The sequence below is a fragment of the Microchirus variegatus genome (genome assembly GCF_963457635.1).
Source record: "Microchirus variegatus genome assembly, chromosome: 18".
Taxonomy (NCBI): Eukaryota; Metazoa; Chordata; class Actinopteri; order Pleuronectiformes; family Soleidae; genus Microchirus; species Microchirus variegatus.
Window position 1 is genome coordinate 281,781 of NC_139819.1, and position 72,089 is coordinate 353,869.

Sequence of the window (72,089 nt, forward strand, 5' to 3'; positions counted from 1 at the left end):
ACGATATCCACGGGTGGTTTTCGGGGGTCGACGCGGGCGTTGATTTATCTCTAAATTCACCTCCGTCTATCGTGTCCTTTAACAAACGCTTCATTTGGACGAGTTTGTCTCAGTGATGTCTTTTTTTTTCCGTCTCTCTCTCTCTCTCCTCCGTCGGCGAAATGAATGGACGTTCAGACGTTTCATAGCTTGGACTTCCTCCCAGCATTGTCCTCCAGCTCAACAGGCACCTTGAAATAAATGACTACCATCTGTTGGATGGTTTTTGTTTTGTTTTATTTTGCTTTGTGTGTTTCTTTTCTCTTTTTTTTCCTCGTTCTTTCCAACATTCCTCGCTCCGGAGTCAACGGCGAGCGAATTCACACTCACATGTGAGTGGAAAATGAAATGTTAGCTGCGTGACGCGGTCGGACTGTGACGCGCGGGATTAAAATCTATACAGCATGAAAGTGATGAGGTGAGACGTCATCGATTCTTTTCAAATTGCAATTTGAAACTATGTAAATAGCAAATAACTCTAAATAACCTCTAAATTCTATTCCAATTTATTTATTTATTTTAAAAGCAAATTTATGTAATTCTGTTGGATTTGTCTTAAAATCAGTCCAGAGATTTTAGCTATAATCCACAGTTTTAAGTCATTTCCTGTGGTAATTAATGGTTAAAGGCGCCCTATGTAAGAATGTGGCCAAAATCGGTTACTACACTAAAATTCAAAATACCTTAAGGTCTTTTAGGTTTCGATTTCTGACCTAACTGGCAACCCGTGGTTGCTCGGCAGCTGAGACTCTACTGTCTGCAATAATCGGTAGATGGCAGTAGGTGGCGCCAAACATGATTTCAAAACATAAACATGATTTGCAGTAAATTAACTTTGTATCGCAATACGTATAGTATCGCAGCCTCTGTATCCCATCGAATCTCGGCCTCTGTATCGCGATACGTATCGTCGTATCATGAGTTTGTTGTTAATTCCCTGAGGCTTTTTTTCACTCACTCTCCCAAAAGGTTGTGTTTGTGTTTGTTTGTGTTGTGATTAGCATCTACAAACACGCCCTCGCTGCTGAAACAACATTCTCAAGCCCCGTTAAAACTGCGCCGGCGTCGACTTTGACGCCGCGGCAAAAGTGTTGGCAGTTTCTCACTGAGGTTTAAGACTTAGAGAGTTAACGTTGGGAGTTTACGGTCAGTTCAGCTAAGAAAATCCAGATTTTTTATTTTTTTTAAAGCCTAAATGACAACTTTTAACAAATATAATCAATCACAATATTTATTTATTTATAAAGCAAAAAAAAGGTTTATTTTTCCATTACGGTCTCTTTTTTTTGTAATTTAATCGACTGAGAGATGGATAAAAACATGACAGGAGAGGATGTGTGTGTGTGTGTGTGTGTGTGTGTGTGTGTGTGTGTGTGTGTGTGTGTGTGTGTGTGTTTACATTCCACAGTAAAAAGTTGCACTCGGTGGTCAAAGCACCTGGCATTCATAGACAAAAGTTAAACTGGACTAACATTTCTAACTCTGGCTCCGTATGGAAGCTTTTAAAAATGGCATTTGGCCGACGCGCTGCAAAACAACTTTTACAGAAAACAGAAACTCGGCTGCAAATCTGATTATAAAAGTTTTGCTTCTGCTTTGTGGTATTTTAAAAAATATTGTGGTTGCGTCTCCTGTGTCCTTGATTTTCAAAGTTTTTTTTCTCTGTGACATTCGCGAACCAAACAATTTAAAGTGTTTACCGAAGGAATGATGACATGTCGATTAGTCATGAAAACATTACACATCGTCTGCCTTTTATTAGCAGAGGACGTCGTCCTCCAAATGAGACGCGACAATTAAGGTCATGGACGTTCACAGACGGACCACAGGTGGTGCTCAAACACCTCGAACCACATAATGAAAGTTATTTTGTGGCCAGTGTCATCAATTCTTAGTTAATAGTGGGAAATAAATCCCCAAAAAATGCATTTAAGTAGCACTATCTGTCATTTTTCGACTGAAACTCATACAATATTTGGCACAGGGGTGTCCTTTTATGAGCCCCTGCCCCGTGAAATATACGTGCACGCCACTGACCGCGGTACAAATAGAAATACGCATCAGACGACTTTAAATTCACATCATTTTTTAAATAATCGCAATTTCCAAATCACTTTAACTGGCAACATTTTCACGACAGATTAAGATTATAATGAGTTAAATGGTCTTTTTTTAGGTCACGTTGATTCTTTTTTTTTTTGCCTCAAAATCACACTGAATCATCCCCCGCCACTCTTTTTGTCACTTAAAGGTGCATTATGTAATAAATGATAAAATCCTCCTAATATGTCACAGAGACTCAGGAATAATGTTCATATAACAAACTGAACTCACCAACAACAACAGTACAGACAAAATATTTGCATTAAAAACAATATTTTGCAGACTGCAAATCATGTTTATGTTTTGAAATCATGTTTTGGCGTCATGTGGCGCCACCTACCGCCGTCTACCAATCATTGCAGTCAGTAGAGTCTCAACTGCCGAGCAACCACGGGTTGCCAGTTACGTCAGAAAACAAAACCTTAAGGTGCTTTGAATTTGAATGTAGTAACCGTTTTTGGCCACATTCTTACATATGGCGCCTTTAAAACACAGAAAGCCTGAGTTAAGTTCGTAACTTTAGTTGAATATCGACGATAAAGTGCCGTTAAAGATAAGAAATGACTTTAAGATTACGATAAAGACATCTCATCGATATAAATACAGCAATGGTTCAACAAATATATGAATATTGACGTGTTTATACACAGTGCAAACACTTCTTTTAAGTTTAAAAATCCAAAATCAACTGTTTCCTCAACTTTCAGGCAAAAAGAAAAACATAATCCGGCATTTTATCGCGATATTTATCGATACTTGTTAAAATCGTGATACCGTTTTTTTTCTCTGTGTGTGTGTGTGTGTGTTTATACCTGTGGGTTTCGTGGCCTCGGTGGCGTTTGGCTGCGTCATGGCGATGCACACGTCGTCCTGCGGGAACTTGTCGCAGGTGAGCATCTCCGGCCACGGGAAGCCGAACGACTCCATGATCGGGGTGCAGCCGTCGCGCACGGCCTCGCACAGCCAGCGGCACGGGAAGATGGGCCGCTCCAGGCACACGGGCGCGAACAGCGAGCACAGGAAGACCTGCGTGCCCGGGTGGCAGCTCTTGTGCACCAGCGGCACCCAGCTGCTCGCCTGCTGCTTCACCTCGGCCATGGTCTCGTGCTCCAGCAGGTTGGGCAGCAGCATCTGGTTGTAACCCACGTTGTGACAGAGACGCAGATCCTCCGGGATGTCCACGCACTGCGGGGGTTTGCCGTAGCTGCGGCCGCCGTTGTACGGGTCCACTTTCCAGCTCATGTACTCGTACTCTGAGGCTCGGCACGTCGACACCAGCGCCGCCAGTGTCACCACAGACACCATGTGCGCCATCCTCCACATCGAGTCAGACGTGGATCTCATTGTTTTTTTGAATGAAACACAGACGCCGTGAAGAAAAAAAAGAAGAAAAGATTCAATTCATGAAGAAACAGAAAGAACACAGGGTGAAGGAGCAGAGATTCTGTTTGCGCGTCGTGCGTAAAAACGCGTTGGAGTCTCTGTGTATGTTTTGTTGGGTAAAGTCCACACGCGCGCGCTCTCTCCTGTGGCTGCAGCAGCTCCGTGTCTTTGCTCCTCTGCTGCTGTTGCTGCTGCTGCTGCTGCTGCTGCGTCCTGCTCCTGTGAGAGTTTGGGGAGGTGCAGCTCTGATGTCTGCGCGCAGCTTGGTAAAGAGGAGATTGTAAAGTGCGCTCCGGCCAATGAGAGCGCGCGCCTCCCTGAGCCGTTTGGCTGTGCTGTCACTCAAAGGCGCTTTAATTACCCAGTGTGTAAAAAAAACTCTCCAAGAGTCTCACTGTGCTCCGGCTTTTTACTCCTCCTGTGAGAGAGAGAGCTGAACACGACACTGAGACACTGAGTTCTGATCAACATTAAAGTTTTAGTAGGATTGGTAAATGGCAAATAACTCTATATATATACTCTAAATAACCTCCAAATTCTATTTAAAAAAAAGCAAATTTATGGAATTCTGGATTTTCGGGATTTGTCTTAAAATCAGACTTTAGAAAGAAGTTATTATTAAGTTATTAAGTTATTATCTGTGGTACTTAATGCTTAAAGTCACAGTATGAAACGTATACACATGACCACACGTCTCTTACATTCAACAACCAAAAAGAAATCACAAAAAGCAACTTTTTTAAAACATGTGTCGCAACTCGAACTGAAATCCTATACAGCTCTGTCTCTATGACAGCAGATGCTGTGACGGTAGTCTTGAGACAAAAGATTGAAATATTTGGACACAGACTCACAGAGTTCTGATGAACATTAAAGTGTCCGATGTACATTTTTCATGGATTTCTGGAGCTATTTGTTTGTGTTTATCCTCAGTCTTTTACTCTGATCACTGATGAAATATCTGCTGTTCAAACACAGAGTTAAGGTCACATCGTGAACAAATAGACTGAAAAACAAAAATATGACAAACTTATTGTGGTTGTTGGAGCAAAAAAATCCATACAAAATAAAGTACTATATAGATTATAGTGCGAGATGGATTGAATTTGTATTCGTAGACATATTTATTGTCCAGTTTGTGAGTGAATGAATGTGTTGATTATGATCCAGATTCATCTGGATTTTCATCACCTGCTACAACAACTCAAAAATCCCCTTTTAAACAATTAATAAAAACAAGATTTTTATTAAATCTGGGTAATAACTTCTAATAAATGTTGAAGTTCCTAAAAATCTTATAATTTCCATTAAATCTTGATGAAAATATGCTATAATAGCATCAGTAAAGACAGCTGTTTTAAACCAGTAAATTGTATCATAACAGTTATTGTGGTTTTCTTAAATGATAATGTCGTTCAAACTCCATTTAGTTTTTGTTCAGGTTTTTTTTGTTTTTTTATGATGTTTTATCAGATTGATCAAAGTTTAGTTTGAAGAGGATTTTGCTGCAGTTTTTAGTTTGGATTAAGAAGAAGAAGAAGCAGGAGGAGATTAGATTAGTATGAGGAAGCTGTTGTGGAGTTGAGAGGAAGTGTTTGTGCAAAATGACTTGATATTTATCTTATGGAAGAAGAAGAAGAAGAAGAAGAAAAATAAAGAAAACCACGCTCTGATTCCGTGACTCCAAACAACGTCAGGATGACACACAAAGTGCGACTGCGAGACTTCTCATTCCGGTGGTTTTTAAGTACGTGTCCTCAGCGAGGACGACGTGTCCTCGGGGGACGGTGGAAGGAAGACGCGGTGTCACGTTTAATATCGTCTCTGCAAACAAACAAGCTCTCCACAAAGAATGCTACTCTGGTAACAAAGCTGTCGTTCCGAGAAGAGACGAGAGTTGTGCGACAACGCACGCAAAAGGAACTTTTTCTGAATCTCCGTAACCATAACCACTTCAGAAACTGTATTTTCTGGCCTCAGTCTTTCCCTTTCTCGTCCCCTTTCACCACAACCGGGCGAGGCAGAAGCTGCTCATCTTTGAGTCTGGTTTTCTTTTCTCTATATAATACTGTAAAGGTTCACTTGACATAATAGATGTTGTGATTTGGCCCTATATGTATCTAAATAAAGTTAAAATGAATGGAATTAATTACGAAAACATTTTCAAGAAATGTCATCATAGGCACCAAATCCCCCCCAAAATGCTAACCCTCTAAATGCTTTAGTGTATATGTCAGGCCTGTATGTGGCGCTGTCACAGAAATACACCAAAAACAGCGAACATAAAGCTGCTTTTGTTCGCTATTGTTAGCCATACCAATTGACAACAACCTCTAAACGGTATTTGGCGTACAGAGACAGTGTAGCAACATGGTGCCAGCAGGTGGCGCTATGCCCTCGACTTAGTTTTCCCATGCTGAAGTTTTCTACCCGGGTCTCTCGTCTCACGTATGAAGTTTCGAGCCAATCAGTGAATGTCTAGCAAAGGTACAGGCTACTTCCTGTTTGTTTTTGGCACAATTTTACGAAACGTGCTAATTAGCCAAGATGGACACCAAATTCAAAATGGTCGACTTCCTGTTGAGTTGAGGCCGTGGTTGCGATTGACTTTTTTGTTCATACTGGGCTGTGACATGTTTCCACCAAGTTTCGTGAAATTTGGTGCAACTTGGGTTTCAGCTTTCTGCATCCATGTTTCACCTTAGGGGGCGCTACAGAGCCATTTTACACCACTTTTATGTATTCTCCTTATTTCATAGAAAATGTTCACCCATTCTGATTTGCGTGCCAGTTTTTCACCAACATCAACACGAGAATTATTGGGTTCCCCCAAAACTCACTCATGGTTCAGGCCACTTCTTGCGTTCATTATCTTATCAAACTCTGACTCTGTGGTGATCTAACGCCGCTCATGCAAACATTGTGGAAATGCACCTTTATCCAAACCTAATTACAAACCACAGACTCTGTGGACAGAGTCACAAGTATCCATCTCCTTCCGACCCATGGCTTCACCTCCTCCTCCTCCTCCTCCTCCTCCTCCTCCTCCTCCCTCCATGATAAGGCTGGAGGTGTGAAACCCTCCATTTAAATGTGGAGGCCGTTTGCATTCCATTGTGTTGTTAACACAAACAAACAAAAGAGCCTTAATTTGATTTTAAGTGTGGCTGCAGCAAACACGGGAGTCTTTCTCCCACAGAGTGATGCTTTGGTTTGTTGGACTTATTTATCAAATCAATGTGTTTTACAGCTGTCTGAGCCACAGAGGACATCACTCACCTTCACTTTTTCTCTGTTGAACCGAGGCCAAGACACAGAGACTGTTAAAGGCATCATGAAGCAGCGACGTTAGGTGACACCGTGGTTTTAAACTGGAATTACAGTCAAAATGATAAACATTTTGTCTCAATATGGATTATTGTTTTTTAAATGACATGCATAAAATGAAGTTTTCATTCATTTACAGCTCTTTAGACTCTTCTAATCACTAATATTAATGGCAGTATGTTCACAAGCGGCAACGTTTAGCTAATAAACGTTTATTATTCATTGATCTGATGGATTGACTAATATGGGGGCACCGTCTAGGTAGGAAGCCACATTATGTCTGAACAAACTTTAGGTCACATTTTCACTCCACAACAAAAAAAGTAGATCCAAATACGATCCCTATTTTCAAACGTTGTGGAATCAGTTCTGCCTTTGAACGCACCCCCCTTTAGACGGTGAAACAGAGCGAGTGTGCTAAATTAACCCTAACCCGGAAAAAAACTTGAAAAACTACAATTTGTACAGGATTGCAATATGGAGACTTGTGGTGCGCTGGAAGTTCTGTAGTTCTATAGCGTAAAAACACCCAGACATAATAAAAGTTCAGTATAAGCCCATTTTTTGAAGGTGTAACTGGGTTGGGTGTTAATTCTAGATACCATACTAGTTAGCGCAACACCATTAAAACGAGCTAGCTAACGCTGTTTTGGGTTAATATTAGCACTTATAATATTATCCACTGTATTAATTCTACATACTATACTAGATGGCAAAACAACATTAAAATGTGCTGCCAACATGTTCTATGGTTCTCAAAAGTTAATTAAACACGTTAACTTACTTACTTCTTCTTCAGATTTACTTTACATATGATGTCATATGAGTATGGAGGTCTTGTTGTAATGACACTGACTTATGTGTCATGGTTTCTTTATGAATGCTGGTTAAAATCCTCATTCATGTTACAACCGTGCGAGTAGAGCTTAGAGATCTTAAACCCAAATAAAACAGAAATGCCTTGAGAGTCTTGAGAATCTTTGAAAATCCTCTTTTGAATTAGAGTCACACGTGTGAAATGACAGCTTGTTAAAGTGAGTTCACAAATTCCAGGTTAGCTAATGTTTTCAGTGTGAAAGAGGCTTCACAGTAGAAAGCTCATTAGCTAAATTATGAATTAACTGATGCGTTTGCATGACAAACGGCGACTGATTTCCACCGATTCCCTGAAGCACTTTAAACACAAACACCCCTGTTAACATTTTAAATTGATGGTAATGACTTTACCCAGGGAGGGGCCGTGTTTGTGTTTGCGGTGACGCTTCAGCAATCACTTTAGAGACAAGAGAGTATGTTCTCTGGCTTTGCTCGTCGCCTCCTGTCAGCAGCGATTGGCCGAAAGAAGCCAAAACCTCAGCAAGTGGAGCTAAAGTTAGTGCAGTGAGTTTCCGTGCGAGTTTGGTGCTGGTGAAATCCGGAGGTGAACAAAAAAACCTGCAAAGAAAAGCAGATCTACGATTACAGATACCGAAAAATATGCATCAGTCCCTGAAGGTCAGTCCAGTTCCCTCAGTGCCATCGACCACATTTTACACATTCACATCGTTCTTCAGTGTCAGAGGAAACAGCGTGAACGCGCTCAAGAACCCGGGATTAACGTCCAGATCAGAGCCAGATCGCGCTACGTACGTAATCTGAACCGTCCCAGCGTGGTCTCGGATCTCAGAGACGTGGTTTTTAGGACGCGATGTGTCCACATTCCACGTCTTCAACTTCAAGTCCAAAGTCGTTCTTTCAAGAATCGAGCAAGTTACAAGTCAAGTCGCGTGAATGTAGAAGATGGAGATGATTTCCCAACGTCATTTAAATTTACTTACATATTATTTACTCACACAATCTTCATGGTCCCGTGCGACTGAATGGTTTAGACAATAAAATATATCTAATTAACGTCAATAAGATGAAAGTAAATAAAACTGCAGAGCCAAAAATGCAAGATTCGCGCACTTGCTAACTAGCGTTAGATTAAAATAGCAACTGCCTGACTTCCTGTCTTACCTTCTTTTATGGGATTTGAAAAGTGTCAAACGGAATTTCACGGCGCGGTGTTGGCGTCACTCGGTTGCCAGGTTTGTACGGAAGGGCCGCAAACGCAAGATTCAAAAACGAATCGTAACTTTACGAGTCATTTTTCACTCGAAGTCTAAGTCGAGTCCTTTTTTAAATGCTGGTTAAAATCTAAAATTTCATGTCACAGCAGCGCGAGTAGAGCTTATAGATCTAAATACCGAAGGACATTTTCTTTTTCTATACCTGTGCAAAATGCAGTGATTTTACTTCCCGCTTATTTATATGTATTTCTAATCTATATATATACTTTTACACTTACATACTCACAACCCTGCCTTGTTTTTAATGATTGAAACCTTTGGGGGATTCACTGGAGCTTCTTGTTTCTCTCACGTGTGCACAAACACACACAGATGTGCACAAACACACACACACACACTCACATCAGACACATCTGCACAGTCAGACTTTTGTTCTTGTGAACTGGTGTCATGATGTCATTGTGTATTTAAATAAAAAGGGTGGGGGCGGAGGAGGGAGCCAGATCCAATCACACTGTACACGGTCAAAGGAGACGCATCCTGGATGCATTTTAATGCCACATGTGAACGGTTGTAATTAACTCTGTCCACATGAGATTAGATCACTGAGGGACAGATGTTAATCCTAACCCTGAACCAGGACTATGGGATCACTGTGATCACTGTGGCTACTCCACAAGATAACACGTCTAAGAGATCTAAAAAATAAGAATAAATGACCGGAATAAATACAACAATATAAAGCATGATAAATACCAAATAAATGTGAGGTCTTGAGCAGATCATTCAATGTCTGGCAAACTTACAGGCTACTTCCTGTTTCGTGGCGACTGGTCAAAATTTGCCAAAATTCCGATGGTTGCCGGGGCCACGCCCTTTTGAATCTGCGAGACCTTTTGGCAACTTTTAATTGTTCATGCAACTCGTACAAATGGAGGCATTTTATATGTTGGTAAGAATAACAGGCTCAGAGAAGTTAATTTATGAAATGTGCAAAATGCAGAGAGGGGCGCTAAAATTTTAAATTCAAAACAGTCAACTTCCTGTTGAGTTGACAAGATGGTCCCAATTGACTTTTTTGTTCGTCTTGGGCCGTGACATGTTTCTACCAAGTTTCGTGGTATTTGGTGCAACTTGGTTTCGACTTTTTCCCCCGCCTTTCACCTTAGGGGGGCGCCACAGAGCCATTTTACACCACTTTTACGTATTATCAACTTACTTTTACGAGCAAGAAGCTGTGGACGTCACTCTGCGGTCCCTTCATATGAAGTTAGTCTGACTAAAACTGGACCCAAACATGGTAAAAATCGTGCAATCTTGCAAATCGTTGCATTATTGGAGCAGAATTTACCAATTTGCCAAAGCCTGCGCTGCATCTCAAAACTGGGAGTGATGTCAGCCCAAGCTCACCAGAAGTCGTAATGCTCACACGAACTGCATAGCAACAACATGTCCACTGTTACCAATTAATCATGACTGTGTGTACGACTGATTTACTTAGAAACAAGTACAACACAAGTGCGTTTAAATGTAAACGTAGCAGTGTTTGTGCTTGGAATTCCAGGTGGCTCTGGGTTTTTCGACTTGGACGTCCAATTTTCTGAGGTAATGGGGCGTTCCTGACCTCTAGTACGAATGGAGAAAACGGCAATAAGTCAACCTGAAATGGGGCATATCGCCACCTAGTGTAGGGGAGTTGCTAGTGTCAATGGTGTAGTCGAGCTATGGAAACATACTCTCTAAAGTCACATGACTAACAATAGAAAGACTAAATATTTGGACTCCCAGGCCTCCGGGACGACCTCGATTCCCAAAAAGAGGGCTAATCCATCTACGTTCACCCCGTGTTTAAAGTCGCCTTCTTCCATCTCTGTGCATGCGTTGCCATGAAAGGGCATCGTGGCCCTGGCAGAATGAGCATGTATGTCATTAGGCATCTGTCACCGTGACGCTCCAGAGCAGCAGAACCAGGCGTGGACTGACGCTGGACATGAAGGATGATGAAGGAGGGGAAAAAAGCTGCGCCTATTATGACCCACATTGTATGTTCAAATGTAGAAATAACAAGCACACCTGCTTTCCTTCAGAGGGAAACACCAGGAGGGCCCACGCAGAGCGACCAGCGGCTCGTGAAGCAGTCGGGGTTTTATTTTCACACTCTCTGGCATCGACGTGGCGATAAAACATGGTTGAGTTTTTCACTCCAAACGGCTCTTGAGACTCGGATCGTGATGAACATGTGTGTACTTTACTTTCCATGAGCAGAGACTGGCACCAGGATTAAGTGATTCTTGAGTATTTGAAGTACATCAGGTCACTAAAAAAAAGGGACAGTTCCCTTTGAGGCCCAATACCTCCCATAACCTTATGTTGTTCCCCTAACCGTACATTTTTGCCCTAACCCTACATTTTGCGTGTTCTCGTGTAGGGTGGATCAAGTGGAAATGTGATTTTGACCTTATAATCAACCCTCAAAATGTAGTGAGCTCTGGTGCGGGCTTAAAAAGAAGTGGAAGATGGTATTACCCATGATGCTTTGCGGATTCAGCAAGCTGGCTGATATTTTTCAACAAAGATCCACATCTTCCGAGGAACATTTTCGTTGTAATATATTTTCGCATATAAGCACGTTACAATGTCAAATTGTGTTGGAATATGTTGGTTTGATAAACATCCAAAGGACCGTTGAGCTTTGAACACTAATGTCAGAAAATAACTGACGATTTATGAAAGCAGCTAGCTAACTAGTTAGCGAGCGGCTAGCCGCCGAGCGCCCCGATGTGGCACGCCTGCCACGCAGAGCCGCATGACGGGCAAACGCTCTCGAAACACCCAGCAAACAGCCGCCAGCTAGCTCTGCTACATCTGAGTAGTTGTGTCAGTGTTAACCCTGGTTGTGTGTAACGTTGAAGTTGACAGACTGGACGCAGCTTTGGCGTTATTCTGCCCCCTACAGTCTGAAGACGTATCTGCATTGGGGTGTCCCATTTCTATGTGACAAAATAACCCCCAACACTTGGTTTTGAGGCCAGTTAAGATTAAGGGTTGAGCTTGAGGGTTAAGATAGGAATTGGAATTGGCCCTTGGTGCAGGAGAGTGAAGGAGTTCAGAAACTGCAGTTTGGACTCAAAGAAACTAAAAACTGAAGTTTAAAACACAGCGTAGTCACCGAGAAATCCCGACTGATGTGTGGGTGGTCAACTGAAAACGTTGGCCATGGCAACATGTCAACAGCCAATTAAATATGCGCTTCCTCTGCTTTCTGTTATTCTTTTCTTTTTCACGTCCATAAACAGCAACAGATGGAACAAAGTTAGTTACAGTTATTTAAAAGTGACCACGTCGCTGCGTTTTCAAGCTCTGAACTGACGAAAAATCACCTCGCCGATTTATCCCGTAATTAAATTAAATGCCACCGAGTTCACGCGTCAACATCGCGTTCACGATGCGTCCAGATGCACGAGAGTCTCCTCGACTCACGCTGGTGAGTAATAGACTCTGACTTTTTTTTATTCTCATGGGATTAAAAAAAAAACAACAACCCCTGCAGACGTATCTGCCCTCGTTCAATGGGGTCTCTGAGAAAATGGGAAACAGAGCAACACACGGGCCGATAATGTGGAACACAACAGTTACAGAGGAAAGTTCAGACAGAACAGAGTTAGAACCTGAGGACAGATTCAGTCAAACTATAAATAAATAAGGACTGAGTTTCTGCAATTGAGATTGAGGCAATTTGTGTCAAAATGAGAACATTTTTATGAGTGAAATGATGATAAATAAAGGATTTTTTTAAAAGCGCCCGAAAACATCAACGTACTCGGATACAGAGATGTTCGTGAAGAGAGTCTGAACACGCAGATCTTTTATATTATTATTATTATTATTGCCAGCGGTTCTTCTGCAGTGATGATGTTACTTCTGTTTCTCTTTACATCAACGTTTCCATGATCCAGTTGTTGAAATATACGATGCTGAGTTTTAAACTGTAAGAATCAATACAAAAATAGACTTTTGTTGAAAATCCTTGTTGTTTTGATCCCAAGATTAAAATGTCCCTTTTTTGTCCAGTGGAATAAACAGATTATTGGTGAATAATTTGATTAATAAGGAGCAAAAAAAAAATTTGACCAGATTCAAATGGCGATGAAAGCTCTGAAGTTAGCGCAATTTTAAAAACGGCCTAACAAATCTGCAGAGTCTGTTACGAATCAGAGCTGAATATTTAGCAGAATAGCTAGATAATTGTGTCTAGCTAACCACTTTGCTAGCTAACTAATTATCAAGCTTGATAGATAGATAGATAGATAGATAGATAGATAGATAGATAGATAGATAGATAGATAGATAGATAGATAGATAGATAGATAGATAGATAGATAGATAGATAGATAGATAGATAGATAGCCGTTGTGAGCGGAGTCTGCTACAAATCAGGCTCTCAAAAGTATTATTTCGCGTTAATAGAGATCACGTTACGCCATAAACGGACAAATAAACAATGTGTTTCATCGTGGTCACAGTCAAAGGAGCAGTTTTCACTTATTCTGTTTCTCCGACTCATCGGCAAACTATGACAGAAAAACGTTCGCCAGCTCAGAACATGAATTCAAGCACTTTTCAAAAACCTTGAGAGAACAACATTAAAATCCAAGCACCTTCAAGCCAAAGTCGGGGGAAAAAGGATAAACATCGATTTCCCAGAGACGCAGAAGTGACACGTGTTCATTTAACGATGGATTAAATTATACACAACGATCACTTTGGTACCAGAAGAAAGTGTTCTGCCAAAACACACACACACATGTTCCTTGTATTGTGTTTTGTTGTGTTTTGTATTGTGTTGTCACATCATGATGATGATGAGCAGCCACAGTGCACACACACACACTCACACACACACACACACACACACACACACACACACACTCACACACACACACACTCACACACACACACACACACTCACACACACACACACTCACACACACACACGCGACTGCCTGTGATGACCTGCCGCGGTCGATCTGCTCTCACTGTGACTAATGCACACGATTTGTGACATTTGGACGAAGAAAAGAAGCAGAATGAAACAAAAGAGAAAGAAAGAAAGAAAGAAAGAAAGAAAGAAAGAAAGAAAGAAAGAAAGAAAGAAAGAAAGAAAGAAAGATTGTGTTAGAAAATGGACAAAATCCTGCTTCATAAGTCAAACATGGAGCTCAGTGAGGGAAAGAGAGAGAGAGAGAATCTCACTGAGACACTGAGCTGATGGAGCTTTACATCACCGTCATGCTGTTCTTCTTCTTCTTCTTCTTCTTCTTCTTCTTCTTCTTCTTCTTCTTTTTTCTTCCCTTTCTTTTTTCTCCATGTCACCACTAAAACTCTGTGGTAATTGAGTTGAGATGTACTTTCACTCGCTCCATCTGCTCACAAATAACTCAAGTAACCAAAGTAACCACGACTCAGTTTGGAATGGAAAAATAGGAGCTTTTTCTTTTCTGTGGCCATAGATAGAGAGAGAGATATTTGACAAATTGCTACATATACCTAGCTAACTATTTAGCTGAATAGCTAGCAAGATAGATAGGTAATTGTCTAGCTAGCTACTTTGCTAGCAAACTAATTAGCACACTCGATAGATAGATAGATAGATAGATAGATAGATAGATAGATAGATAGATAGATAGATAGATAGATAGATAGATAGATAGATAGATAGATAGATAGATAGATAGATAGGTGTGTCTAGCTAGCTATACATAGCTAACTATTTAGCTGAATAGCTAGCAAGATCGATTATTGTCTAGCCAACTACTTTGCTAGCAAAATAATTAGCACACTCGACAGACAAAGTATTGTGTCTAGCTATCTCTACCTAGCTAACTATTTAGCTGAGTAGCTAGCAAGATAGATAATTGTCTAGTTAACTACTTTGCTAGAAATCTAATTAGCATGTGCTAGATAGATAGATAGATAGATAGATAGATAGATAGATAGATAGATAGATAGATAGATAGATAGATAGATAGATAGATAGATAGATAGATAGATAGATAGATAGATAGATAGATAGATAGATAGATAGAAACAAATACACACATTTGAATGCACACATTGAAAAGACCTGAACCTCCAGAGTCAGTTCTTTACAATTACCGTCAGCACTGGTGTTTGAGGACAAGTGAGGCTTGTTATCAGAGTGAACACCAGAACACATTTGCAGACTCCAGGGTCTCGTCGCTCACACACATGTGGCTCTACCAAGTCACACCTTTGGCAAGCCTCGTGTAAAATGTGAGTTAAAGCTGTGCTGAGTGATTTGTATTTTTAATAAATGTCCATTATAGTGAAGCCAGTGACAAATGAGTTCACACATTCCATGCCGGGGGGGGGGCGGTTTGGTTGAGCGGAGGATGCAGAGCTGAAGTCCAAGAAACTCTCTGTAGGCGATAAAACTTTATGGTGAATCACAGATCAGTGCAACTGTATGAAACCGTTTCTAAAGACTGAGCCTCAGTAACTGTAAGAATGTGAGATGTTTGGAATCAACAGGACTCGTTTGAGTCAATCAGCCGAGTTAAGTAACTGAGCAACGCAGGCCTTCATCACTGAGTCGAACAAGAACTTCATTAAATGTTATACTCGGATACGGTGGCCGTGTGTCATGAGTGCGTCGTACCGGAAGGCCTTCATGGTATTGACCCAGTGGAGTTTGCTAAAGGGCACATGACAAACACCAGACACAGAACTTTACCTGGTTTAAACTATTCCCAGTGAAGAGTGAATGAAGATCCCAATAAATCGAGGTCCTCAATGTACACAGATCTAGATTTGTACAAAACCTGGTTTCTCTTTCAGCAGCGACAAGAACGAGCGCTGGAGTGTCCTCTTCTAAGATAGATAGATAGATAGATAGATAGATAGATAGATAGATAGATAGATAGATAGATAGATAGATAGATAGATAGATAGATAGATAGATAGATAGATAGATAGATAGATAGATAGATAGAACCTGCAAATTCTAATTTCCATTCATTCCTAATAACTCTGAAAATGCAAGTTTTTCTTCTCTAATTTGATGGTCCAACCTGATTCAGCTCCTCTTCACTTCTCTGATATCTATGTTCTGAGCCAGTCGTCCCCCCCTCTCAGATACTTGGACCTGTCCACATCAGTTATGTATCAATGAAAAGGTTTCTCTCTGATTGTATCTATGTTCTCCAAACATCGCTCGCCAAAACCGCCACAAGGAATTCCATGAGAAACCTATCACAAATAATAATCTGGAATGGCAATGAGAACCAAAAACCCAGAGACATCTCACCAAAGGAAGTGCTGTGCGGCTACAAGTCCTACATCTGTGGACAATTATGCACTTTTCATCCTCAGTAATTGCTCTATTCATTGTCATAATTCATGGTATTAATTTGCAATCGGGTAATTATCCTCCACTCACTCACTTTAACTTCTAATCAACCAAGATTTTTTACAATCAGACGCTCGAAGCCGCACTTGGCAGCGTTTGCTCTTTAGTATGTTCTTTGAAGGAAAAACCCATCTTTGGTGTCATGGAGTGAGGCAAGGTGACTTCAGATGTCGTCTTATATCACGGTCTGGCTTATCAAAGCGGCTTCTTTATGATGCTCTGCTCCAATAACGGAACCACAGGGTAAAACATTTTATCTGGTTTCCAAGATTCCAACTTTCTCTGGAGAGAAGGTTTGGTTTGTTCTCCTCGAGGCCAAGTCGTGCCCACATTTGAAGCAGCGTTTCAGAGGAGATTTTGATTTTTTTGATGAACTCTTCTCATTGATCTTGAGGGGAAACTTTGACAGTGTGGTTCAAGTCTTCAAGATACATTTGTTCTGTCTTCTAAAGGTTTTTTTCTATCCAAACCCAAACCCAAAGACCTTACTTATTTCCAGTCCTGTTGCCAAATTGATTGGCCAACATCGGTGCATCCGCAACAGAAGAACCAATATTTTCCAACTAAGGTGCTATGGTCACATTTGTGAAACCTGGAAGCTGCTGAGATAAGTGAAGCTGCTGCAGTCTTTATAAAATAACATTCTTAACAAAGACAATGGATGGAAGAGAATTGTATCCAGTTCTTCATTCAGGAGCTTCATCTGGTTCTTGGTGAGGTTGAAAGCTCAGAACAGAGCGAACAACAGACCAAAGTGAGTGAACCAGTTTGGCTTAAGAGTGACTCTGAAATTTGGGAAAGTTGACTTTTTTTTCTATCCCGATAGAAAACAGACGTCGCTGCTCTCATTTTTGCACTCGTCTACGTTTAAAATAATACATTTGGGCACATGAAAGAAACTTCACTGGCTGTGTGTACATAGCATGACGTGATTACAGCGCGACACAGTATCACCTGCTAATACATTCAAAGAAGAGGAAGAAGTTCTTGAACTCGGAATTGGTTAATTTGGTACCCGACTCAACGTTTGACTATGAAATCGCAAATAATTTCATAATATACCTAAATAAACCAAACTGTACCAAGTGATCATGATGTGGCAGTTTCAGGGAACGTTTTCCTTTATACTAGAAGTACTTTTCTGCTTTTCCATTAGGGATAGTTGTTGGTACCAGGTACTTCCTTAGTACTTACTCTGACGAGGTTCCAAGCGAGCTGAGCCAACGTCAATGGACATCCGGGTCGTTGAGCTCGGACATGAGCACGATGTCCGACACAGGAATCAAAGCGAACGATGTGGAACTGTAGATCATTTAAAAAGACTTTAAAAATCCTGATGATCTCCATTATTTGGAGATTGAGCTGGATCAGAACCCATTCAGTCATTCAGTCAGCTGTTTTGGGTGCAAAATAGCAGTTTTGCACCCAAAACAGCTGCTTTACAAGCCACACAAGTTTGTGTTGGTACCCGTCTCAACATTTGACTATGAAATCACAAATAATTTCGTAATATACCTAAATGAATAGTTTTGTAATATACCTAAATAAACAAACTAGTGACTTGTAAAGCAGCTGTTTTGGATGCAAAGCAGCAGTTTTGCACCCAAAAGGCTGCTTTACAAGTCACTGGTTTGTGTTGTACTGGAAAAAGATGCGTCTGATACCAAACTGAGTAGAGCCGAGTCATGCTAGGAAGGTATAATGGAAACGTACCAGACAAGCACTTTGCCTGATGCCTCTTAGCCCCATTACCGTTTATTACTTGGCACTGATGGGATGTTCTTGTAGTAGCTCAGAGTTTTCAGTCGCCTATGACACGACTCCTCGAGCTGATTTATTTTTCCATGCTAACTCCCCTCGAAGACACCGTCCACCTCGACTTCACGTCCAAACACAGAGAGACTCCACATGAAGTGTTTACACTTGACTCCTTTTTAGCAACGTTTCCATCTTTGCAGCTCCGCCTCTTAAAGGTCGGTAAACCGTTTAGAGTCGAAGCAGTCGAGGGCCTCTCGAGTGCACTGGGGTGGGCACAGAGATGGACTCTGTGGGGCACACACACACACACACACACACACACACACACACACACACACACACACACACACACACACTCACAGAGCCTCCAGGCTGTCCCACCATGTACGCTGTCTACTTGACACAGAGCAGGGCTCTCTCTGGCTAACATTAACATGCATAAACATTATAATTAATGAGTCTTTTGTGACAGCACAAGCTAAATGTTGGCCGGCCCGCCCCCCCAAACACCCCCCCCCCCCTCCTGAAAAACAAATTTAGAGCCATTTGTCACAGCGATCGATTAAGTCCAACATACTGCAGTATGAAATGGTAATCACACACACACACACACACACACACAGATTCCCCAGCCTCTGGTTCATACTGAATGAGTCTGACTCTAGGTTTGTTTCCATCAGAATGTCTTTATTGTGCATTTTCGTTTTGCACATAAATCAACTAAAGGTAGACGCAATTGAAGTAGTAAGGACATCACATGACAGCGAAGCCCCTCCCATTTACACATTGCGCTTTACGGCAAAAACAGATGATTGGAATTTGATTTATCGTGAATTTGACCTCTCCATTGAACCCGTTTTTTTCCTGACTTAAGGTCAAAGGGTGATTTTAATGCAACCCAGTCCTCGACCTGTCCCGGGATTTGAACCAGTGACCTCCTGGGGCCAGTTGTTCAAAGGTAATCTGATTGGATTTTGGTTATATCGGATCAAATCTGGAAAATGGGTTGTTCTGAAATTGGATTGATCATGTGATCTAATCCTAGTTTGGAAATGGATCATTCAGTTTGTGTTGTTCAAAACTTCTCAGTAGGATTTGGATAACTTGGATTATTCTGATCCCAACAAGGGGTTAGGATTTCAAGGTGGATTTCAGGAAGAAAATCTAGTAAAACTTTAAAATTGGTCAAATAATACATTTGTATCATTTAGTGTAGATACTTGTATTTATATTTTGCACTTAACTTTACTAACTGCATCATAAAAGGGTCATAAAATAAATTATAAATGGAAGTGGATGTTTATGTTTTGTGTTTCGTCTCAAAATAAACACTTAAAGTGACTCAATGTTGGCTCTTCTACCTGTTTTCTACATAGCTGCTAATCCGGATTTGGTCATCTTGAAAACTGTGTATCTGGATCAGGGTGATCCAATCCAATGTTGCTTTGAAAAACCGACTTTAAACGTAAGACGTTTGCTCCGGATTACTTTATTACGCCCCAATAAAGTGCAGAAAGAAGGAATAATTCTTCAACCATACGTGACCATGTGTTGACAGATATTGGTGCTCGTTCTTCTGTGTTGACACAGATTTTATTCGTCAACCACAGTGGACTAACGTCTAATATTTGCAGTAAAGCCAGAGCCGTTTCTTGCTATACGCGGACTATGCAGCTGCGTAGGGCCCCACAGCCACCAGGGGGCCCCCAAACTGCAAGTTCAGACTCATATTTTATTATATTTGTATTGGATGCATTCATTATGCATATACTTGCAAAGCATGTAAGTGTTTGTGGGGTAATCAGAAAAAGTTAGGAATCTCTACCTCGAGTTTGAAAAAAATAGGGGCCCCCCCAAATAGTATCTGGCATAGGGGCCCCAAACAGCTAGAAACGGCCCTGAGTAAAGCAGTGGACGGAACTTTTGCATTGCACCTTTAATGAAAACTTAACTTCTCGTTGCTGGAAAACACTCAAACTTGTGGCCGTCCAGATTAAACAATAGTGTTAGACATTCCTTCATTACAACACATGGTGGCAGCAGATGATTCATGTTAAACAATCACACGTCACCACAAAATTGCAATTACAAGCAACACATTAGGAGCGCAATTAAATTCAAATCAAGCGACCCGTGTGTGTGTGTGTGTGTGTGTGTGTGTGTGTTTGCAAAAATCAGGATTCAGCAGAGGTGTGCAGAGAAAGAGAGGGGGGTGAACGCTGCTGTTGCCCATAACTAAGGTGATTCAGGCCAAATGCATCATTCTTGTCTCGAGAAACAACCAAATGGGAATCCGTCCAGTTCCATCTACCCCCCCCCCTCCCCCTAAAAACTCGACCTCAGTGTGGGTTCAGCAGGAACCCGCTGCGGTTAATCAGGAAAGTATGTTCATGTTCCTCCAGTTCAGCCGTTCATCCACCGCTGGAGATTCTCTGTTGACACTGACACTGTTGCAGGGAACCTGTCAAACGGATATAACGTCCTTGAACGTGCACCCTCCACCTCACCCTCCACCTCACCCTCCCTCACCCTCCACCTCACCCTCCCTCACCCTCCACCTCACCCTCCACCACCTCTTTCATACCTCGCCAACAGAGAACCGTATATACACCGATTAGTCACAACAGCGACGCGCATGTGGTCCAAAAAGTTTAGGTAATAATACGCTTTGAATGTTTAAAGATGCTGAACGCTGAGGGGGCTTTTTCGCTCGCAGTTTGTTCAAACAGTTAATCAGTCATGTATTTGTTGTTGTGTGTGTGTTAGCCGCGTTTCAGCGTGCCAACTCTCCCCCCCCCCCCACACACACACACACACACACACTTCAACTCCAATTTCAGGTATAGCTGCAGCTATTTTCGTTCACTCACGACTTCTAATCGAGTCCCGAGCTGCAGAGCGTCTCATGCTAATGACGCCCGGGAAATAAATGTAATTAACGCACGTTTACTTTGTTTACCTCCACATTTTAGAGGGGTGGACGCAGGCATTTTAAACATTTTAAACAAATCTGCAGTGACTCAGACAGGTTTGTTTTCCCCCGACAGTGAGTCATGTTTCGATGTCAATAATGTGCTGTAAACAACCGAGAAGATGTGGGTAGAACGAGCAAATACTGACACACAGAAGGTCCTCTCTCTCTCTTTTAAAGGACCACATCGTGGGATTGAACGGTGACGTCGCAGATTGGACACATTTGGTCCACGTATGTACGTGAACGAGCGAGCTCGTACAAAATATCGCATTGCGTCGCATCGCAACACTTTTATTCGGAAATTTCATCACAAACGTCGCTACTTTTCTCCCAAAAAAGTGGCTTTTTTTCGTTTGACAGCCCCCTATTGACCAGACCAGGTCATTTCAGTTTGAGACCCCTGCCCGAAAACATCGGCATCTAATCCAGTCATTCAAAAGACCAAGAAGAAGGCATTAATTCCACATTCTGATGCTACCTGCCATTAAATATCACTGCCAGAAATGGAATATTATTTCATATTCGAGTTCCTGTTGTTAGATTCCGTCCTCGTTTTCCTACACTATGACCTCTAAGATTTTGAGATCGCTGCTCTAAAGGCGTAAAGTCACATCAGATGATTAGATTTACAAAATAAAGAGACAAATAACTGACAAAAAAGGTAATAAATGTTTGGGGGTTTTTTGGTGTAAAGCTGCAAAAACAGAGAAATCTCAAAGACAAAGTGAGTCAAACTCAACATGGTTAACTTTCTGTAACTTTCCATCTCAGAAAGTTTGAGAAATTGCTTCCAAACGTACGATTCTTCGTTCCCGCCGTGATTTATCAGCCGTGCAGAGGTGAGAACAGAGCCAGAGAAGACTTTTCCTGCTCCAGCTCTGCTGGGTTTTTCTTTTCCTCTTGTTAGAAAAAGGTATTTATTGCATTCTTTAAATCTGCTCAGCTGTGATTATCACACACTTCTGACTCTGTTTTAATCCTCGAGTGAGAACAAACACCTGTAGAGTTCTCATATCCCTGAAATGACACTTGGATAATGTCTTGTTTTAGTTTGTCTGTGCTTTTGTCTGGACTGTGATAGAACAGACCTTGTTCCTTGATTCGATATTGGCTCGTATCACATGATCATGGTTCAGAATCAAGTGTGAATTCAGGGTTGTTGTTTTTTTTGTGGCATTTTTCAAAATATGATTAAAAATCTTCCAGTAACTTTTACACCTTGTGTGTGTGGTTGAATAAGTCATTTTCTACATCAAATAAATGCACGTTTTACAAGTGAAACTGGGCACGTTAGCGCGCTAACAGCGTGATGTCACGTTTTCGTGACTCCCGATTGCTAAAATGAGTCTCCAAAGTAACGCTAAACTTTAAAAACAGAGGCACACATACGCAGTACGGTGTCTGGTTGGTGCTCAAGCGTTAATTTGCGTTAACATTGCCGCCGTTAGCGGCGTGCCCAGCACTATTTTAAAGATAGTTTTCAGTTTTTGCCTCAGCGTAAAGTAAATTCTTGACACTAGCCTATTTTTTTTCTGATCATTTTCCCATTATTTTTTGGAGAAATAATAAATAATCGGGGGCACGTTACTCCCGAGTGATGCTAAACTTTAAAAACAGAGGCACACATACGCAGTACACAGGTACGCTGGTTATTTGTAGCGCTGCTCTTTTCCTATAATAAACAGATCGCTCCAATTAGACTGTGGGCACGCTAACCGGCGCTAAAGGAGCTAATGCAGCTAACTGAGTTAACGGAGCTAACTGCGCCCAGCACTATTTTAATGATTCAGCTTCAGCGTAAAGTAAATGCTTGAAACTATTTTTCTTTCTTTTTTTTCTGATCATTTTCCCAGTATTTTTTGGAGAAATAATAAATAACCGGGGCATATTACTCCCGATTGTTAAAATGAGCTATAGAAGCTAACTGAGCTAACATAGCTAAATGGTAAACGGTGTCTGGATGGTGCTCATGCGTTCATTTGCGTTAACATTGACGCCCAGCGCTATTTTAAAGAGAGTTTTCTGGTTTTTTGCTTCAGCGTAAAGTAAATTCTCGACACTTTAGCCTATTTTTTTCTGCTCATTTTCCCCAGTATTCTTTGAGAAATAATTAAAAAATGTTCACGACATGGTGGCGTGAGACTCCTGCAAGAGCACCGTCTTTACCTGACGGCGTGGACGTGTCCAGTCGTCATAGTCATGTTGACACAGCCTCCAGCTTCCCATCAGCCAGAGGAGAGAGAGGCCCTTTCTTTTTCCTTACATCCACGTTTAAGTGGCAGCGACGTGGGGATGACTGAGCTGTTCCCAGCCCCCCTTTCAGTTCCCAGCCCCTTCAGCGCCATGGGAAAGCCAAGTGAGCGCGGGTCAGGTCAACCTTGTCTGCTCGTCTGACTGTCAAAATAACAGTACCTTCCCCTCCGGCCTCCGGCACTGTCCGTCAGAGCTGCTGCTGCTGCTGCTGCTGCTGCTGCTGCTTATGCTGCTGCTGCTGCTGCTGCTGCTGAGCGCTGTGGCACAGAGGGGTGGAAAAGCAATTAAATCAAACATGGGTGAGTAGCTGCAGGACAAATGCCTCGTCAGCGGGTTTTTTTTTCTTTTTTTCTTCAGCTCTGGCCAGAAAAGAAAGAAAAAAAAAAAGCTGTGTTTATTGAAAAGAAAGAGTATTGAAAACCTGTCCGAAAGAAAGAACTAAGACATTTGTGTTTTAACGAAAATGGGGAGCTAGAGAGAAAGAGAGAGAGAGAGAGAGAGAGAGAGGGAGAGAGAGAGAGAGAGAGAGAGAGAGAGAGAGAGAGGCTCTTTCTTCCACAGTGATGGTCCACATCATGGAGGTCAGACACACACTCTGACCCCTGACCCTCTGGTTCACGTCGCATCGTAATTACCTTTGCGCATCGCACCCCCCCCCCCTCCCCCCGGGGGGCCACCCCCAGCCCAAAGACAATGCAACAATTTGTCTTTTCAATTGTGTGTCAGTCACTCTCTTACAGGCCTTTTCAGTGGGCGTATATGGTTTCTTTTCCCATTTGTATTTATTTATTTATCTTGCTTGCAGAGGGTGGGGGGTTGTCTGGCCCCTAGAAACAGGGAGTCTTTGTTTGGGCTGGTTTCACATGGATATAACCCCCCCCCCCTCCACCACCTCCACCTCCACCTCCACCTCCTCCTCTGCACACCCTGCCTTCTATCCAGGTCCCCGCACTCAGACCCCATGGGTTTGTTTGGGGGGGGCTGCAGGGTGGCTTATCTCGGGGTCATTGTACATTGCATTTCCATAGCCGTCGACTAATCAATGAGACTCTTGTCCTTTGCTGCGGATCACGAGGTGCTTTTTAACTGCTCCATATAAAGAAACATACGCTCTACTGTATGTTCTCTCTCTCTCTTTCTGCAAAGCCTTGTTTATGCTCATGTGTGAGGCGCTACCGTATATACGGTCATACGAGCAGGCACGTACCTCTGTGGATTTGTGTTTTCCATTAAAAGTCACACTTTTATTCATCAAAAGAGTTGCAAAATGAATAGAAAATATAGTCAAGACATTGACAAGATTAGAAATAGTGATTTTTATTCAAAATAATAATTTTGCCTTTTCGTCAAAAAACCAGCAAAACAGTTTTCAGCTGTGCTAACATTATTGCACAAGGTTTTTAAGGGTTTTCTAATCATCCAATAGTCTTTTAACACCATTAGCAAACACAATGTATTAGAACACTGGAAATGTGCCTCTATACACCTATGTACATATTCTATTAAAACCAGATGTTTGCAGCTAGAATAGTCGTTTACCACATTTACAATGTATAGAGTGTATTTATGATTCATTTAATGTTATATTAATTGACAAAAAAGTGCTTTTCCTTCAAAAACAAGGATTTTTTGAAAATGTATAAATTATCTTCCTCAAATTTTTAATTTTTTCCTCAAATTTAGATTTTTTTCCCCTAAATTTTTTATCATTTTTTCTGAAAATGTGGACATTTTTCTGAAAATTTGAAGAAAAAAAATTTAAATGTGAATTTTTTTTCCGAAAATTTGAACTTTCTTTCCGAAAATTTGAATATTTTTTTCCGAAAATTTGAATATTTTTTCCGAAAATGTGAATTTTTTTCCCTCAATTTTATATATTTTTTTCTGAAAATGTGAAATTTTTTCTGAAAATTTTCTGAAAAAAATTTCAAATTTGAACTTTTTTCTGTAAATGTGAATTTTTTTTCCCTCAATTTTATATATTTTTTTCTGAAAATGTGAATTTTTTTCTGAAAATTTGAAGAAAAAAAATTCAAATTTGAACTTTTTTCTGTAAATGTGAATTTTTTTTCCCAAAATTTAAATTTTTTTTCCGAAAATGGGAAAATTTTTCCAGAAAATTAGAATTTTTTTTCCGAAAATTTGAACTTTTTTTTCTGAAAATTTGAAATTTTTTTCAGAAAATTTGAATTTTTTTTCAGAAAATTTGAATTTTTTTTCAGAAAATTTGAATATATATTTTTTCTGAACATTTTTATTTCTTTCTCGAAATGTGTTTTATTCATGGGGGGGGGGAGAAAATGCTTTTCCTTCAAAAATAATGACATTTAAAAGGATGTGATTTATGTTTTTCCCTCAAAATTTTCATTTCTTTCAAAATTTTATTTTTTTTCTCAAAATTTTATTTTTTTTCTCAAAATTTTATTTTTTTTCTCAAAATTTTATTTCTTTCTCAAAATGTGTTTTATTCATTGAAAAAAGTACTTTTCCTTCATAAATAAAAACATTTTTTAAAATGTGATTTATGTTTTTCCCTCAAAATTGTAATTTCTTTCTCAAAATTGTATCTTTTTTCCCTTTAAAATTGTTATTTCTTTATCGGGTTTTTTTTGGAAAAAAAGTGCTTTTCCTTCAAAAATAAGGTAATTTCTAAGTGACCCCAAACTTTTGAACGGTAGTGTCGACACATTTGTCCATGTCTTTTATACATACATAATATATATATATGTATATGTATATATATATTTTATTTCTCAGTTTTTTACCTCCTGTTTGATTGTACTTGTTAAAAAAAAGTTGTTACCATCAGAAAAAAAAGCCACATTTCTGCAGTTTCCTGTGGTTAAATTCATTCGCTTTCATACTTTCATATTTGTGGCATAATAACGTGAATAAACTTTATGGTTTCGTTCCCTGAGGAGTCGAAATCTAAATATTTGAAGATGTGGTTCTACTGTATGTGCGACATAACATAAGATATCATCAACATAAAGACGGGGCTCTCCTAGCACCTTATTGTTTTGGCTGACGTTCTGCTTGAAATGACTCGGAACATACCATTTCCCCCTCAGAAGACTGAGTGTTCCAGGGCCGAGGTAATGAAAACCAGAGAAAGAAAGAGAAAGACAATTCAATCTTGGCTCGTCTGATGTCACGTTGTTCTCGAGGGATAAACACGATCCGTCTTCCAGACGAGCTCGCTTTGCCCGAGTCGCTCGTTTTCATTGTTGCGTCCGGTTTCTTACGAAGCTGGTGATTGTGACGGCGTCGTCGTGCAGCGAGGGGGGCGGGGCCTGCACCAAGACTGCGGTTTGCTTTGATCACTTTAATTTGCTCCGTGTCTTTGTCAGAAAAGAGTGAGAATGTGTGCGATGAGGCTCCAGTTGGTACGAGTACAGACCAAAGCATCCAAACAATGAGATGAACATTAATCCTGCAACAGAGACGTTGTTTACCGCGTCGTCTCTGTCCATCACTTGGACGGTGATGAGGTTTAATCTGGTTTAATCTGGTTTAATCTGGTTTGATCTGGTTTAATCTGGTGCTCTTCTGACACCAATAATCCCATTAGTTGATTTAAACCACAGTGACACACAAAGAGAGACGGAGGCAAACAGAGTGACGTGGAAAAAAACATGGAAAATCGATGTCAGGGCTGCAACGATTCGTCAGCTATTAGTCGATCGCGACGTTATCTGTCGAGAATTTTGATAATTCAGTGATTTCTTGTCATTTATAGCCTAGAATTGTGATAATACATCGTTTTATTGTCTGATTTTTGTACTTTTCACACATTTCTTGGACCAAACGACAGATTAATCGACAGATTAATCACCTAACTCACTGTATCAGATGTAATTATGACTCGTATTGTAATATTTTGACTACATTGATGAAGATAAAAGAGCTAAAATTCGTCAACTCACCTCACAACATATTGGACTTTTCAAAATAAGTTTTTCATTGTTACGTCAAATGTGTATTTGCTGCCAGAACTCGTTCCCTGTATCGATGCAATGTTAATGTTGCCGTTAATGAGAATCACGTGTTACTGTCCTGATGATAAATCCCAATTTTTGATTCAATATTAAATTAAACAATACTTAGAACGCAGAACAGAACAAATCGATAAAAAAAAAATGTAACACAACTGGAATTTGGTAAGTGATCGATGATCGTGACAAAAGCCCGAAGAGACACCAAAGACAGCTGTTGGCGACGAAACTAACCCAAAAATATGTGGAATATGCGACTGTTGAGCAGATTGTTTGACCTGATGTTTGTGATTCGTCAATGTTTTTAACTTTAGTTTGAGAGGAAAAGCTCAAAGTCCACGACATTAAGTAAGTTAAGCTTAATTCATGTGAGTTTTACCAATTTAAGTCACTTTTACAAGTTATATATACATATATGTAATGTCTTTATGTTAATATGCTTTAAAAATATTCATATATTAATTAGTTTCTTTCTATTTTGTATTCATGGCTTTGTATTGGCTTTATATTACAAAGATATGCATATAAATATATGTTATATTATATTTCCATTATATCAATAATTATTCCCTTTTTTATTATATTTATTAATTTTATTATTATTATTATTATTATTTAAGCTTAAGATTAGCCTTTTATTTTGTAATTTTCCACTGACCAATTATAAAAACATCTTTCTATTATTTATTATTTCTGGTTGTGATTTTGTGGGGGATTTCTACCACGTCCTCACTCGTGCTTTTATTTTACTACATCTTATTTTCATGATATTTGTGTGAAATAACAAAATTATCGCACAAACTTAAGCGTAAGACAGAGAATGAGAGCGAGGCTGCGTGAAGGAGTTTCCTGCGTGAAGGAAATTTGAGTTTCTCCATGTTCTTTTCCTCCCATACGTCGTCCACAAAATGTCGTTTGACGTTTGTCTCCCGAAGAAAAAGTGAAATTAGGAAACAAATCCATCCACTGTTTGCAGAGAACTGTGAATCGTGCTCATGTTCTGTGACCAAAGGCAGGTGATGATGGTTAGAAAAAGCAAAACAGACTCATGGAGATCTGACAAATAAACACAGAATCTTCTCCTTCTTCACCGTTACCTGACGCAGAGACATATTAAATGTCGTCCTCCCAGAAATCCATGTTCCCGATCAAACTTTCTAATGAGAAACACAGCTTATTTTATTTTTTTTTACTATTAGAGCTCATTTTTTAAGTACAGACTCTGCTTTGTTTAAAGGGAGGATACGCGAGTTGCCGCCGGCCACGACGTTCATCCACAACATCTGTGTGTATCTAAGGAATCGGCAGCACACGCTCGTCCTCTCGTCTCCAGAGACGATGTTGGACTTTAGATGAATCACAAGTGTTTTGGTCGTACGCTGTGATCGTGTGATAAGAACAAAGTGAATATTTCCAGACGTGTTTGAAATATTAAGGTCTGCACAGTTTGCTGCAAATGCATCGGAAAATCCACCAGATTGTTCTTCACAGCTCGTTTGTGTTGGCGTTGTTCTCTCGTTCCTGGTATTTTGGCGGCTGTATTACATTTATTTGTTTAGGTATTATTTGCCTGGCATTTTTTCTCCCAAAAAAGTTCAAAAAGTCACTTTTTAACCAGATTTATAGCAATATTTGCACATTTAAAAACACTTTTTAAAACATAATCTAAATCTAAATTATACTAAACTTAGTGTCAAATTATCACCTCTAAATGTACAAATCCAAATGTTTAGGAAATATGCAAATGAGCCAGACTCTGGACACGCCCCCTCCGATAATGGCATAAGTGGACATAATCAAAGTGGGCAGGCCCAGAAACTTGGCTCATTTGCATATTTCCCCCCAAGCATTTAACAATTAAATTTAAAATTAAATGTTTAGATTTCAAATTTTAACTTTTGGTTTGCAACATTTAGATTTGACGTTTTACTGCAAGGTTTACAATAATTTGAATTTAAATTATAATTTTTGTAAATTTCTGTACAAAAAATATATTTAATAATTTAATTTAATTAAATCACTAAAATAACATTTGTTTACCTTCAATAAAGAGAAAAACTGATCAGTTATGAAGGAGACAATTTGTGTTTTGTACATAAAACGCTTATTTATGTTGTTAATATCAATTTTAACTTATAGATTGTGTCATTTTACACTTATTTATACACTAGAGTGAAAAATGACACCTGGTAAATCAGAATCTATACTTTATATATCTCTTTTTCTTTATATATCTATCTATATTTAGCAAATAATCATTTTATTGTATGCAGAATAAAACAATTGAGTTCTATTTTAGCTGCAAAAATCACAGTTTTGAGAATGTGATCTGTTGAGTTGTTGCTCTGCAGAGTCGTGTGTTCTGTGGTTTCACTGTTTCGACCTCGTCCGTTTGTCGAGTCCAGACACAGACAGACGATACGAGACGCAAGCCAACGAAATCTAAAACAAACAACGACCAGAACACAAAGACGAGACGAAACACAGAGCTAGTTTTTTTTCTTTTGTTTTTTTTTTTAAACCACCAAATAAACAAAATAATCATATACAAGCTGCGGCTATAGATGCAGGAAGGTTTAGCTTACTGACAACGTAAGCAATTTGTTTAAAGGTAGTAAAAATCCAAACATTTCTTTTCAGTGAACCCAATCGTGACACAAAACAGACACGTTTGATTTTAAACGATTCCATTCAGAGGAGCGAGAAACGTGAAAAAGAGTTTGTTTCCGACTTCTTTAGAAAACAAAAGTGTGAAAATAAAGTCATTACATTGTTTTTCCTAAAAAAAACAAACTGTGAGTGAAGTCGGAAAAATATGACGCAAACATCCTGGGTTAGCTGTGTGTAGCCATTGTTAGCTAGACCAGTCGATAACAGCATTTAAACATGGCTAACAAAAGCATAGCAACATGTCTACGGTTAAAAATGAAACAGTTAATATGTGTGCGACTGATTTAATGTGAAACAAATACGACAGAAGTGATATTAACGCGCTAAGTAAAAGTACTGTAGCAGTGTTTGTGTGGTGTGACAGCCATTTTGGACTCCCTTGTTGTGGTTGTTGTTGTTGTTGCTCCGAGTTTTGGCTACAAATGAAACGCAGTGTACGATACATATTTGCATAAATCAGACATTTTTGTCCAATTCCACGTTTATAAGAGTGAAAAATAGGTCTTTCAGGTAGATTTCGTGACGTTAGCGGCTAACCCAAGATCCGTCTCCATCTAGCCATTGTTAGCAAGCCCAGTCGATAACAGAATTTAAACATGGCTAACAATAGCATAGCAACATGTCTACGGTTAAAAATGAAACAGTAAATATGTGTACGACTGATTTAATGTGAAACAAATACGACAGAAGTGATATTACTTAGTTCAGGGGCCACATACTGCACCATTTGATCTCGAGGGGGCCCGGATCAGAAAGATAACCAACATATAAACAACGTGTTTTTCCAATTTTTTTCTGAATATTATACTTAAAGGCGCCATATGTAAGAATGTGGCCAAAAACAGTTACTACATTCAAATTCAAAATACCGAGGTTTTCGTTTTCTGACGTAACTGGCAACCCGTGGTTGCTCGGCAGCTGAGACTCTACTGACTGCAATGATTGGTAGACGGCGGTAGGTGGCGCCACATGACGCCAAAACATGATTTCAAAACATAAACATGATTTGCAGTCTGCAAAATATATTTTTTTAATGCAAATATTTTGTCTGTACTGTTGTTGTTGGTGAGTTCAGTTTGTTATATGAACATTATTCCTGAGTCTCTGTGACATATTAGGAGGATTTTATCATTTATTACATAATGCACCTTTAAATTTACCATTATCACGCTGCATTGCAACTTACACATCACAATGGATTTACAAAGGCACAAGTCACAGGTATTTGGAATTTGGAATTTTAAAAATATGGTATTTTAAATTTTGACTAATTCATCCTGGGGGCCAGATTGGACCCTCTGGGGGGGGGGGGGGGCTCTTCTGGCCCGTGGGCCGTACGTTTGACACCACTGCTATAGATGCTGCTGAATATTTGAGCGATTCATCAAAGACCAGAAAAGTGCTTTATAAACACAGACCATTGACCATAATAATAATAAATCTCGATAAATAACGTGTCAATCACAAGAAAAGATGCCGATAAATATTCATACGGATAATTTATACGGCAACTTTCATTAAAATTGCTGTTGACTTTATGTTTGTCGACAAGAAAAACCAGACGCACAAATTGTGCAGACTGTTAGTGAGTGACTGTTTGAGCTCTGGTGTGTGTTTTGGTGACAGAGTGCAGTGAAGCAGCTGAAACGTGGCCTCGCTTGTTAACGTGGACATTTTTTGGTCCTCAAGCGCTCGGAGGATATCGCAGAGTTATGTGCTCTATAAGCAGTCTCTCGCAACCCAGCGCTATAAAAGTGTCTGGGTTTAACGCCATGATTAATGCCTCTCAGACGGCTGAATGAAATATGAGGTAATCTGATTCTCGCAGTCAAAACACGCCTGACGTGTGGGCAAAACCACATCCTGCCGCAATGAATGGCTTTGCCTTTTTTTTCCTGCCATCCATACGTCTGAGTCCACACGACAAGACGCCCGACACCACCGACCGAGCAGCACATGATGTTCATTTCGGGGGTTTTTTGCGTATTTGGCGCGTCGCGCGGCACGCTTACAGGAAGTGATGACGTCGCCATGCGGCAAACTGATAAAAGACGAACCCCCGGACAGGATATTTAACAGCTAATAAACATGGGATGGTTCACTCCGTTCGAGGGAAAGTTGATTGTTTTGATTTTGCACGACCTGGTGGTGAACGAGCGAGTCATGAGTCATGTTCCTGCACATGGATGTGATCATGTGATTGTGAGGCATTCACTCGTGAGACGCCCTCTTCAATATGCTCATTTGTTTGATTTATGCTCAGCTTTAAAGAGATACTTCACCGATTTGAATGTGTCTTTGTATTGCTAGTATAGCAGTAGTATTTTTTAGAAAATGTGCTTCCCTCCCTCAGTTTTCCACTGAGTTGTAACAAATCTTCGTTTTCCATTTTCAAAATGTGCCCTACTGTGATGCAAAACACGTCATTTGACTCACAGTAGGACACATTTGGATAAGGGAAAACAGAATTTTTTACAAGTCAGTGAAAAACTGAGAGAGGGAAGCACATTTTCTAAAAAAATACTACTGCTATACTAGCAATACAAAGACACATTCAAATCGGTGAAGTATCCCTTTAATAACAAATCCATTCCCCCCCCATGTGGAGTTAAAGGTGCCATACATAAAAATGTGGCCAAAAACGGTTACTACACTCAAATTCAAAATACCGAGGTCTTTTAGGTTTAGTTTTCTGACGTAACTGGCAACCCGTGGTTGCTCGACAGCCGAGACTCTACTGACTGCAATGATTGGTAGACGGCGGTAGGTGTCATGTTTAACAAAATGAAAGAACAGCATCATGAGGGGACAAATGTAAAAATGCTCCAAAATAACTGGAAAATTAGGAATTTGGGAACAAAAAATGTGTAAAAAAAATAAAAATTAATAATAATAATAATAACAATGAAGATGAAAACTTGGTTTTCATGAAAATCACATAAATGTATTTAAAAATTATTATTAAAATATATCTTTGCATTTTTATTATTTTATTTTATGTACTTATGATAACAATAACAACAATATATACACATATATATATATATATACATATATATATTGTATTATTATTAATAATAAATTAGACCCACAGTATTTTAGATACAGGCCTCTACCAAACGGTTGAGACGTCTGTTCATAATAAACCTGGTTTGCATTATTCATAAAGTACAACATTCAGAAAAGTCACATTAATGTTAGTGAGTTCAGTTTGATGCATTTTTCAATGAGATACAGTGACTGAAAGTGTGCTCGACCAAATGGTTGAGTCGTACCTTAAAGGGTTAAAATGAGGAAAAACAGGCCCAAAAATAGACAGAATTGGTTAAAATTTAATAAACATTTGCTTGTAACAAGCAAAGGACATTCTGCCGTGTAAGAAATGTTGACTTATGTTCCTCATGTTTGCACACACACACACACACCAATCTGTGATAGTGAATTTTACATCTTGTTCCTTGTAAAATCGTATAAAGTCAAAGTTAGATATTGTTTTGTTTTTTTTTAGTGCAAAACCTGCTGCCAAAAGTATTTTTTTCATTTTGTTCATCTTCATTTTCAAAAATAAGTACTTTTTGCAGTGAACCAACAGCTGAATAATTCTAACAGTAATATGGACGTCGTCGCTCATGGACTTCATTTACTGGCCTGATTTGGAACACAATGGTCCAGATTTACTGGAAGTGCAGCACACACTCCAGCACACACTCCAGCACACACTCCAGCACACACTCCTCCACTCACTGACCCAATGTTCAGCTGCTCGGCAGGAGACGCTGACTCAGACTTAGAAATGACTTTTTTTCACGGATAATCGCTGCCTTAATACGCTGAGATTCGAGTTCACAAACTAATAGATACGTGAAAGCATTTATGCTTAAATGAATATGTCCTAATCAAATACATGTAATTCTATGTAATAAAAAACTATTTGATAATGTATTTCTACATTGATTTCTGTCGGTTCTTTTAATTTGTATCATGTGCATATACATTTATATGATTTATTTACACAGAGTTTATGTAACATTAAAGGTGCCATATGTAAGAATGTGGCCAAAAACTTTTACTACATTCAAATTCAAAAATACCGAGGTTTAGGTTTCGTTTTCTGACGTAACTGGCAACCCATGGTTGCTCGGCAGCCGAGACTCTACTGACTGCAATGATTGGTAGACGGCGGTAGGTGGCGCCACATGACGCCAAAACATGATTTCAAAACATAAACATGATTTGCAGTCTGCAAAATATTTTTTTTTTAATGCAAATATTTTGTCTGTACTGTTGTTGTTGGTGAGTTCAGTTTGTTATATGAACATTATTCCTGAGTCTCTGTGACATATTAGGAGGATTTGATCATTTATTACATAATGCACCTTTAAATTTCAGTAGGATTTATTGATCCCTTATAGAAATACAAAAATAAAGAGCAATAACATAGAATATTGAACTACAAATACACAATAGCAGTAGGCTTAGTAGTAAAATTAGACAAAAAGAAGAAAATATAAGAAAAACTATTCAATTAAAATGTTTAATTTACACACACATCTTCCACTACTGAATTACATTTTAATCACTTTTGTCTTCTATATATTAAGCATTAATTTACTGTTTTAAAGTCCTTTTTTTAGCAATATTACACTTGCTCTAAAGTCTTTTATTTTTTAACCATCACGTGCCAGTTAATTTCAAACTGGCTGCAGTTACCACAGGCTGCCAACAGAGGTCAACAAAAGTCACAAACATCCTGGTAACCTTTTGATAATGATGCATTTAAAACAACAACAACAACAACAACAACAACAACAACAACAACAAACCAAGAGACAAATGTGCAGCAGTGTCTGCGGTCAGAAACAGCTCAGCACTTCTTCTTCTTCTTCTTCTTCTTCTTCTTCTTCTTCTTCTTCTTCTTCTTCTTCTTCTGTTTCTGTTTCTACTCGTCTCTCAGCTCAGTGTTTTAAAAGCTTTGTGACCAGAGAGAGAACATGAAGAGAGACAATCATTTGAAAATAGCTGCACATTTACTTTTTTTTTTTTTTTAAAGAACGTCTTAACCTCTCATTTAATGTCCGGTCAAGGACGGACGTGAATACGTTAATGTGTTCCAGTTGCAGCTCCTTTACAGCAGTAAATCTCCGTCTAAAAGGAACCAGCCTGTGTCTGCGTCGACTCTCGTGTACGAGTCATGAAAGACCTCACTGTGATCAAGAGGGAATAGTGAGGCTGGTGTGTTATATACTCGCTCTCTGTCAGGTTATTAGGAAGGCAAGTGCTGGGAGAACTGCTGAGGTCCTGCATGCACACAAGTAAATTCAATAAAACGATGTAAAATACTCCGTTATGTGTACAAAACTGTGTTATTATTTAAAGCTGCAGTACGTGACTTTAGGTGGCGTTTGTTTTTGTTGTTATTCTGCGTCTGTTTGGGGTTTGTGAAGAAAACACAACACAATATTTGCCTTTTTTTGCTCTTTGTATTTGGCATTGTTTCAACAAATGGCTCTTAATGCTGTCGTGGTTCTCAAACTGTGGTACGTGTACCACTAGTGGTACGTGAGATTCCTCTGGTGGTACATGCAGGAGAGTCAGAAATACTGTTATGACACTGGTATGACAAAAATACACCGAAATCAAAGATGCTGAGCATTCGCACTGTGAACAAAAACAAAGCTAAGCTAACTGAGTTAAGCTAAAACATTCCACAGCTCAAACTATGCTTTCACACATGATTTATCTCCCCGTATAATATTCACTCAACAATGGCGGACATCACACCCTCATCACTTTAGCAACGTTAGCAACTCTTGCTACGTCGTCGGCCATGACGGACACTGCTCTGCTAACCGCTGATAGCTGTGTCATCAAGTGCCATGAAGTTACTCATATAGATGTCGCTCTTTTTTTTTTCTTCTTTTTTTTTAACAGGAAAGTTTGTGTCACTTTGCTGCACCAAAGTCCGTTAAGAAAATCAGTGATTTTACATCATAGCGCACAGCAGTTGTTAGCTAGTATTAGTACATTGAATATATGATATTTTGTGACTTCAGTGTTTGAAACCCGTCTGTCAGCTCAACCTAAGTATCATTTAGCTTTAACTTAGCTATCATGGCAGCGGTTGACCATTAGCTCCTGAGTCCCTGTGAGCTAAAATTGTTAATTTTCTCTATGGACTTTGGTGTGGGAGAGTGAGAAGCGTACACACAGTGACACAAACGTCAGTTTCTGGTTGAAAAAGTTGTGTCTAATGGTTAATTTAAGTATGGAATAGATTGTTGTATATTATTACAAGCATCAGGGAGAATTTTTAATTGTGGCTAATGTTGCTATTTTCTATGGTTTTGAATTAGTTCTGCAGCACGATATATTTATTTAAAAACACATATGCTCATTCCTTTATTGCCCGTATGTTTTACGTGTGCACATTATAGCTTGTTTTAGCATCAAAACTGTGTGTTGGAAGCTGCCGTGAGTCAGTGCATATACGTTGATTTGCTTTAAAGCGGCGTTGAGAAAGTCCCCCCCCCCCCCCCCCGCCACCTCATCTCCAGTGGTTCATCTCCTCTTTGGTGTGAGATGCTGCTTTTTAATTTGCCTCCATCTTTGGCAATAAAGGCTCAACGCACGAGTCAAGATGTGAGTAATTATGGTTGAGCTCGGCGCTGCAGGCGAAGTCATGAAAACATGAAAATTACCATAAAAGGGTTAAAAAATTACCCCCCCAAACTATTTTTAAGTTGCCCCAGTGGAGTTCAAACACCTGGGCCGATATTAGCGCCACACACTTGTTTGCAGAGTGAAATGGTACGTTCTATCCTGGTTCATTCACTGACACAAACGCAGTCGTCTCTAAAATAGTGACGCTCAGCGAGCCGAGTCGTCCAGCTGTGGCTTGTCTCTATAATTAGCAGAGCTGTGGCCAAAGTGGTCGTCCAGAAGGGGTTGTATAGTGTTTCCATTAGAGAGTCACTTCAGCGAGAGTGGCCCGAGGAGCCGTAAAACTATTGTCGTGGGCTATTAAGCAGCATGTGTTGTAAATGGAAGGTCCAAATGGTGCTCATTAGTGGTCTCTCCCACGCCGGCCATCACAGAGGACGGGGGGGGGTTTGAAGGCACGGCTAGGACACAAACAAACCCAGTGCAGGAGCAATAGATGATTGTTGTTGTTTTCTTTTCTTTAATACATTTTAGATGGACTAGTTAGTCCCTGAAGGCAAAGCCCAGACCTCGTGATGCATGGACAAGTTGCTCCAACTGACTTTGTCAGTCTTATTCCACTCTTATTCTGCTCTTATTCCCCATTTATAATTGTCAAAAACTGTTTAAAACCAAGTTTAAATGGATTTTTGACCACTGGGAATATGTTTAATTGACATTCACTCCAAATGATTCCACAATCCACACTGGTCTTATATCGGGTTTGGCCTCATTTGGCCATTAGTAAGTCATAATGATGTGTTATATTCCCATATATGACTTACTATGTTTATTTTTTACTTTTCAAGTGGCAGAAATGGACTTTCATAAATTTGTGAGGCTCCTATTGGACAATCCCAGCTGTCAATCACACGAACAGAACATCATGCTCTATCGGAGAATATCTTAAACAACCGATTGAGAACATTACCCCTGTTTACTGACGTTTTCATTCAAATATGAAGTAGATCAAGCTCATTTCTCAATAGTTTTCCATTCAAATTGAGTTATTTTATATATATTCATATTTTAATCCACGAGTTGTCGCAAACATATCTTGGGCGAGCTATTGTTAGCGATAACCACATGGTATTTCCGCTATTTTGTTTCTGAGATGGAAATACGAGTTCCAACTGTCAAGCGTTAATATCCGTAGCATATACGTCGGTAGACATGAATGTCCATAGCAAATAATGTAGATCGTAATATAGATGTAGCTAACACGGATAAAGTTGACCCTTGCTAGCCCTTGCTAGCTTACCGGGTCGCTTCATGATATGACCAAAATGGTTATTCAAATCAGACAATATTTATCAGTGACTTAGAACCTTATTTTTCAGTTGCTTGTGAACAATTTGTCCTTATTGTCACTGTTTTAATTGGAAAGTAAAGTTAGCCACCATTAGCCCGTTAGCTCGCTAACTTGCCTGGATGATATGAGGTTATCAAAGTTTTCAGGAAAATAAAGACTATTTTCATGTTAAAAGTCAAACATTTGACTGATTTTGCTCTTGAGCGAGAGCGGGCGAAACCAGCGAATTGTTGTTGACCCTTGCTAGCCCTTGTTAGCTTATCGGATCGCTTCATGATATGACCAAAACAGTTATTCAAATCAGACAATATTTATCATGGACTTTGAACCTTATTTTTCAGTTGCTTATGAACAATTTGTCCTTATTGTCACAGTTTTATTTTCACGTATTCTGAAAAATAGTAAGTAAAGTTGGCCGCCATTAGCCACGTTAGCTCGCTAACTTGCCTGGATGATATGAGGTTATCAAAGTTTTCAGGCAATAATGATTATTTTCACGTTAAAAGTCAAACATTTGACTGATTTTGCTCTTGAGTGAGAGCGGGAGAAACTAGCGAATTGTGGTTTTAAATGCTTTTATGGACAGAAAATGACAAAAAAGTTGTTAAAAACAGAAAGGCAAAAAAACATGGTGATGTTGTTTTGTTCTGAGAGGCAAACAGTGAAGATTGTTCTAACTCCCGGAGTTCAACATATTACGACACGCCATGTGTTTAGGGGGTAAAGTAGTTGGTGGATTCTCAAACAATAAACCTATCTGGATGACTGCAATATTTTCCAAATGTTGAAGTAATATAATACTTTGTTGTGCGCTGTGTATTTTTCTCAAACAGAGTTTGTTTCTAGGCATGGAGTCTGTTTTAAAGATGATTTTATTTTTATTTTTTTTGCTCTGATTCCCAAATGTTGCTGCTGGAACAACTGTGGCTTTTTCTGGGGCTCTGAGATGTTGGACGTCCAGGAGCATCTGCCTCTGTGGCACATTGTTGAGTTTGATGCTGTTGTGGAAACCGAGACTCGTCCTGTGTTGTCGTCAGACTTCACTTTGAAACAAACATCAAAGTCCGTCCAATGGTCACGTTTTTTTTTATTCTTAACGTTCGAATACAAGCAATAACACTTTTGCCCCGCTGATACACACACACACACACACACACACACACACACTCCAGACACTCGCTAACCATTTTAAATCACGTTGTTGTCCTTTCCAGTAATAATTTTCTATTTTTATTTTCCTATAACCTCAGGCCACAACTGGAGTTTATTTGTTTCACTGCCTTCAACGTGAGTCAACATGCAAAACTACAAAACTTTCTTGATTTGTTCCAGTTGTTAGAGAAATAGTCTCTCACATCGTATCATATCTGATTTAAAGGTTGAAAACACGCTGATCACATTTATTCATGGTATTCTACATATCATTTTCGCCACACTGGTTTTCTGTGACACAGAGAGGATGCAGAAAAGTAAGCACAGAAAAGTAAGTTGAAAAAATAATGTAAATACTACTATACTAATACTATAATTGTATTTTCTTTTCTTTCTTTTAATTTTTTTAACTTATTTAACCAATGTATTAATGTGCAGGCATCATTTCAGGGTGCAACTGACTGCATTACATCCAGTGTACATGTTACATGTCACTACAAATTGTTTATTTTTTTTGCTTGATGTATTTATATTTTTTAAAACTCTAATGCCGCAAATTGAAGAACTTAACATGAGCGTGAAATGCTTTTGCATTCAGTTGCCACACGGAACCTTTATTTATACGACTACGTTCACGCCCGGAAGGGCTTTTTGGTCGTACATGCTAAAAGTCGTTAGCGGAAGATAAACATAACGCCCGTTCGCCATGGCAGAGGTAGGTTTATGATGATTTTCAACCGTGTTTTTCATACGTTACTTGTTTGTGAACAATTAACCCACACTGTCACAGTTTTATTTCGCGTTTTATGCGTGTTGTGTGTATAACAATAGGAGCAAAGATGACCGTCGTTAGCTTGTTAGCTCACCGGGTTGTTCGGTTGTTAAAAAATGCTTACATGTACAAACATTAGCTGGATCTTTGACACAACGCAGCGTTATTTTTGAAACGGTCCGCATCGTCATTGTCAATACAACAGTTTTATTCTTTATAATACATAAAGAGTCGAGCTGTGTGGCGATGCTAACGGGCTAATTCTGTGTTTTCCTACACTACTGGATATACTATTAATGTCTCCAGGGCAGGGAGAGGAGAAAAAGGGCTGTGGTTTCTTCGTTATTAACAGCTGGAAATGTATAGATATAATTAACGTATTTATATAAAACTATCCTGGTAAACATGTAAACATGATTTGAAAGGTGGTTTAATATGGAAAGTGACAGCCAATGTATTAATAAATCAAGGTGTTGGATGTGAATCACTACCAATAGGCCATTTTTAAAATAGCAGGCATTTTGACCTGTCATAGTAAGATAAACACAGCTGTTGGAATTGAACTTAGGCTCATTTCTGTAAAATGTTCCTGTGGCACAAAGCCAGTGTGAACACCACCAGGGTGCTAGCAAAGCATTCTTTATTTCCCCTCAGTGAATCATCAGAAAAAGCTGGTTGGTTGTAAGGCTGGTTTACTATTTAATACATTTTATTTGTTATTTGGGACATAAATAGTGTATTTTTGTGTATCTTCACCTCTGAAATGACATTGTAAAGGTTACTATCACTGTCTTAGGTTCTATAATATTGTAAATTGTCTCTGTGAATGAATCTGTGACGTCACTAGGGCTTGGTGATGATTCAATAATGGTATACAGATATTATTTTTGATATTTTTCTTTTACTTAATATATGAAAGGTTCACTATCTATTGATTTGTTTGCGCAAACATCACATAAGTGCTAAGGTTTTGCCTCAGATTTGTCGAACTTGTTTTGAAATGTAAAACGGTACCAAACCTTAATCTTTTTGTCAAATTAGGACGATTGTTTCCTCACAGAGACCTATTATTATGTAGTAAAATAAGATGCAGGACTATCATATACTAAATAAGTGTTTTCGCCCTGCTTTCCAGACCATTGATGCATCATAGCGATACTTTAGCGATGCTGTATGATACACATCCAAAGTTGAGTCTGAATTAACTGTGAACGGTTAATTATTTCCCTTGTCAAACGTTAGAGATGATTAAAAGTGCGATCTCCTGTTTCCACAGACGCACAGCTTGCAGGACATGAGGCAACAGGCCGCCATCGCTGCCAAAGTCTTCATTCAGAGAGACTACACCAACGGGACTGTGTGCCAGTTCCAAACCAAGTTCCCCTCAGACCTGGAGACCAGGGTACGATACGCCTCTTCACTCTGTTACTCACAGTGACTCCTTCATTCCATCACACAGAACAGCGTTCGCTTCACGCTCCCTCGTTATTTACGCGTTACAGTCATGACTTTGCGGTTATGATCTCTGCGTCAGACGGATCTGAACCAACCACCTCTCCTCGACTTTCTCATGAACTCCTCGTCTGTTGAACCCTGACCTTACGTCCAGGAAATCTAGGGGTTTGTGAGGGATTGCATTTCTTAAATGCTACTAAAACATAAATCAAATAGCATCATTAAAATAATAATAATTAAAAAAAACCCTGACTGTCCTCCTACTCCTACTCCTACTGTCTAAACACATGAAGCAAAGCACACAGTAAAATGTGGCGAAAGACTCTTGTTTCATGCTGGATTTGTAGTTAATAGGGTAGATATGAATGTCAGTGGGAGGTTTTCTTTCTTCTCCAACAGAACCAAGAGCCTCTGGTTTGACTTCGGCTTTGAGTCAAAGGCAGGAAAACACCCTGGAATTGAGTTGGGCAGTGTCCAAATTTGACTGTAATGCTGTTCCTAATGAATAAAAGGTGCTATATGGCTCAGACGCACAACCTACTGACACTTCACCCACTCTGCTTCTGCTGCTCCTCACTAGTGAAACAAGTTTTTCTTTGTGAGGGACAGAATGATTCTTTCTGTAAAACTGTGCCTTCCAAAACTCTGTACTTCTGTAACTCCGTCTTCCTCTCATTCTCGTATCCTCCGCTCTGTAACGAGCGTCTTAAGAAGCTTCATCATTTGCGCATCAACCTGCGCGGCGTCTTCCTCTCATATTTTGCCCCCCGCTTGGCACCAATTCCAGCTTTTATTGACTTTTAATGGGACGTCCTCGCCTGACACTGCAGCCCATCTTCTTTCTTTCTTTCTTCCTTCTTCTTCTGGAAAGAAGTAATCAAATGATGTCACACGGCTATAAACTTAATTTAATGTAATCCCCTGAATCAACAGTCAAGATGCACGTTAAACCAAAGTGAAAGCTCAGCCACACAGACTTTATTTACGTATTAAAGTAGGTGTCATTTGTTTTATGACGGCAGTGAAACTGATAGCGTTTTTATCCTATTATTGCTTCACCTTTCCTTGGACTTATCGTCAGCGGTCTAATGAAGTGTGTTTAAATCTACAGGTCAGTTCAAAGTTTTCTCCACGTACACATATATACACATACGCCTGTGTTTATTTAACACTCTCACAACCAGGAGCTTTTGGCTTTGAGCAAAGTTCCTTTCCATTTTTAGTCGGAAGAACTATATCAACATAGCTGCTAAAGAAAAGACAACTTTGTTGATTGCCAAATTAATCGTCAACTATTTTGATAATCGGTTTGAAGCTTTTTTCATGATTAAAATAAGATTTCTGATTGTTTTAGCTTCTTAAATGTGAATATTTTCTTTGTTTCTTTGCTCCACTTAACAAAGAAGTCATTAAAACTGAATCATTTTTGGTTTGTGAGCAAAACAAGACATTCGCGAACATCGTCATTTCCAGGTTTGACAAACACTGATGAAAGTTTTTTTGACATTTTATGGACCAAATGATTCATCATTAATCGAGCAAATAATAGATTTAGAAAAATAATCGCTAGTTGCTGCTCTAATTGATATTTGGAAACTTAGAGGATTTAATAAATAACACAAAAGGTATCTAATGCCCCATTTCTGCCATTAAGAAACCCCACTCAACCCTGTTTTTAAGCTATGTGTTTTTGTTAGCTTTAGCTCTTCTTGGTTTTTGGGATTTAAAACAAAATAGCATTTCAGGGCTCCCAAAACACAGTTTTCAAGTGGATAAAGTGCAGATACAATAATGAAAATAATACTTTGGCGGGTTTTGCCTACACTCGTTTCCGTGTGGACAGCCCCTGAGTGGCTTCACCCACATATCCTTTTGTATACCTGCTAATTTTAGTTGCTTTTTTTGTGTGTTTGTAGCTCGCGGGACTATTAATAATGACCAATAAGTCATGGTCTATTACTGCTTAATTTCAGAAAGGTTCTTTACTTGCTAGATGGAGGAAACAGTGGACCGACATTTAATGTTGCAGAAGCAAACACTGATAAATGTTGCATTGATCAAAGCAAACTGTTCATGTAGCTGCTTTTTTGGCCCTGAAAAGCAAAAGAAATCTGAAAGAAAGCTGAAATCAGGGTGAAAATGTAGCCAAAGTGATAAATGAAACCAGCGCGGGTGCTGGTGCAGGAACCCCCCGGTGTGCCGTGTCCTGACGTGAACCGTGGTGGAAGTGGTTTAAGAGCAGGCATCGGTAATGATGTCGAGGAGGAAGAGCAGGTCTCCGCCGCCACATTAAAGACGGTGCCAGGCAAACGGTTCAGAGTTCGTAGGACGTTTTTAAAAAGCTGCAGTTTTTAAACGCAGGCACCACATGAAAAAGAGCTGCCTCACCGCACTTAAACCGCTCGCTGGTGGTTTATTGGCACTTCTCTCTTGATTGGGTGGTCTCCCATGTTTTTTTTGGGAGGACTGAGTACACACGCACACACACACACAAATGCCCAAAAGAAAAAGGCTGTACCTCAAGGAGGTAAAAGCTAAACCACTAAATGTTCTTCCCACATGCACATTTTAATTATTGGATTTGTAATATATATTTATATATATAATATAATGCCAAGCTGTTTCTTGGCTTCCATTTTTAGTCCACTCATGGACTAAGAAAAATAAAAAAGGCTTATCTTCTTGGAGTCAAACTGTTTTCTTATTTCCAAACTATTGGATCCGATAGTTGTGCTAGTTTTGCAGATGTGCTGCAACAAATGATTATTTTCAAAACCAATTCATCGGTCGATTATTTTCTCTAATTATCCAGTATTTGTTTGGTCCATAAAATGTCCCAAAATGCTGAAGAATGTTCACCAGTGTTTTCCAAACTTCGAAAATGATGATGTTCTCAGATGTCTTGTCTGGAGAAGCCGAAAAAAATCTACGAAGCTTGTTTTAATTATTAAAAATAACCTCTAAAACCAAATAGTTGATTAAGAATTGATTAATCAAATAATCATTGCAGCCCTATGTAACATTAATATAAACAGTAATCGTTTTCCCATTGGTTTTGGTCAACGTTTCCTGTATAGAAGTAGTGTTTTCATTCATATTTTAAACCTTTTGAAGCTTTACTAGCACATTTTTGCTCTGGCGTCCATCTGTCTTCACATGTTTTTTTCTGTGTGCATTACGACAACGTTGCCAGCGACGCGCAATCTAAACAGAGCTACGCCGCGAATTACAGAGCGCCGCGGAGCTGGTGGGCTTAATCAGCGTTGTATGAACTCATTTGGACAATTGGTTTGAAGGTTGCGGATATTTGTTAATATTTACAAGTTACGCATAACAGTTTTAAGTAATTGTCCACTTCCTCACTTGAATATGTAAACCCAGCGCAGTTCAGCACTATCGTCTATCACTCTTGGACTCCTAATGTAACTGCAACAGACGTAATGGAAAGATGCTCAAGCAGAGAAATGTGGTTTTAATTGGAAAAAAAGTAAGTAAAAAGCGGCTCGCGATGGCGGGCACCAAACATGCCTGAGAACGCTGATGTGTTGGATCTTGTTGTTGCATTCCTTGGGCACAAGGGAGCAGAACATTTGGAGACTTTTCAGAGGCTCAGGAGGCTCCTGGCTGGCTCCTCGTCTTATCCCGGGGCTCCTTCCTTTTCCCCTCTGAATCACCGCAAGATCACCGGATCCGTCCCGAGCTAGCATGGGCCCGGTGTCAAGACCCCGGTCGAAGCGGTCCAAACGTCCTACACCCTCCATCATGCTTCCCCGCAGCAAGCTTTCGTTTGAGGAATTCTCCAGAAATGTTGGTTTTGATTATCAGCCAACCCTGGTCCCCAGCATGTAACTCAAAAAGCTCTGCAGTGACTCAGCTTCGTCTTGCTCAAGGTGCATCTGTGCAACTGGAGATGGAGAAATGATCAGTAATGACCCCCCCCTGGATTGCCACTGTGTGTGTGTCCGGCTCTCGGTGTGCGTTTCTCGTGTCAGTTGTTAAGTGAAAACATTCACAAATCATACGGCCAAGGCATCCTAATAATTTCAGGCGCTGTTTCCACTGTGGGAACGAGGCCCAGCGTTTCCCCTGAGCTGCGAGAAAGTCCAAGAAAATTCAGCCCTCGATTTATCTAGAGATGGAACACATTGGAGAAAATGATCCGGTGCTAAGAAGACGCCGTTTCCATTTGAATATCCGGACAGAGACGGAGAGCGCTGTCCAATGATTTTAACCTTTTCTCTTCTGCCTTTTGGCTGTTTCCATGTGTTTCAGATTGACAAACAGCAGTTTGAGGAGACGGTGCGGACGCTCAATAACCTGTACGCTGAAGCCGAGAAGCTGGGAAGCCAGTCGTATATCGAAGGCTGCCTGGCCTGCCTCACGGCGTACACCGTCTTCCTGTGTATGGAGACTCATTACGAGAAGGTGACGAACACAGTTGTAGGACATTTCTTTTTGTAAAATTTTGAAATATGAGATTATTATCAGCATGATTTAGGTATTGGCACATTCTGAAAAAAGACTAAATGACCTTTGCGCAGCGAAAATTTGCATTTATCAGTATCAGTATGGGTTAATTGTAGTGCAGTCAAACGTTAACACGTTTACGCTGCTCTTTTCATCTAATAAACATGCCTCTCCAGTTCGACTGTAGACACGCTAACCGCGCTAAAAAAAGCTAATGGAGCTAAGTGGTAAACGGTGCCTGGACTCCGGTGTCGAGGCACGTAAACATGACGTCATGCGCGTCTTTTTCCGTTCAGTCGTCATGGAAGCGTGACATGCGTTAACCTATTGCACAGCACTTGTTAATTGCCAAAAATCAAAAACTCAATGCCTCTCTTCCACGCTGACAACCGTGAGCATTACTGATTGATGACTATAGAGGAGGAGGGCCTAGTAGCTATAAATGCTTTATCCCTCCTCCTGCACATGTTTTTATCTATTGTGTATCGCATTATATATTATGTATATTTTTGTTGTGCAAATAAATAAACAAACAAACAAACATGGCTGCTGGGTTTTGGGCTGGAAGTGGAGCTCGCTAACATCAACAAAGAGCCCTTCTCTCAGCATGAAACAAACCTCATTCCGCTCCTGTTTATAACCGACATGGCTAACAGCTGTGCTAACAGCCCGGAAGACGAATGTGCGTCTTAGCGTCGCACTTGAAACGAGGCCATAATTTGCCTTGATGTTGCAGAAGAAGAAGAAGAAATTAGCATGTTCTCCCACGTCTTGCCACCAATGCTGATGTTAGCAGAAGCCAATAAAAGCCCCTCATGCGCAGCACAGTTATTCGACCAGGGAGTAAATGCCGATTAAACACATTCTCTGCTGGCCAAAAACTCCCTTTAAACTTGGGATTAAACTGTTGTTGTTCTACTAGTGGTAATGGGGGTAATATTGTACTGTTTTCAGTAATAAAAAAAAACCAATGCTTGCGGTATTGGGAACAAAACTTGCATGTAAATTGGCTAAGTATTTAAACCTTTCAAAAGATACACAGCCTTAATGATGAACACTCGAGAACAGATGTCGAGTTTTGCTTGCGCACATAGACTAGATCACGAAGATCACCCCTGAGCTTGTTGTTGTTGAACAAGAATATTCTGAAATTATATTCAGGTTGAGTCATGGTGACAGTGTTCTTAAGCAGTAACCGTGGAATCAGTTGCATTTCTGGGGACAGGTTAATACAAACTAGCTGTAAATCACGACGTCAGCCTGCACAAAAAAAAACAGAACGACTGTCAGGTGGATGTTGGGATGGTATATATAAAAAAATAAAGCCAGCGTCACGCTTTAATGTAGATATAATACTAGTCTATAAATGACACCGGTGATGATTGAGGTGCGTTTGTACCGTAAGAAGTCGTGTTGATTTTGTGTGGAATATTTTAGCTCGACTGTAAATCAACCGTTTTTTTACGACCTTTTACGAGAACGAGCGAATAAATAAGATTTATTGTCAACTAAAATACCTTTTGGCCCAGTTCATATTGAACGTAAAGGGATCAGTATGTCGGTGTGTTCTCCTGTCCCATGAATTCATCTTTTAGTAAGCAGGAGTGAACACATAAAGGAGAAAAAAAACTCCATTTGGCATCGTTTGGGCATTATGAGGACTTACAGTATTCTGCAGGTTACACTGACAAAAAAATAAGTCCGTTAAATATCAACGTGACAGTTAAGCTAGGTGGATCCGATTTTAGTCGGATTAACATGTTAACATTTATTTTTGAAAGTTGTTTCTTTCTAATTTTACGCAAATGTATCGACACATTGCCCTCTTAAGTTAGGGTTATGTTGCTAAACATGTTCAAACCAAACCAGAGTTCTCTCTAAAGCAATAAAGTTTAGCTAATTGCTTTTAGATTCATGAATGTAGAGATCTTTATTTGTCAGAATATAGCTTATATGTTGTCTCGTGCAGTGTTTTCTATATGTTGACCCACTTTTTAACGGCCGTGTCTGTTATATCTAATATCATTTTGAATTGAAAACTCAATTTAGTGAATGCTATTTAAAACATGGACACACAAATCTTGGCTAAAAGATTGGGAAAATCCTGAAATGCTGTCTGAAAAATGTGATTTGCTTTTGTCTTTCTTAAACAGGTTTTGAAGAAGATCGCTAAGTTCATTCAGGAACAGAACGACAAGATCTACGCGCCGCGAGGCCTCCTGCTCACCGACCCCATCGAGAGAGGCCTGCGAGTCGTATCCTTCGCTACATTTGTGTCCGTTGATAGCCAGGAAATATGGTTTCTCATCTTGTCTCTCGCTCTCTCTGAAGTTTTTAAGCCTCTTTCGCGCTAAATTTTGTGGGTAAACCCGGGTTTTTATGCCACGAGTATTAATGCTTACGGGTGGACGATGAATGCATGTCGCGGCATTGGGCCGGAAAAGTAGCGCAGATGAAGAAGAAAGTGGCGTCTTCTCACAGGTCTTGCGCTGCTCTCCCTGATTTCGATAAAACCTTTGACCTGGGAGTGAATTCCCCTGAAACACTGGGGTGAAAAACCTATTTAAACCTAGGGTTAAATGGATTTTTGACCACGGGGAAATGCTGTGTTAGTTGTTATTCCTCACCTTTCACTAGGTAGTCTTGTATAAGTGTTCTCTCCAAGACAACACACACTGAAAGCAAAGGAATGGTACAATTACAATTACAAACATATTAGAGGGGGCATTTCAGTGAGTAAGTCATATTACAGTAAGAAACCACCTTGTTGACGTTGCACATGAAAAACAGCAGATATAGAAACCGAATACTTGGAGCGAATTTAACTTGTTAAACATACCCTGGGATCAGGAACGTATGTGAATGTGATCACACCACGCTTTCTTAAGTAGAACAAGGAGCTTTCACAGTGACCTAATAGACGCGGTGATTTACAGGCCTTCTGCCCTCGCTGTGTCTCTGCCTGTAACTGCTGCATGAAAATGGAAAGCAGCAGTCGGGGGAAGCTTACAGGAAATCCAGCGGTATGTAGGGATACCCTATAAAAACACCAGATAAAAGTTAGTATGTAATCCATAGCATCTGCATAAAATCAGCGGGTGCACCAACATCCTGGAGAAACCAGTGTGTGTGTGTGTGTGTGTGTGTGTGTGGTGACTCAACATCTCAATTAATTGCAACTGGGCGCCATTGGGAGATCGGGAATAACAGAATATGACTGAAATTGTTCACAGCTGAGCTTTGTTACGGCCCTTGCCGACAATTATGCGTCGTCGACGATGATCCGAAATATTTCTCAAGACCGTTTCGGAGCCGCGTTTTCTGCGTTTTTTGGGCAGCGGTCAAAGCTCGCTGGGAGATTGACAGGATTCTGTCACCTCGGCGCTCGTTTTAACATCTGCTATTAACGCCGAGGAAACTCGATGAGTGTATTTGTAACGGTCTGATGATTTCACTGATGTGTGTAATCTAAAAATGTGTGTTCCCACCGCAGGAATTTAAAAATATGCCCCCACTGACTTATGTTTAAATGAAACCACTCTGGAGAAGCAGTGTCATGATCTCACACGCAGCTTCACCACTTGTTTCTTTTATATTTCTTTCCTGAGTTTTCTCTCGACATAAATCACTATCTACTAAAGCGGTTGCCAGAGGGGGAAAAGAGCCAATTTTGATTTTAACGGAGTAAAATCAATTGTCATAACAATGTCATCACATTAAATAAAATAACAGCACAGGTTTCATGAAATCACTTCATGTCCGGCAGCGTATTTAATGTCATCATAACCTCGTTATGGCCGCACTCGTAAAACCCTCTCCTGATAAAATAGGTTTTTGAACTGTACAGTCGCACATTCAGGGATTATTGGTCATGGATTTCATTGAAGGTCACCGCACACATAATTTTTTTATTGAAACACGAGTACTGTTGAGAATGGCTGTGTCTTTAGTTTTTGACAGACGCCGATGTCCAGACATGTTCCTGAGGCTTTTATGTTACAACACAAAAGTCTGCAAATACAGAAATTTCTCCTTCACGCAGCTTAGTCAAATCTGTGCATATAATCCAAATCACCCGAGTGAAGCTCTGGATAATTGACAGCAAGCGACACACCCATCACCTACTGCTGCGAGCATATTTTAACCCAGACTATCTTCCGGAGAAGATGAACGAGAAATTGCGGTGAATGTTTTCAATTAGCCAGTCCAACTTTTTTTCCGGTAAAGCCTGCCCCCCCCCCCCCCCCCCTCTCACACACACACACACACACACACACTTGAGGAATTTCAAATCTGACTTCATTTTAAAAACGTGGGGAGACCACAGACACGACAGACTATGTAATCAATGTGTCGTGTCTTAGAAGACGGATCGACAAAAGTACCTTAAAGGGATAGTTTGGAATTTTGGACATAAGACCTATTTTCCAACTCAGCCAGTGTGATGGAGACATCATTCACTTCTTCTAGTTGCTGAGTTCGCTGATGCTATGGCTATGGCATTAGAAACACTCATACTGACTTCACAGTGCACCTGAGGCAAATCAATTGTAACGGTAGACTATCGATGTATATATCTGTGTTGATAGAATGTTTGAAATAAAACCAACCTTGCAGCAGCTGCAGCGCCTCATTGTATCCGGCAGCGGCAGACTGATTCCGCTGCCGGAAGTATAGTGCTGAGAAAGTAGTCCCTCAAAAATTCATGCGATGCGACGTTAGTTCTGTTTCAAATATTATTCTATCAACACAGATATGTACATCGATAGTCTGCCGTTACAATCAATTTGCCTCGGGTGCACTGTGAAGTCAGTATGAGTGATTTTAATGCCATGCTAACTTGTACCATTGACTTGCGCTAGCCAAGCATCAGCGAACTCGAGCAACTAGAAGAACTGAATGAAATTTCTTGAAAACGTCCTCAGACGTCTCCATCACACCGGCTGAGTTGGAAAATAGGTCTTATGTCAAAAATTCCGAACTATCACTTTAATGCGGGGTTCTGCTCACGCTCCCCGATCGCGGCTCAGTCATAAATATCAAACACTTCTAACACCTTGTGATCTGATATCCTGCATCCGATGGCGTTAATATCCCGTCAGTTAACCCCTCGCACTACAGGATCGTTTGGCCTGATAATCAGCCTAAAATTCGGAATACACCCGTGATTGTTGGGGATCGAAATCTGGCCAATTATTGTCCTCTAGCGTGAAGCAGGATTAAGCTGTCAGCCCCAAACAATTGCAGAGATGTTTAACCAAGAGGGTTTTAGCAACAAATGATTGCAATTTAATCGTCCTTTAGTCCAAGTCCATTTTGTGGCCATTTTGGGGATTTTAACGTCTTAAATGTGGCTTTCTTTTGAAAAAAAAAAATGACAGTGGGGATTTTGAATGAATTTGTCTCCTCTCTCTCGGCTTAAACAGATCACAGACGCAGCGTCTGGTTTTCCTCAAGCACATAATTCATATACTAGACTCTGGGCAAAGTGGTTGATATAGAAGGAAAACGAGGTTTCAACCAGTCTGATTATGTTCTGACTGCTGAGTTCATGGTGACACTATAATATATATTCAAAATTCTCCATTGTTCCTTCTGCTTCTGCGTTTCTGAACTCCGACAGCAGACGTTTCTAATGTTTCTGGATTGCAGACGCAGTTATTTATTTACTTGTTTGTTATTGTTGTCCTTCACCGGCCTCCGTTTGCTGACGCGTGTCCTGACTTGAATATGTCTGATTCTGAGTGTAGAATTAGCAATGATTTATGCCAAAGAGACAGTGTCGCTGGTTTCTTTTTCGCATACCTTTCTAACCCTGAATGACCTGAATCGTAGTCATGTTTTCCACAGTTTATTTCCAAAATCCGTTAAATCTTCAGTGGAAAAATGGCAAAATGTGCACAATTGTTTTTTTTTTTTGTTAAAAGTTAAAGTAAAAAAAAATAAAAAATGAACCTCACTCACCTCGCTCCAGATGTTTGTACTTGACTCCAGCCTGTTCAGATTGAGGTCACCATCTTTGAAGACAGAAGCCTGACCAGATAAAAGCTGCCACGGTGAGTCTCATAATTAACATTTCCTGTAACACCGAGGGTTTACGCTGAGCTGAGCCTTCAATAAACACATTTTCCTTTTAATATTTTTTTTTGGGGGGCGGGCAATATTGCATGCAAAGTCTTGAGTCAAATCGTGGCTGTAAAAAAAAAAACAATGTGCCCTGTTGTCGATTACCGTCAAAGAAAAACCCCACGTCACAGTTTAAAGCCTCTTCATCTGCGAGCGAAAATTAATCACCTGCCTTTACCGTCAGGAGGGTGGTTTCATAAAACATTAAAGGATACTTGAGCTTACTTTACGACCTCATGTTGCACAGTGCTTAGCATTTTGTCACTTAATTAACGCAAGGATTTATGCACATACAGTTCACTGTCCAGAGTGCAGTTCACCACACACACACACACACACACATAAAAGCCCAGCAGCTCAACCCCCAAAAAAAGTGATTACCCGTTTGGCAGAACGTAGCATTCGCTACAAATGATGTGTCTTTAAGTAGCTGTAATCAAACAATTATTAAATTTTCCTTTAATTGCCCCATTTCCCTGTTTACTTTGCTGGTTTCCAGGCTTCTACCACATTCACGACATGTTGAATGAAGCTGGAGAGTGAGATAGTGTTTTTTATGACCGCAGTAATGAGTTCAGCTGGTGCCGGAAAACAAACGAGGACTTTTAATAATTATGACTTTAATGCAATGAATGTCAGGCGGATATCCGTCATTTAAGGGTCAGCGCAGAATGCAGCCACATGTTGTGCGACGACTTTAAAATATGTATGTTTTTGTTTTGTGTGACTTCCCTTTGTCGACGAGCTGAGTACGCAGCTCTGAATGAATTTATGTGTGGTGTGTTGTAGGAAGTGCCGAAGAAACTTCTTTAATTAACTGATGATTCTAACGATTCAGTTACAAGTCGCTCGTTTGTGCGTTCAAAGCAAAGTCACAGCAGTTTCATGCCCCCGCCCACTTTGAGTAGGTGCTATTTTGGTTTTGGAAAACCAACCTAAACAGGTTGGTCAGGTATCAAAACTTTGAGAACTCCTGGTTTATTGGAATCCGCAAATGTTTATAGAAACTGACGTTTTTAGGAGCCCTGAAATGCTATTTTTGGAAAACGGGTTCCACTCCTCTGCGTTTTAATGAACAAAACAATTATGCAACTTAAAATAATTACCTTTGGTCGTCATCTTCTCGAGGTATTAGGAGTTTGTACTACAGTTTAGATTCTCTGCCCGAGCCCGATATTTCCCGCCACTATCCTCATGCCCTTGTACGGCTCACGTATTTTAAAAAAAAACGTGAATTCTTTCGACCTCGGGCACAGTAAATCCCTCCCTTTTCCTCTTGTGCGTTCAAGAAAAGACTGAGAAGCTTATTTCATGGTGTTATCCAAAGATGTGCTGCGCCCAAATCATGCTAAAAAATACTTGGTGCAGACCCTGGACTGAGCCCAGTCTGCTTTGTAGCATTGACATTACCATCAGGCAGAGTAAGACATACCCTATAAATATTTTGCATATGGGGAATGCTGTGTTTGGCAGTGTTTCCGAGTCCACAGACCCCTGTGAATGGATAAACCGTTGCCCCACTACGATACAGACATATACAGTGATTAATCCTCCTACCAAGTGCTTCGATGAATTTACAGGACCTGTTGAGTAACGTAAACCCCAGGTCGTTTATAAGTAGCTGTTGAGGAAAGAGTGCACTGGAGCTTCGCCACAGTCGAAGAACGGGCTAAACCACAACCAGCGAGCACACGGGGACGAACGTACAGTGTTCCATCCTCTCAGAGCTTAGGCCTCTTTATCCTCCCACTTGGGCCATCACGGTCAATGATTGTTTCTTACCACACACGTTTGTTTAACCATTTGTACTGCTGTGATATTAACCGCTTTAGACTGATACACGTGCGTATCTTACCAATATCGGCCTTTGATTAAAGCCCCCATAGACCGGAAGTTCCAATTAATGCTGTTTTTTGGTGAATCTGCGCCATTGTCTTGTTTATGAAGCTCTAAAGTTTCGAAAACAAACAGTTCAGCCACTGTTGAGAACGCTGCGTTTTATTGTAATCTCAGGCTCTGCAAGCACTCTGAAAAAGCCTGCTATCCATACATACATCGGATGACCTGGTGTCAAAAGTAAATGGGACCTCACAAACCATGGATCCATCCATTTTCTACTGCTTTATCCTGACATAACCTGGCAATACCAGGTTATACCCTGGACAGGGTTGCCAGTCGTGGAGACAAACAGCCATTCACTCTTGACATTTAGGGTGAATTCCAATTCCTTGCTTAACCCCTTAACCCTTGCTTGTTCAAGTTCTGTCCCGATTCTCAGAAAAATTAAGTTGAGGGTCAAGTTTAAGGGCTGTATCACCCTCAATATGGAGATTTTCCGAGACCACACTTGGGAGCAAGGGCTACCCAGAATGCATTGTGTGTTTTCACATAAGAAAGATGGCGTCGAAAGCAGCGAAACGAGTGCGATACAAATGAAGTATTTTCTTTGTTAATAAAGATATAAAAATGATCTTAGTTTAGGCCCATATTATGGATTACTGACGTCATTGTTGCCTAACATTTATTTTTATTTGACCATCTTTTGTCAATAGTCGGCCGGTGTGGTTTACTTTTCAATAAGTCGTGGTGTGTGGCAACTGTCAGCTGAATATTTGTATGAGTATCATCTTATAACTAACTGACAACCTAATAACTTGACTGACAAACGGATCAGAATAAATAATCCTGACGTAAATGTCTTCTTCTTCTTCTTCTTCTTTTTTGGAGTTGACAGACTGGACGCAGCTTTGGCGTTATTCTGCCCCCTACAGTCTGAAGACGTATCTGCATTTAAGGGGTGTCCCATTTCTAAGTGACAAAATAACCCTCAACACTTGGTTTTGAGGGCCAGTTAAGATTAAGGGTTGAGCTTGAGGGTTAAGATAGGAATTGGAATTGGCCCTAACACTTACTCTCAATTCAGAGAGTCCACTTAACCCAATCTGCATGTTTACGGTGTGTGGTAGGGTTAAGTGTGTAGAGTAAACCGTGTCAGTGGGGAGCTAAATCAAGACAGACGGACTCTGCGGGTTCACCCAGGCTAAACATCTTCAGTAGTTTGCTGTAGGTGTAACTCGAAGATGCTCCATCTCTACAGCTACCTACTGAAGATGACCGTGACCTGTGATGTCTGTGTGAACATGTGTGCAGCATGCACGTTTTAGAATCTACTTATCTACTTTTTAATGCATTCTACTTTAATGTCTTCCATCAGTGTGTGTGTGTGTGTGTGTGTGTGGATGTAAAAGTGCAACTTTGACGGTTTGATGCAGACGTACAAAGCCCGAAGCAGTAATTCAACATTTGGCTTGCGAGTCGGCGAAGAATAAAGAAACGTTGACTTATTATGTCTCTCCTTTTGCCTCCAGATCATACGAGTGTCGGTACCGCCATCGTGTATCTATCAAGCCGTTCCCTCCCCAATCCTCTTTTTTCTTCCCCTATTATGTCTGTAGGCCTGACTTGTTAAAAGCAGGATTTCTTGTGTTTGGCTGCGAGCAAGGTTAGAATTGTGTGATGGATCAGCCTCCAGTGGGAGTGTGTGGGGGGGGGGGGTGGGCGAGCGCACTGTAGCAAAACCAGACTTGGCCGCCGCGACCTCATTCATTCACAGGCAGACGATGCCAAGTCAGTGTCCCGGCGTCTCATCCAAAAGACATTCTGCTCTTCATAAGTCGTTTTTGGCTCGGCGCGCAAACTCGGCAAACGGCTGCAGCACCCCCCCCCCCCCCCACCCGCCCGCCTGTGGATTAGGCTGCAGCCATTCACTGTGTTCAGCGTCAAGGTCAATGTCGGTTTGTTGTTTCGCTTCATTGTCTGAAATTTAGTTTTCTTTCAGCAGACGAGAATGTTTTCTCGAGCTCAATGAGTCGACGACGTTTGTCATGTGAATGTGGCACTTTCATATTTCCTGTTTTTACACATATCATCAGTCAGTGTACGGTCGGTATAAAGGCACTTTATTTTGTTAGCAGACCCACATGTGTTTGCAATGAATTAAGCTGGACTGTAATGACAGTTCAGTTTGTCTTCTTGACGGCAATAAAAATCATCCAAATGAGATTAACAGACTTGAGAGTAACATCTATCTGTTAATTCAAGCAACACCTGTACGTCTTTCTGTTAACTGCATAACTGTCCAAGCGTTCGCTTGCTTGACTGACGGGTTTCAAACCTGTAAGGTTTTGATGTGTCTTATTTTGAAAGGCTCTCATCATTTTGGCCCAGCATTTCTTACAGAGTGAAATTTTGTTGTACTACTGTCCCATTCAATTTATATAAATGTCAGACTGACTGGCGCGATGTGTATTGTGTTATTGTCTCAAGAGATGTCCGCTATATGGACAAAAGTATTTGGACGCCTGACCATTGCACCAACAGGGACTGAAATGACGTATTTAAATACATATACAGTACTTACTAATAATATGGAGTTGGTCCCAATTCTGCAGCTATAGCAGCTTCCAGACTTCTTGGAACCTCAAGATTTTGAAGTGTTTCAATGGGAGTTTGTGCCCGTCACCTATACAATTTGTGTTGTGTTTTCCATTAAAAGTCACCTTTATTCATCAAAAGAGTCGCAAAATGAATAGAAAATATAGTCAAGACATTGACAAGATTAGAAATAATGATTTTTGCGCTAACATCATTGCACAAGGGTTTTCAAGGGTTTTCTAATCATCCAATATTAGCCTTCTAACGCCATTAGCAAACACGATATACCATTAGATCACTGGAAATGGGCCTCCATACACCTATGTACATATTCTATTAACCGGACCGGGTTTTTTCAGCGATCTCGCTGAGCCCGAGATTACAATAAAACACAGTGTTCTCAGCAGTGACTGAACTGTTTGTTTAGAACCTTCAGGGCTTCATAAACAAGGTAATGACGCAGATACACACTAAAAAACAGCGTTAATTTGAACTTCCGGTCTAGGTCCACTTTAAAAAGTGCTTTTCCTGACCCCAAACTTTTGAACGGTACTGTACATCATTAAATTTTGGTTTAAGCAAGACGAGAAAATCACAGTTATCGATACTGTAGAATCACAATGAATCAAAGCCCTGTTTATTGTCTTGCTGTGACATGTAAAAGTCCCTCTGTCATCGTGTCACTAACTGATCTTTGTGTTTGTGCAGCTGACGTCCAGCAGATCGGAGCAGTCCAGCACCAGTGCTGCTCACATCAGAGAGGAGCACATCGACCCCAACCTTTAATACTGCGTCTCCACAATCACACTTACCTTATCCCCCCCCCCCCCTTATCTGCCTGCCCCATGTGCACGTCAGTGAGTTTGATATTCCATACACCACGCTTACCCCTATAATATCATCCAACATGTGTGCAGTCCCTGACCCATTTAACAGTTCAGGGTTTCAATCTATTACATTTTACTTTGACATTTGTAAAGAATATCACGGAAAAACACAATTTATCATCACCCTCAAAGCTCTTATCCTTCATGCTTTTGGACGTGTGCTTGTGGAAATATGATTTTTCTTTAATTTTTTTTTTTTTTTGAATAATTAAGGCCGACACACAGGGTAACGTGAGGTTTATACAAGTCTTTTCCACGCCCTTCTCTTAAAATGATTGTCTTGGCCGAGCTGAGGAAATAACGTAGTGAAAGAACAGCCAGTTCTGGTTATCGCTGCGATATTTCTGCATGTGGCAACTCAGCGTTTATCTTTCTCTTGTACTTTTGCCTGAGTGCTTAAGTAGAGTATCACTTTTCCTGCATGTTTCTTGAGTCGGGGTTTGACCTTGTCGTTAACTGACTGCTGAACTTTTTCTGGCTCCAAACATTCCAGCCTAACCATCACAGACTCAAATACTCGTGTCCTTCTTACGTATGCGTCGACTCTATGAAGTTTTCTGTCGCTCTCCGAGAAGCCAAAACCATATGCTTGCTCTGTAATTAGCATGTAAAGCTACACCTCCAGTCTTTTTTTATTTGTTTACTGTGCTATGCATAGTGTCTGGTGACTACTGTTGATTTTTAAACTCATTTTTAATAAGCATTATACTGTGTAAAGTATTCATATATTAGTGATGTGGCCTTGGGTGTATTAAAAGTGCTCTTGTTTGTTAGTTGACGGTGCCTGTAATGGCTTTGAATGTTGCCTTTGTTGAAAGGCCTGGTCACACCACCATTTAGTACAGTTTTGTCAAGTAAAATGATCATGTTCAACATCTCTGATTCATATTATTTTGCGCTAATTTGTGTTTATCTATCAATAGCACAATAGCTAGCACTATTGCAGGGACAGAGAACTAGAGAAGCTGCTGTAGCTTAGCTGTCACTTATTAGCTTTCATTTTATTCCCGCCGTTGGCTTATTAGCTGTGTTGTATTTCTTTAGCGGTGCCACATACTAGCTGTAGCTTATTAGCTGTGTCACTTATTAGCTTTCATTTTATTCCGCTGTAGCTTATTAGCTGTGTTGTATTTCTTTAGCCGTGCCACATACTAGCTGTAGCTTATTAGCTGTGTCACTTTTTTAGCTGTAGCTTAGCTGTGTCACTTATTAGCTTTCATTTTATTCTGCTGTAGCTCATTAGCTGTGCTGTATTTTTTTATTAGCCGTGCCATGTTCTTGCTGTAGCGTATTAGCCGAGTCACTTTTACTTTATTCGCTAAACGGGTAGTAGTTTTCAGACAGTTTTGAGGCAGAAGTCAATGGTACAAATACAAATAGCTTTTGACATAGTTTGCAATTAGCCACTGATGTAAGCTAACTAGTGAGATGAGTTTCTTAACTCAGTGTTAGCTTAGCTCGAGTAACGGTTATAAAACAACAAGCACAAACTGTTAGGGGGAATAAACAGCAAAACTGGTGTGATCAGGTCTAAACAGTGAGAAAATGTCAGATCTGAACTTTGTTCTCTTTTGTTAATAAACCTCTGAATTATGATTGTTCACCAGTAGAACGCTAGAAATGTGTAATTACTCAAACGTCTTGTGAATGTGGTGATAGCTACATGTGCGAGTTTAGACTTTGTTGTCATAACTAAAATATTTAATACTTGTCTTGATTTACATTTGTGTAAATAATGGTTCATTATTATTATTAATATGTTTGGCTTTACTTTATACTTTATTCATCTGGACTTCAGTTAATTGAACTGTTCTAGGTTCTTTTCTTTTCTCCTTTTTCCGTTGGAAATCCAAATGTTTCATTAATTTACAGGATGTTCATGAATAAAACACGTGTACATATTTTACACCACGTTGGCCCCTGCTGTTATTTCCGTGTCGAGAGTTGATGCTTATTTCAGATTTACCAAACACTCAAGAGAAAGACCTACAAGACGCGACGTTTCCCGGTGCTTGTAATGATTTAATGACGACAAAAAAAATGAAGAGCTGAACAAACTCCAGGGCTTCGTTTCAACTTGGTTTGTTTTCAAGGGCGATATTTAGTGTCGTCTCTGAGAGTTATTCAGCAGGAAATCTCTCCTGATTCCACCAGATGAGCTTCAGCTCTCACAGGAAAGAGTGGAAAGATACCAAATTACCTGAAGCTGCATGAGTTTAACGAGTTATGTCACCAAGCTATAGGCTGATTTTAGCCACTTTAACAAAAGACTAGCCTAATGAAATCTACACCTGTATGCTATCTTAAGTATACGTCTTCTGTTTTAGCTTTCTGAATGTGTATTATTTCTTTAAACTGCTCACTCCAGCACCAAACCCCATAGAGAGAACCAGCAGTCTTACCTCACAGTGCACTTACTGATCCACTGCTGCCTCCATCAGTCGGTTTGAATGGTGTTTGATCCAAACATAGGATTTCAAACGGACACAAATGCTAATGCTAAATGAGGCAGCAGTGGACCAAGAACTCCTGTGACCTCACAAGGTAAGATAGCAGTATTGACTAGAGAAGCTGTTGTAGCTTAGCTGTGTCACTTATTAGCGTTCATTTTATTTAGCTTTAGCTTCTTAGCTGTGGGTTAGCTAGCTGTGCCACTTTTTTTTTTGCCGTGTTTTTTAGTTGTAGCTCATTAGCTGTGCCACTTTTTTTTTGCTGTGTCACGTACTAGCTGTAGCTTATTAGCTATGTCACCTTTTTTTGCCGTGTCACATAGTAGCTGTAGCTTATTAGCTCTGTAGCTTATTAGCTATGTCACTTATTATTTTAAATGTTTTAGTTGTCGCTTGTTAGCTGTGACATTTTTTTATTATTTTTTTTCTGTGTCACGTACTAGCTGTAGCTTATTAGCTGTGTCACTAAATAGCTATGGCTTAGCTGTGCAGCTATTTGTTGCTGTGTCATGTACTAGCTGTAACTTAGTAGCTATGTCACTTATTAGCTTTCATTTTTTTAGTTGTAGCTTATTAGCTGTGCCACTTTTTTGCCGTGTCATGTACTAGCTGTACCTCATTAGCTCTGTAGCTTATTAGCTATGTCACTTTTTAGCTTTCATTTTATTTAGCTGTAGCTTGTTAGCTGTGCCACTTTTTTGCCGTGTCATGTACTAGCTGTAGCTTAGTAGCTATGTAACTTATTAGCTTTCATTTTATTCTGCTGTAGCTTAGCTGTGTTTAATTTTTTTTAGCTGTGTCATATTCTAGCTGTAGCTTATTAGCTGTGTCACTTTTTTAGCTGTAGCTTAGCTATGTCACTTATTAGCTTTCATTTTATTCTGCTGTAGCTTATTAGCTGTGGCTTAGCTGTGCTGTGTTTTTTTTTACCTTGTCATGTAGTAGCTGTAGATTATTAGCTGTGTCACTTATTAGCTTTCATTTTATTTAGCTGTAGCTTGTTAGCTGTGGCTTAGCTGTGGCACTTTTTCTTTTGCCTTGTCATGTACTGGCTGTAGCTTAGTAGCTGTGTCACTTATTAGCTTTTATTTTATTTAGCTGTAGCACATTAGCTGTGACTTAGCTGTGTCTGCTCACTCCAACACCAAATCCCCATAGAGAAAACCAGCAATTTTACCTCACAGTGGACTGAGGTTAGTGATCCACTGCTGCCTCCATCAGTCGGTTTGAAAATGTTATTTTATTATTTCAGGGTTTGAAATCCTATGTTTGTATTTACCTAAGTGACGCAGACGTACACAACAAGGCAGCAGTCGACCAACAACTCCAGAGACCACGAGCTAAAATGGATGATTTTCCCTGTGGAGTTTGGTGCACGGATGAGTTACGGTTTACGAAAATGACATAAACTTGAGTTTCCTATATGAAAAAGTGAGATTATTATTATTAATAATAATAATAATAATAATAATAATAACTTATTATAATAGATGGGTGACGGCCTCCAGCTCTAACCAGCCAGGAACATTCAACAAAACATGTGTCAAAAATAATTTGAAATCTGGTGTTTTTTACGATTTTGATCCTTCTAATCTTTGCACCGCTGCTTTTTATTTCATTTCGTTTTCCTTTTTTTATTTATTTCATTTTAATAGACATTACAGTATGAGCCACATATTTGGTCTTTTTTATCGGACTCATAAAAACTAAACCCATCAACCTGAACTTGGCGCCGCGGGGCAACACGTTTATTATTTTTATTCAGTTATTTATAAATCTGATCTCCAATAATTGCTTTGTCTGGACTGAAGAATGACAAAAATGCATTATGTTTTTTTTTATTATTATTATTATGTAAAATCCAAAGCCAAAGCCTGAGGGTAAAACAGCGATACTGTTTGGAAATGATTTAATTTTAATAAATCAACGATAACCACTTTGTTTTTATTAGGCAATGGACGCATTAAAAAAAATGAAAGCAATAGTAATGGCGTTCCGCCTCCCGTGGTTTTCCCATCGCTGTTCCCCGGGAAATGTCACGGACATTTTGACGTAGACAATCGGAATAATCCCTCAGGAAGCGATTCATATTGTGAGGATGTACCGTATTTTACGGTTATTCCCACAACGATAAATGATGGTTTCCAGCTGTTTACCTCGACACGAGTGGCCCTTTGTTACTTTTCTGACATGAAAAGAAAATTTGGGCGGAGTTAAGGATATGGACGCAAACCAAAATACGTCGTAAAAAAAGGGTTTTACATCAGGACCACAGTGGGACCGTCTGCCGGCTTCTCTCTGCCAACCACAGGCAAATAAAACCTGATCACGACTCTCTGCGGCCTCGTCCTCTCCTGTATAATATGTCACATTTTTCTCTCAAAAACACAAACATCTGTTTGTCGGACACTCAAACGCCAACGGGGCCCTTTCGCAAAAAGCGCTAGATTGCGGATTAAGATGGAATTTTCCACCAGTTACGGCTGGATTACGTCGGCCCAGACTCAGCAGTGACACTGAGTGAGATTTTAGTCCGCTCCAGACCGCCGGGATTAAGTAATCCTGGTGTCTTACATGTTCATATTAAAAGCTTATTGCTATTGTTGTCTGGGTGTAAAAATATGCAGCACATGTATTTAATTTTTTTTTTTATTCCGCTTTTGTCCTCGCCGGGGCTTAACTGAAGTCTTTTTAACTGGAAGTCTCCACTTTTACAGTTTTTATTGGGCAAAAGACTCAACAAACACAAACACACAAACCAGACGGACAGAAACGTCTCTAAAGGTTCAAATTTTAACTTTTTTATTCATGTACCAAACACCTGAAAACACTGGGATTTGACATATTGTTCGTTTACACCTTACCTACAAATAAAAGACAAAACTAGATGTAAGCAGAAATGTTATGGTTATAGATAAAATATGTCATAGTAAGGCATAATATGTGAGTGTCTAGTAAAATATATATAAAAAAACGACTTGAATATAATTTGACAATTTTTTTGAAAAACATTTTTTGGTCAAAAATTTTACACAAAAACGTCATAGTATAGTATGTCGTCCAAAATTCGACAATTATTTTGAAAAAAATTTTAATTTGGTCCAAAATTTGACAAAAAAAGTAGTATACTATGTCGTCCAAAATAGTAAACAAATAGAAATAAAACAAATGTTACTGTATAATAAGACAAATATCATAAGTAATTGGTAACAACAACTGAGACTATGGCCATTGAAATGAGATCACTGTGTGTGTGTGTGTGTGTGTGTGTGTGTGTGTGTGTGTGTGTGAGTGTGTGTGTGTGTGTGTGTGTGTGTGTGTGTGTGTGTGTGTGTGTGTGTGTGTGTGTGTGTGTGTGTGTGTGTGAAGCAGCTACGTTTGTTTGAGTTTTCAGTTTTTATTTTGCAAGGAACCAGAAAAAATCCTTGTATTTGTTTTTAACCACAGTGCATTCTGGGATATGCTCCAGAAAGTTCACAAGTTAAAAATGAAAGAGGAGGGAAAAAAAAAAATGTACGTTGTGTTATTATCCACTAGAGGTCAGTGTTGCACCAGTTTAGATCCTGTTGAACTTTAAACCGAGGATTTGAAGGGGAAAAAAGTTTGTAGACTCTTTATGCAAATTGTAACAATTTTATGTAAAAATAAAGTATATAAAATATTAAAAATATGTTTTCTTTTTAGTAAATATAACAATGGAAACCTGCACATCATCAGTCATATTTTGTCTGATGACAGTGTCATCAGTGAGTGACAAAAACATCATACTATGTCGTCAAGAAAATGTAACATTTTTGGAAAAAAAAAATTGGTCCAAAATTTGTCAAAACGACATACTACACTATGTCGTCCAAAATCTGACCATATTTTTGAAAAACGTTTTTTTGGTCCAAAATTTGACAAAAACGTCATACTATACTATGTAGTACGTCATACTATACTATGTCGTCCATAATGTGACCATTTTTGGGAAAAAAAATTTGGTCCAAAATTTGACAAAAACAACATACTATACTACGCCGTCCACAATGTGACAAATAGACAACACCACTGAGGTTAAGGAGTCACAGTGGCTCAATTGGCAAAACGCTTGCATTCAAAGCCAAAGGTTGTGGGTTCATAATGTGACCATTTTTTGAAAAAAATTATTTGACCAAATTTCGACAAAAACGACATACTATACTATGTAGTATGTCCTACTATACTATGCCGTCCAAAATCTGACCATTGTTTTGAATAACGTTTTTTTGGTCCAAAATTTGACAAAAACGTCATACTATACTATGTAGTATGTCCTACTATACTATGTCGTCCATAATGTGACCATTTTTTTGAAAAACGTTTTTTTGGTCCAAAACTTGTCAAAAACGTCATACTATACTATGTAGTACGTCCTACTATACTATGTCGTCCATAATGTGACCATTTTTGGAAAAAAAAAATTGGTCCAAAATTTGACAAAAACGACATACTATATACTATGTCGTCCAAAATCTGACCATATTTTTGAAAAACTTTTTTTGGTGCAAAACTTGACAAAAACGTCATACTATACTATGTAGTACGTCCTACTATACTATGTTGTCCATAATGTGACCATTTTTTGAAAAAAAAAATTTGACCAAATTTTGACAAAAACGACATACTATACTATGTCGTCCAAAATCTGACCATATTTTTGAAAAACTTTTTTTGGTGCAAAACTTGACAAAAACGTCATACTATACTATGTAGTACGTCCTACTATACTATGTTGTCCATAATGTGACCATTTTTTGAAAAAAAAAATTTGACCAAATTTTGACAAAAACGACATACTATACTATGCCGTCCAAAATCTGACCATTGTTTTGAATAACGTTTTTTTGGTCCAAAATTTGACAAAAACGTCATACTATACTATGTAGTATGTCCTACTATACTATGTCGTCCATAATGTGACCATTTTTTTGAAAAACGTTTTTTTGGTCCAAAACTTGTCAAAAACGTCATACTATACTATGTAGTACGTCCTACTATACTATGTCGTCCATAATGTGACCATTTTTGGAAAAAAAAAATTGGTCCAAAATTTGACAAAAACGACATACTATACTATGTCGTCCAAAATCTGACCATATTTTTGAAAAACTTTTTTTGGTGCAAAACTTGACAAAAACGTCATACTATACTATGTAGTACGTCCTACTATACTATGTTGTCCATAATGTGACCATTTTTTGAAAAAAAAAATTTGACCAAATTTTGACAAAAACGACATACTATACTATGTCGTCCAAAATCTGACCATTTTTTTGACAAAAATTTTTTGGTGCAAAACTTGACAAAAACGTCATACTATACTATGTAGTACGTCCTACTATACTATGTCGTCCATAATGTGACCATTTTTGGAAAAAAATTATTTGACCACATTTTGACAAAAACGACATACTATACTATGTCGTCCAAAATCTGACCATATTTTTGAAAAACGTTTTTTGGTGCAAAACTTGACAAAAACGTCATACTATACTATGTAGTACGTCCTACTATACTATGTCGTCCATAATGTGACCATTTTTAGAAAAAAAAAATTTGACCACATTTTGACAAAAACGACATACTATACTATGTCGTCCAAAATCTGACCATATTTTTGAAAAACGTTTTTTGGTGCAAAACTTGACAAAAACGTCATACTATACTATGTAGTACGTCCTACTATACTATGTCGTCCATAATGTGACCATTTTTAGAAAAAAAAAATTTGACCACATTTTGACAAAAACGACATACTATACTATGTCGTCCAAAATCTGACCATATTTTTGAAAAACGATTTTGGTGCAAAACTTGACAAAAACGTCATACTATACTATGTAGTACGTCCTACTATACTATGTCGTCCATAATGTGACCATTTTTAGAAAAAAAAAATTTGACCACATTTTGACAAAAACGACATACTATACTATGTCGTCCAAAATCTGACCATATTTTTGAAAAACGTTTTTTGGTGCAAAACTTGACAAAAACGTCATACTATACTATGTAGTACGTCCTACTATACTATGTCGTCCATAATGTGACCATTTTTAGAAAAAAAAAATTGGACCAAATTTTGACAAAAACGACATACTATACTATGTCGTCCAAAATCTGACCATATTTTTGAAAAACGTTTTTTTGGTGCAAAACTTGACAAAAACGTCATACTATACTATGTAGTACATCCTACTATACTATGTCGTCCATAATGTGACCATTTTTAGAAAAAAAGAAATTTGACCACATTTTGACAAAAACGACATACTATACGATGTCGTCCAAAATCTGACCATATTTTTGAAAAACTTTATTTGGTGCAAAACTTGACAAAAACGTCATACTATACTATGTAGTACGTCCTACTATACTATGTCGTCCATAATGTGACCATTTTTGGAAAAAAAAAATTGGTCCAAAATTTGACAAAAACGACATACTGTACTATGTCGTCCAAAATCTGACCATATTTTTGAAAAACTTTTTTTGGTGCAAAACTTGACAAAAACGTCATACTATACTATGTAGTACGTCCTACTATACTATGTCGTCCATAATGTGACCATTTTTAGAAAAATGTTTTTTTGGTGCAAAATTTGACAAAGACGTCATACTATACTATGTAGTACGTCCTACTATTCTATGTCGTCCATAATGTGACCATTTTTTGAAAAAAAAAATTTGACCAAAATTTGACAAAAACGACATACTATACTATGTCGTCCAAAATCTGACCATTTTTTTGAAAAACGTTTTTTTGCTGCAAAACTTGACAAAAACGTCATACTATACTATGTAGTACGTCCTACTATACTATGTCGTCCATAATGTGACCATTTTTAGAAAAAAAAAATTTGACCAAATTTTGACAAAAACGACATACTATACTATGTCGTCCAAAATCTGACCATTTTTTTGAAAAACGTTTTTTTGGTGCAAAACTTGACAAAAACGTCATACTATACTATGTAGTGCGTCCTACTATACTATGTCGTCCATTATGTGACCATTTTTAGAAAAAAAAAAATTGACAAAATTTTGACAAAAACGACATACTATACTATATCGTCCAAAATCTGACCATTTTTTTGAAAAATGTTTTTTTGGTGCAAAACTTGACAAAAATGTCATACTATACTATGTAGTACGTCCTACTATACTATGTCGTCCATAATGTGACCATTTTTTGAAAAAAAAAATTTGACCAAAATTTGACAAAAACGACATACTATACTATGTCGTCCAAAATCTGACCATTTTTTTTAAAAAACGTTTTTTTGGTGCAAAACTTGACAAAAACGTCATACTATACTATGTAGTACGTCCTACTATACTATGTCGTCCATAATGTGACCATTTTTAGAAAAAAAAAATTTGACCAAATTTTGACAAAAACGACATACTATACTATGTCGTCCAAAATCTGACCATTTTTTTGAAAAACGTTTTTTTGCTGCAAAACTTGACAAAAACGTCATACTATACTATGTAGTACGTCCTACTATACTATGTCGTCCATAATGTGACCATTTTTAGAAAAAAAAAATTTGACCAAATTTTGACAAAAACGACATACTATACTATGTCGTCCAAAATCTGACCATTTTTTTGAAAAACGTTTTTTTGGTGCAAAACTTGACAAAAACGTCATACTATACTATGTAGTGCGTCCTACTATACTATGTCGTCCATTATGTGACCATTTTTAGAAAAAAAAAAATTGACAAAATTTTGACAAAAACGACATACTATACTATATCGTCCAAAATCTGACCATTTTTTTGAAAAATGTTTTTTTGGTGCAAAACTTGACAAAAATGTCATACTATACTATGTAGTATGTCCTACTATACTATGTCGTCCATAATGTGACCATTTTTTGAAAAAAAAAATTTGACCAAAATTTGACAAAAACGACATACTATACTATGTCGTCCAAAATCTGACCATTTTTTTTAAAAAACGTTTTTTTGGTGCAAAACTTGACAAAAACGTCATACTATACTATGTCGTACGTCCTACTATACTATGTCGTCCATAATGTGACCATTTTTAGAAAAAAAAAATTTGACCAAATTTTGACAAAAACGACATACTATACTATGTCGTCCAAAATCTGACCATATTTTTGAAGAACTTTTTTTGGTGCAAAACTTGACAAAAACGTCATACTATACTATGTAGTACGTCCTACTATACTATGTCGTCCATAATGTGACCATTTTTAGAAATAAAAAATTTGACCAAATTTTGACAAAAACGACATACTATACTATGTCGTCCAAAATCTGACCATATTTTTGAAAAACGTTTTTTGGTCCAAAACTTGACAAAAACGTCATACTATACTATGTAGTACGTCCTACTATACTATGTCGTCCATAATGTGACCATTTTTAGAAAAAAAAAATTTGACCAAATTTTGACAAAAACGACATACTATACTATGTCGTCCAAAATCTGACCATATTTTTGAAAAACGTTTTTTGGTCCAAAACTTGACAAAAACGTCATACTATACTATGTAGTACGTCCTACTATACTATGTCGTCCATAATGTGACCATTTTTAGAAAAAAAAAATTTGACCAAATTTTGACAAAAACGACATACTATACTATGTCGTCCAAAATCTGACCATATTTTTGAAAAACGTTTTTTTGGTGCAAAACTTGACAAAAACGTCATACTATACTATGTAGTACGTCCTACTATACTGTCGTCCATAATGTGACCATTTTTAGAAATAAAAAATTTGACCAAATTTTGACAAAAACGACATACTTTTCTATGTTGTCCAAAATCTGACCATATTTTTGAAAAACTTTTTTTGGTGCAAAACTTGACAAAAACGTCATACTATACTATGTAGTACGTCCTACTATACTATGTCGTCCATAATGTGACCATTTTTAGAAATAAAAAATTTGACCAAATTTTGACAAAAACGACATACTATACTATGTCGTCCAAAATCTGACCATATTTTTGAAAAACGTTTTTTGGTCCAAAACTTGACAAAAACGTCATACTATACTATGTAGTACGTCCTACTATACTATGTCGTCCATAATGTGACCATTTTTAGAAAAAAAAAATTTGACCAAATTTTGACAAAAACGACATACTATACTATGTCGTCCAAAATCTGACCATATTTTTGAAAAACGTTTTTTTGGTGCAAAACTTGACAAAAACGTCATACTATACTATGTAGTACGTCCTACTATACTATGTCGTCCATAATGTGACCATTTTTAGAAAAAAAAAATTTGACCAAATTTTGACAAAAACGACATACTATATACTATGTCGTCCAAAATCTGACCATTTTTTTGAAAAACGTTTTTTTGGTGCAAAACTTGACAAAAACGTCATACTATACTATGATACTATGTAGTACGTCCTACTATACTATGTCGTCCATAATGTGACCATTTTTAGAAAAAAAAAATTTGACCAAATTTTGACAAAAACGACATACTATATACTATGTCGTCCAAAATCTGACCATTTTTTTGAAAAACGTTTTTTTGGTGCAAAACTTGACAAAAACGTCATACTATACTATGTAGTGCGTCCTACTATACTATGTCGTCCATTATGTGACCATTTTTAGAAAAAAAAAATTTGACCAAATTTTGACAAAAACGACATACTATACTATGTCGTCCAAAATCTGACCATTTTTTTGAAAAAACCTTTTTTTTGGTGCAAAACTTATCAAAAACGTCATACTATACTTTGTAGTACGTCCTACTATACTATGTCGTCCATAATGTGACCATTTTTTGAAAAAAAAAATTTGACCAAAATTTGACAAAAACGACATACTATACTATGTCGTCCAAAATCTGACCATTTTTTAAAAAAAACTTTTTTTGGTGCAAAACTTGTCAAAAACGTCATACTATACTATGTAGTACGTCCTACTATACTATGTCGTCCATAATGTGACCATTTTTAGAAAAAAAGAATTTGACCAAATTTTGACAAAAACGACATACTATACTATGTCGTCCAAAATCTGACCATATTTTTGAAAAACGTTTTTTGGTGCAAAACTTGACAAAAACGTCATACTATACTATGTAGTACGTCCTACTATACTATGTCGTCCATAATGTGACCATTTTTGGAGAAAAAAAATTTGGTCCAAAATTGGACAAAAACGACATACTATACTATGTCGTCCAAAATCTGACCATATTTTTGAAGAATGTTTTTTTGGTCCAAAACTTGACAAAAACGTCACACTATACTATGTAGTACGTCATACTATACTATATCTCCAAAATGTGACCATTTTTGGAGAAAAAAAATTTGGTCCAAAATTGGACAAAAACGACATACTATACTATGTCGTCCAAAATCTGACCATATTTTTGAAAAACGTTTTTTGGTGCAAAACTTGACAAAAACGTCATACTATACTATGTAGTACGTCCTACTATACTATGTCGTCCATAATGTGACCATTTTTAGAAAAAAAAAATTTGACCAAATTTTGACAAAAACGACATACTATATACTATGTCGTCCAAAATCTGACCATTTTTTTGAAAAACGTTTTTTTGGTGCAAAACTTGACAAAAACGTCATACTATACTATGTAGTGCGTCCTACTATACTATGTCGTCCATTATGTGACCATTTTTAGAAAAAAAAAATTTGACCAAATTTTGACAAAAACGACATACTATACTATGTCGTCCAAAATCTGACCATTTTTTTGAAAAAACCTTTTTTTTGGTGCAAAACTTATCAAAAACGTCATACTATACTTTGTAGTACGTCCTACTATACTATGTCGTCCATAATGTGACCATTTTTTGAAAAAAAAAATTTGACCAAAATTTGACAAAAACGACATACTATACTATGTCGTCCAAAATCTGACCATTTTTTTAAAAAAACTTTTTTTGGTGCAAAACTTGTCAAAAACGTCATACTTTACTATGTAGTACGTCCTACTATACTATGTCGTCCATAATGTGACCATTTTTAGAAAAAAAGAATTTGACCAAATTTTGACAAAAACGACATACTATACTATGTCGTCCAAAATCTGACCATATTTTTGAAAAACGTTTTTTGGTGCAAAACTTGACAAAAACGTCATACTATACTATGTAGTACGTCCTACTATACTATGTCGTCCATAATGTGACCATTTTTGGAGAAAAAAAATTTGGTCCAAAATTGGACAAAAACGACATACTATACTATGTCGTCCAAAATCTGACCATATTTTTGAAGAATGTTTTTTTGGTCCAAAACTTGACAAAAACGTCACACTATACTATGTAGTACGTCATACTATACTATATCTCCAAAATGTGACCATTTTTGGAGAAAAAAAATTTGGTCCAAAATTGGACAAAAACGACATACTATACTATGTCGTCCAAAATCTGACCATATTTTTGAAAAATGTTTTTTTGGTGCAAAACTTGTCAAAAACGTCATACTATACTATGTAGTACGTCCTACTATACTATGTCGTCCATAATGTGACCATTTTTAGAAAAAAAAAATTTGACCACATTTTGACAAAAACGACATACTATACTATGTCGTCCAAAATCTGACCATATTTTTGAAAAACGTTTTTTGGTGCAAAACTTGACAAAAACGTCATACTATACTATGTAGTACGTCCTACTATACTATGTCGTCCATAATGTGACCATTTTTAGAAAAAAAAAATTTGACCAAATTTTGACAAAAACGACATACTATACTATGTCGTCCAAAATCTGACCATATTTTTGAAAAATGTTTTTTTGGTGCAAAACTTGTCAAAAACGTCATACTATACTATGTAGTACGTCCTACTATACTATGTCGTCCATAATGTGACCATTTTTAGAAAAAAAAAATTTGACCAAATTTTGACAAAAACGACATACTATACTATGTCGTCCAAAATCTGACCATATTTTTGAAAAACGTTTTTTGGTGCAAAACTTGACAAAAACGTCACACTATACTATGTAGTACGTCATACTATACTATATCTCCAAAATGTGACCATTTTTGGAGAAAAAAAATTTGGTCCAAAATTGGACAAAAACGACATACTATACTATTTCGTTTTTGATTCTGACAATTTTTTTGAAAAACGTTTTTTTGGTCCAAAACTTGACAAAAACGTCACACTATACTATGTAGTACGTCATACTATACTATATCTCCAAAATGTGACCATTTTTGGAGAAAAAAAATTTGGTCCAAAATTGGACAAAAACGACATACTATACTATGTCGTTTTTGATTCTGACAATTTTTTTGAAAAACGTTTTTTTGGTCCAAAACTTGACAAAA

The 72,089-nt window shown here is 38.7% G+C and overlaps 2 protein-coding genes across 2 annotated transcripts in view; one reads left to right on the forward strand and one right to left on the reverse strand.

The window, feature by feature from the left end:
* Positions 1 to 3,750, reverse strand: part of sfrp1a (secreted frizzled-related protein 1a) — a 19,766-nt gene extending 16,016 nt beyond the window's left edge. Inside the window, exon 1 of the mRNA XM_083904971.1 lies at positions 2,955 to 3,750. Coding sequence (XP_083761097.1) covers positions 2,955 to 3,486 — 532 coding nt within the window. The 5' untranslated portion in view covers positions 3,487 to 3,750. The remainder of the gene's footprint in view (positions 1 to 2,954) is intronic.
* Positions 3,751 to 41,194: 37,444 nt separating this feature from the next.
* LOC310939682 (golgin subfamily A member 7) lies at positions 41,195 to 59,197 on the forward strand. Its single transcript, XM_083904494.1, has 5 exons — positions 41,195 to 41,319; positions 45,645 to 45,797; positions 47,993 to 48,094; positions 51,843 to 51,895; positions 57,108 to 59,197. The coding sequence occupies exons 1-4, from the start codon at positions 41,212 to 41,214 to the stop codon at positions 51,882 to 51,884; spliced, it is 405 nt and encodes a 134-aa protein (XP_083760620.1). The 5' UTR covers positions 41,195 to 41,211; the 3' UTR covers positions 51,885 to 51,895; positions 57,108 to 59,197.
* The last annotated feature ends 12,892 nt before the right edge of the window (positions 59,198 to 72,089 follow it).

Bases quoted from the DNA above. Each gene is read 5' to 3' on its own strand.
- LOC310939682 (XM_083904494.1), top strand. From the start codon at position 41,212: ATGAGGCAACAGGCCGCCATCGCTGCCAAAGTCTTCATTCAGAGAGAC. The intron at 41,320-45,644 runs GTACGATACGCC...CATGTGTTTCAG, and splicing joins CCTCAGACCTGGAGACCAGG to ATTGACAAACAGCAGTTTGA. The intron at 48,095-51,842 runs GTATCCTTCGCT...CAGCCTGTTCAG, and splicing joins TCGAGAGAGGCCTGCGAGTC to ATTGAGGTCACCATCTTTGA.